General features: G+C 41.1%; 1 long non-coding RNA gene across 1 annotated transcript; it reads right to left on the bottom strand.

Moving 5' to 3' along the window:
- Positions 1–30242: 30242 nt before the first annotated feature.
- LOC125282707 (uncharacterized) lies at positions 30243–43895 on the bottom strand. The gene is made up of 3 exons (XR_007189876.2): positions 43816–43895; positions 30721–30930; positions 30243–30351 (listed from the first exon to the last, which is right to left on the bottom strand). It is a non-coding gene; the product is annotated as an uncharacterized LOC125282707 (long non-coding RNA).
- Between the last annotated feature and the right edge of the window lie 25655 nt (positions 43896–69550).

The following is a 69550-nucleotide window of genomic DNA, read 5'->3' as shown; positions in this document are numbered from 1 at the left end:
AAACTAACGATTTTTCAACTGGATGTTTTTCTGCTCTGTAGATGTTACCTATTTATTTAAAAAGTTAGAGCTACATTATTTACAAAATGGGAAATTGCATGTAAAGAAGCAGATGATTTCTTTCTACTTTCAATTACAGTCAATAATCTTTTTATTCTCCAAATGGTTATAGTCTAGCCTTTAGCAGGCAATATTTTTAAAAATCACATTTTTGAATTTTTCTCTGTCCTTTTTTTTTTTTTTTTTTTTGAGATTTCATTTGAAGTAATCTCTATACCTAACGTGGGGCTTGAACTTACAACCCCAAGATCAAGTCACACGCTCTACTGACTGAGCCAGCCAGGCACCCCTCTACAATTGTTTTAAAATATATTAGGCTACATCTTCTTTATCTGTTCATCTGTTGAAGGACATCTCGGTATACAATGGGATATTACTCAGCCATCAAAAAGGATGAATACCTACCATTTGCATCGACATGGATGGAACTGGAGGGGATTATGCTAAGTGAAATAAGTCAAGCAGAGAAAGACAATTATCATATGGTTTCACTCGTATGTGGAACATAAGGAATAGCGTGGAGGACCACGGGGGAAGGGAGGGAAAACTGAAGGGGAAGAAAGCAGAGAGGGAGACAAACCATGAGAGACTCTGGTCTCCAGGAAACAAACTGAGGGTTACGGGGGGGGGGGGGGGCGGACTAGGTGATGGGCATTAAGGAGGGCACGTGTTGTGATGAGCACTGGGTGTTATACACAACTAATGAATCGTTGACACTACATCAAAAACTAATGATGTTGGCTAACTGAACATAATAAAAAAATACACAAGGCTAATAATTTAAAATATGGGATATCTATTGCTAATATTAAATTATTATCATGATTGCTGTTATCATCCATCCCAACAAATCTTACCAGCCTGCCTCTCCTTGGTTGTTGTGGTATGGGTGTGGTGTGGGTGTTTTAATGCAAGGAACATAAAGTAAACAAACATTTTTTTTCCCTCCACACCCAGAAGTAATCCTTCTTTGTTTGGGGCAAATGAAAAGGTAAACAGCTATGCTGAAGCCTGGACTTGATTGCCACCACGCATAGATTGTACAAAACTTAAAAAAAAAATGTCAGGGGCAAGTTTGCGCAAAGGAATCCAACAGTTAATATCACAGTTCATCTGCTTTGCTATATAGGGTGCCTATCTGTTTCCAAAACTTAACACTAGGCTGACCCACCCACACAACATACAGAGGACAGGCAGCAAGAATGGGCTTCTGGATATTGGATCACTATATACTGATGTCTGGACTCATGAATTTGGCGGCTGAAATGACAGAATTGGGTTGGCTCTGTTTAACCCCATCAAATACTTATAAGCCGTTATGATGATGAGCGGGGGAAAATATTGCTGGACAATGGCAGCTGTAATAAGTGCGTGGGTACAGAAATGCAGAGAAATTACTGTAGACAAGCTCAATTTATCCAGAGGGATAAATGGAGTAATTTCTGGGTTTCTGGTATGACCTTGCCAGTGAAAAAGAAGGAAGAGCGCTCTCTTAGTTCATACTTTATGTTAGAAGTCATCACATAAGACACTGAAGGACAATATCATTGCAAACAATGCCGGGGGTGGTATATTTTAAGAAATTTAGATCATCTTAGTTTTGGAGGAAAGTTAAAGTTTAAATTTCATCTGACATCCCGGTCAATAAAATAATTACAAATATTTCATTGGTAATAGTTTCAGTGTATGTATAAAGGGTGGGGGCATGTTAATATAAACTGGTACCCGTAGAATTTTCCCCTTTTACCTCCTCCTTTCTCCAGATCTGGTGGGATATGTGTGAGGACACCAATGGCAGATGCCCAGAGAAGATGAGACGAGAGAACATAATCGGGGTGGGATGGGGGTTGGGAGGACCTGGGGAGAAAGAAAGCAAGATTGGGAAGAAATTCTTCACAGAGTAGGATTTTGGAGAGACAAAGGGGAAAGAAGACATTCTCGAAGCAGGTTTATTGTGTGCTGTGCTATGTAACCCCAAGGGACTGCCAGGAAAGATTTTCTTCCCTTCATGGCTGATTTCCAGTTAGATTTCTGTTTCTATTGGTGATACCAGCAAGCTAAGACGGGCCATAAGCACTGCATATGGGTTTATATCTTAGAACGAATGGGTTTGGGATCTTTTCCCTTGCGCATATTTTAGCAGGAAGACACAGTTAAAAAGAATATGAAAGCACATACTTTTGGGGGAGTCAGGTCATGCCCTTTATTGTGGGGTTGCCAGAATTAGCAATTAAAAATATAAGATGTCCAGCTAAATTTGAATTTCAGATAAGCAACAAATAATTTTTAGCAAAAGTCTGCTCCAAACATTGCATGGGGCATACTTATACCAAAAAATGTGTTGTTTATCTGAAATTCAAATTTAACTGAACATTCTATACTTTTATTTGCTAAACCTAGAGAGCCTACCACAGGGTGGAATCAAAGATAAGCACGTCAAAGATAGACAGGAGGGTGTGGACCGGGCAGTATCTGTCTTCTCTCTTTTTTTTTTTTTTTTAAAGATTTTACTTTTTTTTTTTTTAAAGATTTTATTTATTTATTTGACAGAGATAGAGACAGCCAGCGAGAGAGGGAACACAAGCAGGGGGAGTGGGAGAGGAAGAAGCAGGCTCATAGCGGAGGAGCCTGATGTGGGGCTCAATCCCAGGACTCTGGGATCATCACCTGAGCCGAAGGCAGACGCTTAATGATTGAGGCACCCAGGCGCCCCTGTCTTCTCTGTTTCTAAAATCAGAATGTAGGGGCACCTGAGTGGCTCAGTCGGTTAAGCAGCTGCCTTTGGCTCAGCTCAGGTTGTGATCCCAGGGTCTGGGGTCAGGCCAGTGCTGGGCTCCCTGTTCAGCAGGGACTCTGCTTCTCCCTCTTTCTCTGCCCCTCCCCCCCCATGTTCTTTCTCTCTTGTTCTCTCTCTCGTTTGCTCAAATACATAAAATCTTTAAAATAAATTAAAATATAAAATCAGAATGTAATTCTAACAATGTTACCAGTTCTCTCTCTGGTTTGAAAAAATTAGATCTTTCAAAGTAGGGAATATGAATGTTACTAAGTACTAGGCATCTAGTAAGAAGGATGGCATGTTAATACGAAATGATGAAGGCCCGCACGCATACAATTTAGAAGAACAAAAATCTATTTTTTCCAAAGCTGATTCAATACAGTTTATCGCCAAGAGCCATAAAAGCTCCAAATGACTTTCTAATTTATATAAAATTCTTTGTGAATTTGCCTAAGTATACATCTGCATTTATTGAATTTCCTAATCCACAATATACTAGGAGAATTGGTTGTCATGTCAACTTTCATGTACTTTACCGAGAGACTCTCTTATTTTTTCTTATTTTTAATAAAGCCAATTACATAATAAAGTCAAATAAACATTGCCACAGAAAATGCAGAAATAGAGATATTTTGTATGTCTTCTAATGTACATGGATTAATACTAACCAACCACAGCCAGAAATATCCCTTCTGGTGCCTTATTACTGAAGATATGACATAGAGCGAATGATCTATTAAAAGATATTGCCTTTGCTCCCCTGGTTCAAGAATCATATTGAATTCATATTCATTAAGTAGCCACAAAGTGCACCAGGCTGTGTTATATGGGATGTGTCTTTTAGATGAGGACACTGTTTCTAGGAGCACTTGGCCCATGATATGTCTGTATATCTACAATGTTTTTTGGGGGCACCTGGGTGGTTCAGTCAGTTAAGCATCTGCCTTCGGCTCAGGTCATGATCTCAGGGTCCTGGGATCGAGCCCCATGTCGGGCTCTATGCTCAGTGAGGAGTCTGCTTCTCCCTCTCCCTCTCCCTCTGTGCTCTCTCTCTCTCCCCCAAATAAATAAATACAATCTTTAAAAAAATAAAACGTTTTTTCCATGAAGCTTCAACCCCAACTAACACTACTATTTTTAAATTGGTCATAATGCTTGCCGTAAGTTAGGAATGACGGTTTTTCCCTCTTAACAAGGGGACACCCATTGTGTATGCTGTTCTCAGAGACAGCAGTTCAATTTTTACTATCAAAGGGACGAAATACCATTACCTTTTATGAAGCCCATTTCCCTTTGCTTTCCATTGTCTCCCTGCCCTGAAAGTCAGTGTGGCAGCCAATCACTGTTATGTGTATACATCCTGCAAGAGTAATAATAATGATGATCATGATGGCTAATAATAATAAAAGATAATATAAGCATCAAGGTGAGGACGACGACGACGATGATGATGGTATCAACAGCAGATACCTAACTGTTTTGATCTACTCAAGCTTCCCTTCGCACCATTCTTTTGGCAATTACACCTCCTATCCTTTTGGGAACTGCTGTCTGTCTCCTCCTGCAGTTTTAGTGAACGTATTAACTACACTGCAACAGACTCACACACACACCCAGACTCGCGTGTCTCAGAGGTTGGCTCAGCAGGGGTAAGGGACTCAAACCAGATCAACCTGAGTTTTAGGAACTTACGGTTTTGTGAGTTTGCCTTTCAAAGACATGGCAAGACATTTCATAGACACTGAGAGGAAAATATGTTTTCTTTTTCTTCTGGAACCAAGATTAGGAAAACTTAACGGTGTTTCTAGTCATGTCCTTGTCCCCCTTTGATCACTCACTTACGGTGGGATCACAAAGCAAAAGGAGATTCCAGAAGCAGTGATGACACTCTCAGAGTTCCTGGCATCTCCAAGACTAGTTTTTTACCTCAATGCCCCATCCCCGCCCCATGACACATGAACCAATAAATTCTACTTTTTCTTAAGCTAATTTAGGATGATCTGATATAGCTACCATTTATCAAGGACTAATTTAGTGCTCTAAATCATATCTTGACATGACATATATATATAAATCTGCAGCTTTCTATGCATATCCAAATTCTAGGTTACAATGGCAGGACACAACTAAAACCATTATTCTCAAAATACATAACACATTGGATAAAAGTCATAAAAAATAATTCTTTTTTTCCAATGGCTTATTTAAAATGTGCTAATGAAAAGAAAATCCCTCTCTGTGGATTGTTTCATCAAATTCTCAGAGAAGATTTTACTGACTAGACATGGCTTATACACGCATACACAGAACTCTGGCCCCCTAGGTAATGAGGCCACTCCTATTGTCAAGTCTCATAGGACAAGAATAGGAAGAGTGATTCCCTCAAGAGATGTTCGGCTGACCACAAAAATAAGTGGATCACTACAACAGTATCATTTCATTTATCCCTCTTCTCATCCTTATAAAGCAAGATTTACTTTTATTTTACAGATAAAAAAAAAATCCAAAAATAAAAACAGCCTCATGAAGTTTCAGTCATTTGCTCAAGTAACTCGAGTAGTAATGGAAAGTTGGATTTCAAACTCAGGTCTATCTGATTCCAAAGCTCCCTCTCTCTTCCACCATGATACTGTCCAGGGGGGAAATGGAAGGCGGTGCTGGGCTTCACTGGTAACTGACTGACTCTGGTGATTGCAGCAGAGAAACTGGCACACGACCGCATGATGGGATGGAGTGAACATTCGAGAAGAATCTGCTCGTCAGATTTGGAAACAATCATTTTCTGTCTAGAAAAGCGACTGAGGTCACTACATGAAAGAAGGACTTCATACTGTCCCTAATGAAGACAGGCAAGGAGAACAGAGGGTCAGGGAGACTAGGTCATCAGATGAATAGTCAAATACCAAATTAGTGAGGAAAATGGGTAAAAAAAAAGAAGTAGGATGAATCTGGGAAGACACTAAGGAATTTAACTTAGGAGGCGAATTATAAGCACAGCGCTTCCTAAGATGATCCAAAACAATTATTTCCTTTCCTATTTGTTCTGAAAGATTCTTTAAGCATTCATTCTCTCCCAAAGTCAAGAGTGATCATCCAAAAATGGTTTCCACACTATTTAACCAGGGATGGAGCTCAAGACCCACAAATCAAAACGTTAGAGCTTTAGTTGCTGGAAGCCTGAGAGGAACTTGTGAAGGCAGTCAGGCCACCAGGGCAAAGAAGAGGAGTGGGTGGAAGAGGTGGGGCAATGGCTATTTACTGGTTAGTAGGATAGCGGTCCCATATTTTAACAACCAGTAAGACCATCCTGGGTACTTGCCTGCTGACTAGAGTCTTTGGCTTCACCCCTTTCCTCATGAAAACCAGGAACCAGCAGCTACTTTTCATTGCAACCCCCTACTTCCTGCTGCCAGGGCTCCTGGGAGTCTGGTCTATCCCAGGTAGACTAGAAAGAGGTTGGAATCAAAACACACAAATGTTCATCTGTAGCCAAAGCAGGTTCTTAATATTTTCTAGACATGAAGGCATTTCTCTGATGTTTGTTCTCATTAATCTTGCCTTTTTCTCTTTTGCTCAGAATATCTGTCTCCGTATTTCACCAGGGGCTGAAGTTGAACAAAAGGCTTGCACCAGATGCTCACGCATATCTCTGCCTGTGTACTTGAAAGAAAAACCTTCCAAAGGAAGCAGTCTCTACCAGGCCAAGCCATGGGAGCAGAAAATGAAGCCTGAAAGGTTGAAATGAAGGACAGAGGTAGAGGCAGGTGCAAGGAGGAAGAGTTAGGATAAGAGATGGAAAGCAGGTATGTTGATTACAGTTAGTTGGTAAAGGCAACAGAGCATGCCTGAGTAGATTAAAAAAATCAGTAATGTATAGAATCTGGGAATTATAAAGCATTATCTGGGATGCAGGAAAGTATCTAGAAACCATATTTCTGGGTCTTAAGTGGAAGCAAAGAGGTAGAGATACTGTACCAGTACCATGATATTTTATGAGCAGAGCTGCGGACAATGTGGTGTATCGGCCCCCAGTGCACTTAAATTCTTGATGTTCATATAGGTCTCCCCCACAAAAAACAAAACAAACAACAAAAAAAAGAGGTGGATGAGGTCAAATTGGATTCGATTAGATTGAATTGGAATGGATTGGACTGGACTGGATTGAGTTGACCTCCAGTGGCTGAAGAGACAGGCAGTTCCCAATAACCAAAACCAGAGAGTCAGAGAAGAAAAATCATATAACTTTCCACACTCTGAGAACAGGTTGGAAGGGGAAAAAGAAAACATTTGATTTCTTAATCACAAGATTTGGCCCCAAGCATCTTGTGTTTAATGTCTGAAAAGACTATCTGGTTTGCCAACTTTCTGTTTTGCACGACTGCCCAAATGGGTTACAGCTGTTCAGTTTAAAAGCTCCTTACTCTAAACCAACTACATATCTTGTTCTTATGATTTGAATGCCATATGAATCTTTATGTTCTTTTTTGGGGAAATTTCATACCTTCCCTCTCAGAAGTTGACTCTTCTTCAATGAGCCAGAGTTGTGCGTGTCCCCAGATCCACTCTATGACTACAGGAACAAGTCATGGTAGAATCCTCTAAGGCTTTCACTTCCAGTGCCCGCAGAGACATTTTCCCCAAGATCTCAGACTATGTCTGCACAAGGACGATCCAAAAATATGTCCAAGAATGAGCCGAGGTTCACCAGAAATAGAGTGGAAAAGACTTTTCTGCTTTAGTAAGGGTTATTTTTGCATTTCTCCTTTCACTTTTTGCTTCTTTGTCCCTGTATACGGAAGTCTTCTGAGATCTCCTTACAAGTCTTATGAACTTGAGATGACGATGTATTGACATCGTAGATGTATTCATCTACCGTATGAATAGGGTTAGAGCTCAGTTGGGCATGAGACATGAAGTTTTATGAGTCACATACAATCAAATATAGCTAGAAGGAAAGGAAGGCTAGAGCAGGGACTTTATAAAGTCCCGTTTCAGGGGCAGGGACCGAAGAGTTGCGGCAGTAGAGGGCATCTGCCGTGGAATGTAGGGTGATTTCTACTCTAGAAGTTATTTTAATGGCTATCAGTCCATTCCAGTAGCCTGGTGGACAAATGAAATAAAGAAGCATAAGAAACTCGGATATATGGGAAAGCCAGTACCAACAGAACCATCATCATCCAGTGGCATCATCATCCAGTTCTGCATATGGATTCAGAACTCTTGCCACCTTTTTGAAGGAGAAATATCATCAGCAAGGAAGTCCAACTGCCCCCACAACCATTCTTTTGGATTCAGAGTAGGGTTCTAGTTAGAACTAGCAATAGAAACCAAAAGAGAAAACCATAAGAGACAGAAGGCAGGAGCAAGGTCTTAGTGTTAACACTGATGCTTAATCTAAAGAATCAAGAAACAGGATTAATTTACTAAAATTTGTTCAGGATATGGATGTCCAAGTAAAGGACACTCGATTCTATGTAGCATCCCAGCAACATTCAAATCCCACTTGCAGAGGATATTTATAATTATTATCAAGACAGGAATTGGCACTACAGGTCTTAAGCATTAGAGCACCGACTGAGCAATTAGAGAAGTCTGAGACAGCAAAAAAAGCAGGTGCTGCCATTTGGCTCATTCCACATACAGTGACGTAGATCAATGTCAAACAAGAAACAGTTAAATATTCAGGAAGCAGTCGACACCAGAATTTAATAGTGTGTATCTTTGAAATCAGTGATTTTCAAAATTTAACATGCATGAGAGTTATCTGTGGACCCTGTGAAATGGCAGATCCTGATTCTGCAGGTCTAAGGGAGGGCTTGAAGTTCTGTATTTTTAAAAAAATTAAAAAAAAATTCTGTTGCTGCTGGTCCATAGACCACACTGAGAGTAGGAAGGGTCTAGAACAATGGTTCTCAACTTTGACTGCTCATTAGCTTTAAACAATGCTGACGCCTGGGTCCCACTCCCAGAAACTCTGATTTAATTGGTCTGGATGAGACTTTGTTTTTGGGTGGTCTAAAAGCTCCCCCAGTAAATTCCTTTTAGGAATCCATTTAGAGCCACTTCAGTTCTCCCATGGATATTAGCATAATGTTCTTCTTTATTTCTTTTATTTTTAACCCTACCAATAAGTTCTCTGTTCGTAGTTTCAGGGGTTTGTAAGTATTCAAAGTCCTAGGCACTGGGTATTTTTTCAATCATGAAACATTTCAGGGTAATAAGTCTTGTTTAATTCTTTGTTCGGAAGTGATAGCATTGTGTAACTCGGAAATTTTTGGTTCCCATTTACCTTTAACTTTTTTTTTTTAACCCTACTGCTAAAAACAAAAAAGCAAAAAACCTTTCAAAGCCTTTTCTTGGAATAATAAGTAGTTTGGATATTTATATTTTCCCATTCTTTTAAAAACCATTTCTTGTCTTCAGCAGTGTTCTCAGCCCTCTTCTGTTGTGTTCATTTACTTGGGCTGCTTGGATTGCGTCCTAATGATGTGTTTGTTCTTTCATTACCCTCATAGGCTCCAGCCAACTCCAATAGCACATTCTTAGGAAGTTGATGTCTTTGTTTAATTCCGCATATTTCTCCTCTTAGAGAGAGAGGGCAAATGAGGACAGCTATCAGTTACGAGATGTGTGGAACACATAGATAATCTAGCACTCTATTGAGCAAATCATTTGTGTGAAGAAGATCCAGTAACTTTCCACTTACATCATCCATTCTCTTAAATCTTGCTTCTTCCCAACCTCCCTGCCTCCTCCAACCCCATCCCACCCCTACTTTCTATCATCCCAGAACAGAAGGTTTACATCAATTAAAAGGGTGGCTTAGGAGACCTTTGATTCTCTATAAGGCTGATTTTTTTTTTTTTTAATTTACTGTTGTTCTGGAGCATTCCACAGGCTATTTCATCCTAGACGCTATGCCTACATTTGGGGCGGGCTGTCACCAACAGAATCTTGGTTTTGTTCTTGGAGTACGAACAGCTTGGTTTGTCCGAAGCAGAGATGAGTTAAATACAAGTGTGCTTTTCTTTACAAGATTGTTTTAAAATAAAGACTTAATACAAAGTCTAAGGTTATTTCTCCAAGGACTTTTCAGCAATGTTTTCCAGACTACAGATATTCCTCATTAGTGGATTGTGAAATAAATTTGGTGATTCTTGACCAGCAGTGTTTTTAATAGACGGGAAGAATGGAGGAGAGAAGACAAAATATCAAAGAATATCTCACATTCTAAGTGTAATCCTTTTTTTTTTTTTTGACAGAACTCCCATTTCAATTACAGAACTGTAAATTGTATTACTGTGAGTTGTGTTTCAAAAGATTGAAAGCCACTGTCCCAAAGCAATCATCTGTCAGCCCACCTTTATTCAGAATCTTCCAAAAACGATGATAATTTAATGATAATTTATTATGATTTTAAGATCTTCAGATAAGACATCAGCCTGCTGTTTTGGCACAAAAAAGACAATCTGCACAAAAAAAGCCCTCTCCTAGATTAACACCTCCAATTTCCATTTTTAATCAGCTTGGAACATCGGCTTCTCTTTAGTCCACTTTCGTGCATACTCCTCAGGGTCTATCGGGCTTCCTAACCACAGATCCTTTTCTTGTCTTCAGTTTACATTTATTTTTTTCCCCAAACATTTCGAGACCCCCTTTAAAGTTTTTTGAAGCTGCTGTGTCCTTTTGAGGAGAAAAGAAACATCAGTGGTTCTGAAAATCAAAGGCTCAAAAGGAACTGAAATCCCATAGTTCAGCAGTGTTCTGGACGCTGCTACCCCTGGGAGTTCACAAAGCCTTCCCGATGGATAGAATGGTTTGAAGGAAATCAGATTGGATCTTCACCCTTCCCATATTTTCCTTCCTAAAATCGAATGGACTGGGAACATATTAGAGTCAAGCCATCCCATTTACAAATGCCCTAACCCAGTTTATAAAAGACTGCCATACGTTCCACTGCATCCTAACATGGCGCACTGCTCCGGGGTTAAAAACCGTAAGACAGCAAATGAATTCAAATGCTGGTATATGGTACAGGTTTTGGAAAGTGAGTGACCCTAATGGCTGAGCAAAAAATCTGTGTGCCTATCAGATAGTTTCCACGGCCTGCTCTCAAAAAAAGTGAAAGAACAAAACTGTGTTGTTGGATGGTAGATCGTTCAAAATAATTTTTCAAAATATATCATGGGACTTTTGACAAATAGCTCAAAAGGAGTTCCAAAAAAATTAGAAAAAGCTCTGCGTATGTGAATGGGGCTTGCCGGCTAGAAGGTTTTGCTTTAGGCTGAACAGATAACAAGCCAGCTATTATATTTGGACAGCCCCAAATTTCAGATAAGAAGGACTTTGCTCTAGGGTCTTAATAGCCATGTTTAGAAGGTAAGTTGAGAAAATTTCTAAGAATATAGAACAAAGAGGTAGAGACAGAAAAATATGAGGGTAAAGAGAAATGACAATAAGGGCCCGGTATCTATCTGATGTAAGTTCCAGAAAGACTGAATAGAGAAAATGGAAGGGAATATTTCAAAGAAACAAGAAGTCAGTTTTCTATAGCTAAAGAAAAATAAGGATATCTATACCAAATGGGCCTCTTGAGTGCCCAGCTGAATGAATGGGAACAAACCCACAGATGCACCATCATGATATTTCAAAAGATCAAAAATGAAAAAAAAAGAAGATCCTTAGAAGCTTTCAGGTCAAATCCCCACCCCCCCAAAAAAAAGGCCCATCAACAACTAAATGCTAGAAAACTAAGCAGTGCTCTCAGTGTTCTGAGGGGACTATATTCAAACTATCAATCCTGTGTAAAGGCAGAATAAAGATGTATAGAGAAATCTTACCTTCTAGTATGCTTTCTAGAAAGTAGTTTGAAGATATGCTTGTGATATTGTGATTTATAATAAATATATATTTGGTCTTTGTCCTTGTTTCTGGCACAGATTTCTAACATCTAAGTGATGAGAGCATAAAGGTGTCTTCTGTTAAGTGAATGAGGTGACTTCTGGAAAGCTCTTAAGGAAGAGGGCTGGTGGTCAAGAGAACCAACCATGTGATGAGAAGGTTGCAGCTTTCAGTCCCAGCCCCCTGACTTTGCAGGGAAGGGTGACTAATGGCCAATGATTTAACAGCTCAAGCCCATGTAGTAAAGCCTCCCTACAAAAACAAAGAGAGAAGTCTGGACAACTTCTAGGCTGATGAGCACATGGAGCTTTAGGGAGACTGGCACACTGGGGGAGGGCACGGAACCCCCCCACACTTCTCCCATACCTTGTTCTGTGCAGTTGTATCCGTTTATGATAATCTAGTAAGTGAAATGTTCCTCCTAGTTCTGGGAGCTCTTCTACCAAATTAATCCAATCCCAGGAGAAGTTTGTTGGAACCTCCGATCTATGGCCTCTTGGTCAGAAGCACAGGTGACAACCTACACTTGGGATTGACTTCTGAAATTAGGGTAGGGGGCAGGCTTGTGGGGCTGAGCCCTTGACCTGTGGGAACTGATGCTATGTCTGCGGAGACAGTGTCAGAATTGAGTTAATGGTAGGACACCCAGCAGGTGTCAGAGAATTGTTTGTTGATGATATGTGGGAAACTACCCCCCTCCCCCGACACACACACACACACACACACACACACACACACACACACAGGAAATTGCCTCAGAACATCTTTTACACTCTGGAAACATAAGAGAGCAAAGCCAGAAAGAAGAAAATATGAGATTCAGGAAAATAATAAATCTAACCCAGGAGAGCAGCGAAGGGAAGTTACCTGAGGCGGTAAATTCACAACAGAAAGCGAGCAAACTTCAGATTCTAGAAGAACTCTCGGGGGGGGGGGGGGAACACTGAAAGTTTTCCAGTGCCTCTCAACCTTTCTCATATCATGGCACAAATAAAAAAATGGTGATCCATAATATACATCAGGTATACTGAAGTAAACGGAGGAGGCTACATGCCCCTGGAAGCCAACCTCTCTGTGTGCCTTGAGCCTTGGGTCCTCCTGGCTGACCTGGAGGCTGAGGGATCGAGAACCTGGCTAATATGGAATCCATTCATGAAATCAGTTGTTAGGGAGCTCTAAATTACACAATGTGATTAACATTTGGTGTGACTTGATAATATAATAGGATAATTGCTGGCTTATTTTTAAAAAGAGAGAGAATCTGAACTTTGGAGTTGAATAATTGCCTTGTAGTGACATTGACTCATTGAGGAAAAACATGTAATCTGGGCACACTATTTGAGTCTGCAGCAAAAAAATAGTTACATAGTTATAATATTTATTGATTTTCACCTTTTTAGAATCAACCATGGTAAATCAAGGGAAAGGATGTAAAATGTAAATATCCTTAATATTGGCCACATTAAAAGACAGACAAAGCTAATGGAGGTTGAGGGATACAAGAGGCTGAGGATCATGGAGAGAGAACTAATGACTTTATTTTATGAATTTGGGAACCAAGAGATACTGTTCGTAAAGGGAGAGCCTTTCCCCAGACTTCTGCCATCTGCTTCAGCTACTGGGTTCTCAAAGAAAGGAAATATCAAGACTTTCACTCTTTGGATGTCCTTCACTGAGAAAGAAGCAATGTGAAAAGAAGTGCCACCCCAAGGCACCAAAGGGTGAAAATTAAAAGCAACTAAAAACGGCACTGGAAAACTCCCAAGGAAAGAAGACACGAGGAAGATTTCATATTTCTGTTGCCAAATTGCTATTAGGAATTCGATAAATGTTAAATGCTGAGCGGGAGAGAGAATGTGTATGAATGTTAGTCTGTGGTTTATTAAAGAAGAAACAAAAAACAGGTTTAAATTCCTATTTGAGGGGAGCCCGGGGGGCTCAATCAGTTAATCATCCTACTCTTGATCTCAGTTCAGGTCCTGATCTCAGGGTCATGAGTTCAAGCCCCACATTGGGGAAAAAAAAGTCCTATTTGAAACTTCACAGAGGGACTATATAATATGGAGAGTGGTAGGAGAGATGGGTAATGATATATAAAAGCTAAATCCTTTTGGTTCATGGCAGGAAGTCAATAGACAATGCCTAAATTTAATATATCAAGAAACTACCATAAGCATATAATTTAGCATATGAAGTAAGCACCAGAATAAGTAAAAATTGAAGAAATTTCCTACTGTGTCCCCAATACCTAGAACAGTGACTGGCTTATTGTACACGCTCAATAAATATCTACTGAACAAATGCATTTCCTCAATAAGGTGCAATCATGGGGGGAGGGGCTGAGGGAATTTGATACTGATGCTTATGTCCCTTCTAAACCTGGAGTAGTTCCATTTCTGCGCCTCTCTCCTTGCAAACAGAATTCGAATTACTAGTCCTCGGGGAATATGGTGCCATCTCTAACTACGGGGTAAATCCCGATCAGTCTTAACGAATCATGGCAATCCTATGCCGCTAGCCAGTGATTGGATTAGAGGTTGTCATGTGGTCCAGTTCTGCCCAATGAGATTTGAAGGGTGGATTCTTGGGAGACTGTTCTCCTCTTTCTCTCAAAGTTGACACGTCTGAATTTGATGCCTGGACTGATATAGTTCTCTCAAGACCAAGAAGCAGCTAGTCTGAGAGAAAAAAACCAACCTCCACACAATGGCAGGGCATGGAAAGAAGCTGAGTCAATGACATCACTGAGCTCTCGGTTAGACAACCGTATCTCAACATGATTTGTATGTGACATATTAAATTTCCTTTTTTGTTCCAAGTAGTTGAGTTAGGGGCTACTGTTATTTATTCTCGAGGCATAACAACAGATAAGGGTCTTTCTGTATCTTCTGATATCAGTAAACATATGCCTGTGTTAATGTTTATGAAAATAAAAAATAAAGCTGGGAATAATTTCATCCTATTACAATAGAAGACTATTTTTAAAGATCTGTGTTTAAATCATCGTGTCCTCTAAATTTCGGTGGCCGGGTTTCCAGCCCATTATCCTCCCCTTTATTTTCACTGTGATTTTTGTTTTCCAAGACAAATTTGTAACAAAAGTTCTTCTCCTCCAATCTGATAACCTCAGAAATTTCACCACAATAAATTCTAGTTGGAAGGGCAGACCTCTTCCTGGAAACAAAGAGGAAACAGAGAATATGGCTACATTTGCCTATTTCATTTTCTTATCATGATATTTATTCTTTCAACAAAGTGTGAGACAAAGTCAACAGCTGAGAGGGAAGGAAAGAAAATGAGTACAAGATACAAAGTGAAAGGAAAGGCATAAAAGAGTCATCTCAAGAACTAAAGGAAATAAATTATAGATGTAAAAGGATTTTGAATGGGATATTTCCTATTATTTCAGAATTTCACTTAGAGCCCAAAAGCTGAGAGAAGTTGAAGTGTCTGCTAGACCCTTATATGAAGGGTTTACAAAAAGTAGCAAAATGGCTTAGTAATCATGTTATATAGCCTATCTAACCCTGGTCAAACAATGCACGAAGGAGGATTGTTTGAAAGGGAATTTAGAGAAAAGGAGTTTGTAATTAATCAATTTAGGTTAATTTTACTGCTCTCCACATAGATAGTAGAAGGTTTGTAGGGCCCAAGGGAGCCATCGGAGGGAGTCTCAAGGAAAAAAAAAGAGAAAGAGAGCCGAAAGCAGATCATGCTTTGAACAGGTGCTTGCTTCTTGCATTCACCTGTTCACGACGAGAGCACAAGAAAAGAGCTCAGTACAGGAATCATCCTGAAATGTGCTGATCCAGCAGACCAAGGCTTGTGCTGTTTATTGCAGGATGAGTGGCCGCTTATAGAGGGGGGTCAGATATGAATACTCGGATAGCATTTTTGCTCCAAGAATTCTCCGCCTTTAAGGCACAGGGAGCTCAAGGCTTAAAGGGGCTCCTGGGTGGCTCAGTTGGGTAAGTGTTTGCCTTCCGCTCAGGTCATGATCTTGGGGTCCTGGGATTTAGCCCTGCATCTGGCTCCTTGCTCAGCGGGGAGCCTGCTTCTTCCTCTGCCCCTCCCCCTTGCTCGTGCTTGCTCTCTCTCTCTCAAATAAATAAATAAAATCTTTACAGGAAAAAAAAGCTGTTTCCTTACCTCTTGTCATGGAGGTGGTGGAGGTGGTAGGCGGTGGTAGAAACTGAGGTGGTGGGTTGCCCTCCGCTGGGGGAGGGGTTCACTACAGACAACAGAAGAGCCGGCAATTTGAATACCTGACCTGACAGAGGTCAACTGACAGACAAGCAACAACTATCATTAGCCTTAGCTGAGTGATAAGGTCTTTCCCTATTTTCAAGTCATTCACCCTCTCCTGATCTTGAGCCTCCAGGAGCCAGAAGAAACCTGACAAGGTTGGGGTGGGAGTAGGGGTAGGGAAGAGAGAAACAGAAGAGCAGGGTGAAGAAACATTGAAAATACACACTACGCTCTTCTCTCCCCACTGAATATCCTCAAATTGTGGGTTTGTCCTGAGCTGGGGAATAGGAGGAACTTTGAACTGAGTGACGAGCTTGAGTTGTAATTTAGACCAGACTACACTTTTCCTTTGACCTGAGAATGTGTCTGTTTATGGCTTAAAGTGGTCAGAGAGCATAGAATATGCCTGAGATGATACCAGTGGGTGAAGAAGAGAGATCCTACTCACTAGATTGGAAAGCAGCAGCTGAAGAAAAGAAAAGATCTTTCTGCTTTGTCCCTGGGAGAAGTCTATTCATTAAACCTGCCGCCCTCTGAAGGCATGGCAACAAGAGTGCCAAACAGGGCCCATTTGGGGTTTCTAGTCATGGATTTCAGGTGATGCCAGTCAGCAATATTGTGATTACCCCCCTGCCCCCGCCTCAATATTCTGCTCCTCCAGGTTAGGCACAGAAGTAAAGAAGTAAGCAGGGTTTGGCCAAGGTTGAGATTTTGCTATTTGAATACATAGGGAGTGAGGAGAAGTGAGCTGAAGATATTTTCAAGGAAGTCACTACAGTGAGGGATTAAGAATGGAATCCATGTGGAGTGGGGAGGAATACAGAGACAACAGGGGGAGGGGTAGAGTAAAGGAGGTGGAGTTACCGGGCAGAGGCATCAACCCAAGGCAAGAACTGCCACAGTTAGGAAACTACTGGAAATAACTGGAAGAATAAGTTGTGGTATCCAAGAATGATTTGGTTAACATGGAAACTTCAGAGCCTATACAATTTGTGATGGTGGCAAGATTTAGGATGAGGCTGGTTGGATGAAAAGTCATGGGAGATGAGGCAGTTAAGTAACTGAGTGGTTAAAAGTGTAATTTTATGGATTAGTTAAAACTGGTTTGAGTTAGTTTTAACTTCAAAGAGTGATCATGTTTTCAGTTTAAGTTTGATCCATGATGAACCAAAAGACTTATCCATTTGTAATTGTATACCACATTGGTTTTATCCACCATGTTAAACATAGTTAATGTAATAGCTAATTTAAAAATACTTACATTAAATTAGGCAGTATATTAGTATGAAGTATTGTTTTTCACTTTGATTAGTAACTCAGAAGATTAGACTAGATTGACAGTGACCTTGACTTTATTTAGAAAATCCATGCAAGTGTTAAGGAATATTCTCACCAGTTAGAGAAGCCTTTTGAAGAACATACAAAATGGTTTCACCAAATGAGTCAATCCGTTGTAAGGATAATAAAAATCACAGGAACCCATAGTGCTTTCTTCTCTTCCAAAATATGAAAATTGTCCTGTGGTTTCAATTTATCCCTGCAAGGTTTGACCATTTTTCTTAGTATGAAAGATCTTCTACTCAGACTATACCTTATAAGCCTTACATCTCATTTGGTCCATTTGATGGTATTGTTTCTCAGCTAGAAGCCTATACCTTTGTGATCACCTTCGCACAGACAAAAAATACCTTCCTTATAACTAAATGAACTTGTTGAATTTGTTCACAGAACTGAAGCACTGTCTACCAGTGAAAACATATTTCCATCAACACTCTGAGAATCATTTATGTCATCAAGTGAAAAGGTGCAAGAGACTGAAAGGGATACGGTTGGATCCTCCCTTCCCTCCTTTCAAGTGAGGTGGACAATAGCACTCTGACCATCCCAATTGTGGGTTTTAAGTCATGAGCACTATGTTTTAAGATCTGAATACCCCTCCCTAATGGTTATAACCACATGGTACTAGAACATCTTCTGCTTTGTTATACCATATCCATGAATACAGCCCATCCAATGATCATAAATTACGAAGACCAAAAAAGAATTTGAAAACATATCAATTTGTTATAAAGCTACTTAACATCTGGATGTTTCATTACTCATATTATTGGTGCTTTAACATAAACCAATATTCATCTCAAGTACAGTTTTAGAATCCTACATCTGAAGCATCTGGGTTATTTTCAAAGTGCAGAATCCAGGATCAGACCACAACCTAAATGATTTAGACTCTCCAAGCGGGAGGGAAGGCCTGGGAATCTGCAATTAAAAAAAATTCCCCCAGCAAGTTTTTACACAGGAGACAGTTTGGGAACTGTCTTTTAATTGAGATAAAGTATCTTTATCCCAATAAATCAGGAAAACCAGGCATTTAAATTACAGATTTTAAAAAGCACATATATTTAAGTGCATATGTGAAGTCAAAATTAGATAAATAAAGGCTCTTCAACAATTGTCCTTTGAAGTATTGAAATGGACTTATTTCTATAGGATTTACCAATGACCTAGCTTTATGGACAAATTCAAATGGAGAATGGAAAAACAGCTGGATAATTCAATCTCCCTCTCTCTCTTTCTCTGTCTCAAATTCAAATCCCTTTATTCTTACCATCTGAAGGTTTGGGTCTGAGTCATCCAAAACAATTTCCTTAATTCTGATTTTCCATTTCCCTATGTAAACTTTGGACCAAAAAAATAAGAACAAAATTATTCCAGACTCTGGTGAGAAGTGAAAGGTTGCATTGTAAATTAGAATTCAAGTACATTTTTTAAAAAAAATAATTTGTTGGAGAGAGAGAGGGAGAGAGAGAACACATGTGAGCAGGGGGAAGGACAGAAAGAGAGAATCTCAAGCAGACCCCCCCCCCCAGAGCGTGGGGCCCAACGCAGGGCTCGATCTCATGACCCTGAGATTATGATCTCAGCTGAAATTAAAAGTTGGAGGCCTAACCCACTAAGCCACCCAGGTGCCCCAGAATTCAAATACATGTAAGGTCACTTTCCCCTCCCTGGATTCTTCTGCTCAAATGATCCTCTTTGTCTCCTGCCGCATCAGCCTTCCTTGGCTCTTCTCAACCTCTGTTACCTGATCAAGGGGAGTCATGAGCATTTCAGCTTTTTCTCAATTTTTGACTCTGACTATACTTATCTTCCTGCCCAAGGTCACTCACCTCATTTTTAATTTGCACAGACCTATTCTACTTGCAGAGATTAGAATTTTTTCCTGGCTCCTTGAAATGTGCTTTCTGTATTCTTAAGTGTTTGTCTTTCAAGACTTTGTAGCCTCATTGGTTCTCCCCCTGAACCTGAGCAAAGTAGATCAGCTACAGAGGGAACATTTGCAGTCAATTTAGAGATTTTAAAGTTTGGTTCTCTGTGCTTTTTAGAGGAGCCATTCAGCTTTTCAATCTTTTCATGTAGATAGTTGCTCCAGGAAGAGATGGCAGACTAATTAGTTTTAGAAATTGGCTCATCAGAAAATGGAAAGACTCAATGGCCATTTATATCATCTAAAACAACTCACTTCCCCCCCAACAATCCTTGTGTGTCTGCGTGTGTGTGTGTGCGCATGTCTGTGCACGTTTACAAACAGAGAGGAGAGAGAGAATATGACAGTGAGAGAGAGAAAGAACATCTACTTCTTGTCAAGCACTATGATGATTGCCCTGGGATGCACAGAGATAATTACAAAACACTCTGTACTTTCAGAGGTGTTTTCAACATAAATTTGGAAGCAGATATGTCCACAAACACTAAGAGGAAACTAAAAAAAAAGAGGCCCAAGTGGCACTGCTGAATCTAGGTTTTCCCTGCACAGCTGCATGGAAGGAGCCAAGGGTTTGGGGGCACACGCACCTGATTTCACATCCCAGCTCAGCTTTTCTGTGACCTCGGAGAAGTGGTTACCATTTGCTGAGCCTCAGTTCCTATGTCTCTAGAGGACAGGCTCGAGAGTACCAGTTACTCCATACTTTATTTTCATTTATGTATGAAAAGGCCATCAGATCAAGAGACAGGTGACACTGAAAAGAAAGTTGTTATAATTACAGATCCCAAGAGGGATCCCACATGGAAAGAACTGGGGTGGATAGGAGGCAGAGGGGGCGAGATCCGTGGGCAAGAGCCCTTATTGTGGTTTACCTTTAAAAGACACACTTATGGGGGTGCCTGGGTGGCTCAGATTACGTGTCTGCCTTTAGCTCAGGTCATGATTCCAGGGTCCTGGGATGGAGCCTCGCGTTGGGCTCCCCGGTCAGTGGGGAGCCTGCTTCTCCCTTTCCCTCCGCCCTGCCCCCACTCGTTCCCTTTCTCTCTCTCTCCCCTCTCTCTCTCAAATAAATAAATAAATAAATAAATAAATAAATAAAATCTTTTTAAAAATTAAAGAAAAAAATAAATAAAAGACACACTTACGGGTCAATTGCTCACTACCTTAAGGAATTGGTTAGCTCTTGGAGGGGCAGTCCCTCCGGGATCAGCACAGCCTTGGTTGTCAAAGCATCAGAATTCAGAAAATAAAAGATGTGGTTAACACTCCTCAGAGTCTAGATAAGACTGGAACTCCTGCCCCTGCCACAATCCATGGAAGTTCAAAACCCTCCCTGGGAGTTCTGTTTTCAAGAAAGCTAACATTTTATTCTCAGAGTAATCCTGATCTCTGGGCTTCTGCATGTTTGCATGTTGCTTTTGTTCTATACCATATAATTGCAACGTAGAATGCCGTATATTCAATCAAAGAATCGTTGGATGCTGCATCAGATACTAATGAGGTACTATATGCTGGCTAACTGAACATAAAAAAATAAGAATTAAAAATTATTAACCATTAAAAAAAAAGAATGCAATTTTCTCTTCAGTTTTGGGGTAGAGAAGGAGTGGTCACGTCAAATATGCTTTTGGAAAACTAGCAATCTCTACTCAGATGGGCGAAGGTGGGTATCTAAAGGGGTCACATCATCTTGGGTCTATCATCTTACTGGCTCTTCTCTTCTTGTCCCCTTCTCCTTGCCAGATTGTCCCCCACAACTCCAAATGTCTCTTCTCTTGTACAAAGTAATTTCCTCTCCCTATCACGTTTTTGCTCTAGCCAGTGGGTCTTATCCACTTTCTTGTGTAGACCAAAGTTGATTCACGTGGTGTCTTTCCAAAAGAAGATAGTTTTTCTTGCTAAGAGTTCTGGTACCACCTGTTAGGAATAAATCTTCTGTACCTCCCAGACTCACATGTGACACAGAGCAAGATACTAAGCTTTGTGAAGGAAATATATACCGTACGGTGTCCATAGGGACTAAGCAAGAAGAAGGGACCCTGGGATTTTGAGAAGAGCGAAAGGATTTACCAGAAAGTTGCCTTAGCCAGAGGACTTCCATAACTGCATCTCCTTTGTTGATGAATTCCACAAATATTTTTTGGGTGCTTACTATGTGCCAAGAGGCAATCAGCTACATGCTGGGGAATTGAAAGATAAATAGGACATGATTTGAGGAGCAAATGCCCAGGAGGAAAGATAGATACATAAACAGATAGGCAGGAGGCCGTGCTATGAGAGAAGACCACAAAAAGTTGGAGTGATTTGTACACACAAGCCCCAGCCTCTCCCAAATATTTGGAGGCTAGGAAGAGTACAGATGAGGAGGCCCATGTATCCTCTCTCTCAATATTTCAAGTATATAAATTGAGCTAACAGACTGCTAAATCAAACATGCTCTACTCTTCTCATGTGACAATTAGAACTTCATAAGATCTGAAAGCCCAGGTCTGAGTTTGGAATTCTCAGACTTCTGAGACCCAGTGGCTCCCAGTCCAAGGCCCTTGGCATTCTTCTCACCTTTTTAGTCCCGATTCCTTTTCATACTTGCTCCCATGCACGTGGACACCCAGGCCATGTGTATAAGTTCCAGCCGCAATCGCCACAAACAGCTGTCCTTATTCACCACTGAGTCCAGGCTATACCCACCAGGGGAGCCATTTTTTTCCTTAGGAGCAAAGCCCAAAGGAATAGACCCATTCAGGCTCTGAAAGTAGGGTCAAGGCCATTTAGACAGAAATTCCAGAGTCCTAAATATCAGGAGAAGGTCTAGAATGGGGGGTGGGAATCTTTGGACTGACCTACCCTATCGGCTCCAGCAACTCTAACCTATAGTACGAGGCACAACCAGATGAGGATTACCAAGAGGCTTTCTGAATGAAGCGTGGTCACTCTCTTGCCTGGGTCAAGATGAAATATCGCTTAGCCATTTCATCATATTTTCTCAAGAGGAATCACCCTAAAATTCATGCAGCATCCCAGTTTTGGATGCACTGGTTTTCTGCGAGAGTAGAACAAGTGTGCTGATTTGATTCCTAGTTCCCACATGATGGATCCTTGAAGACATATTACTTCTAGACTCGTGAAGCATTACGATTCTATTTTCCAATGGCTATGGTGGCTCATAAGCTACCACCAGGGAAGAGAGAACAGGAAGAAATTCTTCTTTTTGGCTGCAAATCCCAGTTTAGAGTCTAAAGTAGAATAGGGCCATCTTCAAAGACAAAGGACCATGTGTTTCCAAGCATTTCTTTCAACCAGGCGTTTTCCTACCAACTACCTGTTTTCATTTACGACCATCTGCAGGCCAGACTTGTCCTGAATTGGTTTGTCTCAGGGTCACAAGGAAATGACACAGCTCAGATCGAGCCAAAGCAGGGTGATGCCTTCACTGCAGGTGTGCTGCATCGGCCCTCCCGCCATCTTGTCTTCACCTCAATTCCCGGTCATGCTTGGCTTTCTGCATGTTTTTCAATCTTTCTTTTGATTTTTCTCTCTCAGTGTCTGCAGATCTTCCAGTTGCTCACCATCCTTATCAATTTCTGGACACTTGCCATGTTTTGTTCTCTAGTATTTATATCCTCCTGGCTTCTGTTGGCTCCTAGGCCTGATATATTGCTGTCTTGACCCCTAAGTTTCTTGTGGTTTGTGAGGAGCTAAGGCAGCCTCATCACCCTACTCAGTCCCTGGCCTGTAGCTACCCAGGCATTAGCTAGTGGAGTGAAAGCAAACGACAAGTCGACAAGTCGTGTCTTGAAGCAAATCCCCTCCTCCTTTCTTAATTCTCTTGTATTAGGGTGGCAGGAATGAGAGGATTTTCTCTCTCATTTATTTGGCTGCCTCTTTTCCAATAACCTTTTCCTCCACTCAACCCCAAGAAACCCATTTCCACCCCATCATACTGTGGGTATCAGTGTTATGAAGGACCGCTCTGTCTTCAAATCATGAATCTAAACATATGACCCTTTGACCATGACCTCATCGTCCCAACTACTCCCACTTTGGATTCATCAGAACTGCTAGTCTCCTGGCCCCTCTCTGCTAAGCAATCCTCCAGCCTGTTAATTTCTTCACTTCCCTCCTATACAGTTTGTATGCCATAATCCTTTTTTCCAAAACCACTCTCATTGATATCCCAGACTCCTTTGTGCCTTTGCATTTTGTCACATCCAACCTGGGATCAACCCCGCTATCCAGCTTTCACACTTAAGCATCTGACAATTGCTGGAGAAGAACACCACAAAGCAAATTGTTATCACTATAAATCCATAATCACTAACCTCAAGCGAGCCCTCAACACTGCCCATGAATCCTACCTATATCTCCTAGCCAACTGGCCTGGCCCTCTCCCTTCACAATTTTTCCCAAAACCAAGCCTACCCAGCTTGACCCTACGGTGTATAAACAGCCATCTTTGTTCCTTCCTTCGTGGAGACAATGGAAGCTGTAAGAAAGAAAACTCCCTTCAAGTTTTAGTTACCAAGTCTATAAACCTCCCTAATGTTCTCAGGAGAACGACCAACACACCAACACAGCCTGCCCCACATCCCACAAGCTCTCGGCCTTCATGCTTCAGCCACACTGGTCTTCTTTTAGGCCCCCTAATGTCATGTCTGAACTTCCCTGATGACAAGAACCACTCAAGTTAGTTGACAAGCTAAAGTTTCCAAGCATACTAGATAATACCTCAAGGGGAAGAGGCTAGAGAACGATGTACTTAAAAAGAGCTTCAGGTCACTCTTACTATCAGGAAAGATTGAAAAACACAACCTATAGCCTTTTCACGATCCTAGGAATCTCTTTCTCCTTTTCTCCCCCATCCCTCTTCCCACCACACCAGACTTACTCTTCCTTATCTTCCAAATTTCTACTCAAGCAGAACACCAGCAGGAAAGCCTTTCTTCACAACCCTCAGCCCCACCAACACCAAGTTCAGGAGGTGTCCTTTGTCATCTACTCTCATTGGACCACATCCCTCCTTCATGAAACTCATCCCATCACTCATTGTGTGATTATCTGGTAACTGTCTCTCACCTTACTGGACTGTGAGGTCAGGTACCATATCTATTGTCATTGTCATCATTTCTACAATTATCTAGGCAGTACATAGTAATCAATGTGGAATAAACTAAAGAATTAATTGGCTCAAAATTGACAAGAGATATCAATGATTAACAAATCGCAACCTCAACGGAAAGTATTGCAGCCTCTACTTGGATATTTTTAATTCTGGGAAGTCTGTCCCATTGTTGGACAATGTTAGAAAATTCACTTTTCTATTAAATTCAAGCCTGCCTCCGTGTAACTTCCCACACCAATGCTTACAGTTCAGCCTTGTAGGAAGTATGATCTGTTTCTTCTTAATGATATTCCCTTCCAATATTTGAATACTTTTAGCATGTGTCCCCTGTTTTTTCTTCTGCAACATGAATAAATACATTTGCATCAGCAGTTCTTGATTTGAAATAGTTCTCAGACTTAACTATCCCCTGTCCAGTTTGAACACACTCTAATAAACACAGAAACAAGACAGAGACCACAGAGCCAGGAAGCTCTCATGTTTTCAGGATAGTAGCTTTAAGTCATTACTTTGAGATGATGAGGCTGTCTCCCTCCTTCTACTGGCCACAGTTTAAATGACAGAGTCATTACAAATTACCAAACTGCATATCTCCAAGAAGGATGGTATTTATAAGGTGATGAATCCACAGGACACATGGGATTTATTACAAGTACTTTTATTGGAGCAATTTGTTGACAAATGCCCAAAAAGAAGGACAGAGTGATCAGTAATAATAAAACCTTATGAAGATCATTTCCCCAAATGCTGTCTGAGAGAGAAAGTGAGTCAGATTCCTTAACCGAATCTAGGTTTTCTGTACCTTTCCGCAAGTAGTTTTTATATGTCATCTCTGGAGAAATTTCAGATGTTTCAAATCTAAACCTTTATCAAAGCTGTGATTTATAAAAATAGCAAAGGGCTTCTATTTATCTTTATTCGCTAATCCTAGCCAGCTGCTGAGAAGAATTGGAGTTTAAATCCTATTACTCTCCTGTGGCCCCCACCTCCCAGGCCATTATGTCAAGTTGATACAATTACTTCGGGAATGAACGAGGAGGCTGTCACACTGACTGACTGTTTCCAGTGCTCAGGAAAAGGAGATAGTTTGGTCTTCTAGATTAAGAGAATTATGTGTCCCCCCTAATAGCTGGAAACCTTTCCCAGGGTCATTCTTTCAGGCTGCCCTGAAAACCAGAGGCAGAAAGGACCATGTCATTGCTAGGCTTGGGCCCAGGGGACCAAATGTCACTTAAGACAGAGTGTTGAGAGCTACTTAACATGGTATGGTATTTAAGATAGTAACGCTACTAACTTACAGTAAAACATGGCAATAAATGACAGCCTACAATTTGTGCCTAACCAAATTGCTCATTGGGTCAGGATGATGCAGGACAATACTGATCCAGTATTTTTAAACTGAGAAAATCAGGGACAGACCTGGGGCACTTGCTATGGGACTGATTTATAAGAAAGAGGATCCGCAATCAGAATTGACAAAAATTGCAATTCTGTCATACTCTAGAAACTTCACACTGCCTCATACCCAACCTCCCGCCCTACCTCCCTTCGTTCCTTCCCTCCTTGCATTTCTTAATTTCTAAGAAATTTTTAACATTTATGTAATTTAAAAAGTCAAAACTAAATAAAGTTATTCTCAAAGAGATCACACTTCTACCCCAATTCTATTCCTTGATGCCCACTGACCTCCCATAATCATTTTCATTTGTTTCTGGTTTATACTTCTCGTACAACTTCTTACCAAGAAAAAATACATATTTATATTTCACTTATCGACATATCCTGGAAATCAGTCTATCAGCTCCCAGAGATCGTCCTCATTCTCTCTCACAACTGCGGAGTACCACATCGTGTGAATGTCCCACCACTTCTTCACTTAATCTCTTAAGAACAGACATGTTGTTTCCAATATTTTGTTTATATAAATAATGCCACAGTGATGAATCTATTGCATGTGTTTTTGTTTTTCGTGTTTGTGGAGTGTATCTTCTGGCTAAAATTCCCAAAGGAGGGGTGTTTTATAAAAGGACACGTGTATGAACTTGTGTTAAGCATTGCCAAATTTTGCACCACGGCTTTGCATCCCTTCACACTCAAGAGAAGAAATGGTTTTGAGTGGCAGAGTGTTTGGGAAGGAATGGGGTGGGGATGGAGACAGGAGGAGGACTCTTCTCTGATGGCCTTTACAAACCTCTTTGCCCTGTCCAGGCTGCCGTGTGGTTAAAGCTCTTTCGCCAAGAGCGCTTTCCCCTAAATTTGCTGTTTTACCTTCAGGAAGCCACTGATAGCTGGACCTAAAAGTTGGTGGTCCCAGCTCTGTTGTACACTCCCAGAGTCTTCTCTCTGACTGCAGACTCCTCCCAGGCGAGGCCAACACAGAGACGAGGAAAAGCCCCTAAGAGCCTACAACAGCACCTACGTTTACTGGCCGCTCACCATGTGTCTCACGCTGTGCTGAGCTCCTCTGTGCTCCAGACCCCGCCCTTCTCACCTTCTCCTAGACTTCCTGCTCTATGTTTTATAACATCAATTTCCACACCACCACCCTCTCCCCCACACCCACTGGCCATTTACCATCAGTAGACTAACATTGTATAACACCTTCCAGTTTTAAAAAGGAAAAGAAACCCTCCTTGAGCTCCCATCTGTCTCGTTACTGCCTAGTTTTTGCTCTCTTCTTAGCCCAACTTTTCAGAGGGGTTATTCTCACTTCCTCATTTCCCCTGGCATAACTCCGTCTATTCTAGGGTGTCTTTCTCCTCCAGTTTCAGTCTTCTCTTGTTTCAAGTGACCAACAAACACCATGTTGCCTGTTCTCGTGGGTGTTTCCCTCTCACTTCCAAGATCCTTTGGCAAGGTCGACACTGCTGGTTCCCCTTCTCCTTGAACTGCTCTTCTTTCATAGCTCCTAAAAACATAATGTCTCTACTTCTTCTTCCCTTTTGGACTTCTTCTGATGGTTTTTCCTGTGGGACCTGCACTTGTGACTTCCCAATCATGGAGTTCCCTAGGACTCAGAACTACACCATTTTATTATCTCTTCTCTCTCTAGCAAATCTCACCTGTTCTTGTGGCCTTTCCTAATGATGCCCATATTTACTTCTCTCTAGCCAGCCCTCCTCCTTGGGCTCTAAACTCACTATCTGACAGCTCTGCTTTGTCGCTTTACCAACATCTCAGTACAGGGTGTCCAAAAGGGAACTCCCAATACTCGCCCCTAAACCTATGACCCCAACGTAGGGGCCATCCTTAAGTTTACCACTGCCTTCACTTCCCACAGACGGTTCATTAGCGAATTCTGCTTTTTCTGCCCCAAAGATGTTTCACAGTCAGTTGGATCTCCCCACTTTCCTGCCTCGACTCTAGGCCAGGGGTCACGATCTCTTGCCTGAACTACTGCAACATGCGATTGACCGACCTTCCCTCTTGCGCTCCGGCCCCTCAGTCCTTCATCAAATGGCTGGAGAGATGTTCTAGACACAAATCAGGTCAAGTGCAGTAGCTTTTGCTTGGACTCAGAATAACCAAACTCTTAAGGCCTTTGCATGTCTAGCCATTGGCTACTTCTCCAGTGGTCATCTCGTCCTACTGCTACCGCTATTGACTTTCTTTCTGTTCCTCAGATGCACTGAGGCTCTTCTCTGCCTCTCTGCATACTTTCGTTTTGTCCTTAAGATTCAGCATAAGTGTCACTTTTATAAGAAAGCCTCCCCGGAGCTCCTTATAAAGGACATAGCTTCTAAGTTATTATTCTCTCATTTTCATGCCTGTTTCATTCGTAATACTTATTGCTGTTGGCTGAGGCTTTTTGGCCACCTACCCCCCACTTTATATATATTTTCTGATGTATCCCCAGGACCTACCACACTGACTGCTGATGACAGGAACTCAATGACACTTTTTGAATAAGTGAATGAATTAACAGATGAATGTCAATGCCCCAAGAGCAGGGACCATTTCTGCCTTGTCCACTCCAGTGTTCCCATCACCCAACACAAGAGAAAAACTCAGTAAATACGTGTTGGATTAATTCTGCAATACCCATCTTACAGCCAAGGAAACTGAGGCTTAGCAACCTTGAGCAACCTCTTCCTGATTACTCCGGCAGTAAAGACGCAGAACCAGGACTTAAAACTGCACGTCTCACAGCTCAATTCTTGAAACATTAGTGCTCTGGAGATTATTTTATCTAACAGCTCAGTTCTGTAAATGGAGAAGATGAAGTTCAGGAGAGTGAAATGACACATCCAACTTGTCTGGTTTTGACCTACTTTGTAGGACCAGCTCTACGACCGGCTAGCGTGGCAAACCTAACGATGTTACCCTCTCTGCCCTTCACTGTCCATGTCTGTCCAAGGAGTTGGGAGGGACTTAATGACGTTATTGCCGCATCCTTAGATTTCAGGGATCTTTCCAGCCCCAAACTTCTGACCCTTCTATTCTCAGTTTGCTTCTGCTCCTTCCCCACCGTTTCTGTCTCGTTTTAAGGTTAAGGAGAAAATTAAGTTGTATGACACACGCTTTGTTCTCTACTCCAATAAGACCATGAGAAAAAGAAAGTTAAAAAAAAAATCATAAAGTTTTCCCATCTTTACGTACCTTAGGAAGAACAAGAACACTACCTGAGAACCACCTAAAGGAAAGGTGAAATATATCTCTAGCTTCTAGCCATAGGTGAAAAAGTATGTCTGTAATAGACATTCAGAAGAAATATCATTATCAATCCCTGTAATGAGGCAATAAATTGGAAAAGCAAAGGGTAAAATGATGTCCATGGCAATAACTGAATATAAAATTCCTTGGTGTGTATGCAAGAAAATGAATAACCCAACATTTCTGTGGTTTTCACTTTATTTTCACTGCTGGTGAGGAGTGACTTATACTGCAAGAGGACAAACCATTCTTATTTACACTCAAAATGTCAAACCCATTTGCACTCAAAATGCCATCACCTTGCATAACTCTACCCATTTAACCTGCACAGAAAATAAGAGCTAAAAGCAGACTACGAGGAGACCTGGAATATTAAATCCGCTCTCTTCTCTTGCAGCCTTGATCAAACACCCTGATCTGCTGCAACCATTCCAAGATGGAAGTGTTTTGAATTCTAAAATAGCTTAGCACCAAATGTGTCATAATTATCTGAACCTATATTTAGAATGATGAAATTTGCCATGAAATCTGAAATATGCTTCAAATGTCAGTCTTATTTTTAATTAATATGCCAATCTACCTTTGCAATAATCAAGTTTTACAGTCTCCCAGTGCTAGAGAACTTGGACACTGTGTGTGTGTGTGTGTGTGTGTGTGTGTGTGTGTGTGTGGTTTTTTTAATCTCACAATTATGATAATGTAGTTCTCCAACAAATCCTTCCTTCTCTACAGATTGTCAGAGGAAATCGGATTTCATCCCCATGGTATATTTCACCTATAAAACCAAATGATATGAAACGAAGTGTCCTGTCATCATGGTCACCAGTTAACAAAATCACTAACTCCATCACATTGACCATCCTGATAATCTGATATTTGTTGAGAGGGCAATATGTCATAGTGCTTGGTCAACCCATTTCTTTTTACTTATATTCGAGGGTAATGGATCAGGAAACCCTGGATTTAAAAGAAATATGTCTTTTATTTTTTAAAGTGGATATGGCTTTTGAAAACATGATCAAATATAAAATGTGACAATTCATTTCACACTCCTTTTTAGGTCTCTTTAGTGTTTTTCATTGAATTTTTGAATACTTCATATTTGATAGACACTTTAACGTAGAGCCCTAAACTGTAACAATTCTGTTACCTTCTCAAATTGCATTGTATAAATAGAAAGCTTATCTGCTAATACTGATTTTCTTACCTTTACAGACTCATCTGGTGAGAGAGGCAACAGTTCTCCAGAAGTGTCATACACATCTTGAGATTTGTCTGCCACCGCAAACAGTAAGATATCAGTTTTAGAACAAGTAAGGTTGCCTGAAAAACAGAAAAAATACACAGTGGAGAGTGTCTAGAAACTTTATCAACCAGATGAAGTAATTTTATGTTTGTTGTATCCAAAAAAATTTAGACTATTATATATATACACATATAAATGATTAATTTTTATTTATACATATATTTCAGTTTACTAGTTTATTGTACTTTAAAAGATATTCTTCAAAAATTTGGAAATTCAAAAACATGTACTTCTCCAGCAATGGTTTGAAACTCATATCATAGATTAATGTCTTACTTTACTTTTAACAAAGAACTATGTCACTAGGAATAGAGATTACGAACAAACCCCAAAAGCCTTTAGTGCATATGAGAAGCTGAGTATGCTGTTGTGTCAATGATACTCACTTGGTTCTTGCTCAACTGGCCTGAAATGGAACATGCAAACTTTGGATTCAGTTGTCTTGAGGCATCACGGTGTTGCCAAGAACAGAAACTCCAATCATTCAGTAACAATTCTCAAAATTGTAAGGCAGGGATGCTTTGTTCTGTTCTTAGGTCATGATGTAGGCTTCATATCTCTCTGATGTGGATGAACACCTGTTCACCCTTTATTACCTTTAAGAAGACAACACAATCTTTATTAGAAGAGTACAGTAGTATTTAAAGCACCCCATTGGGGAGTTTATGCTCATAAATTTATTTACCAATCAATATCTAATTTATGTGTAGCAGATAAGACATGAGGTGGGAAAAATCTTGCCATCATGGAGCTTGCAGTCTGACAGGGAAGACAATACTAGGCAAGCAACTGCAAAAATACATTTAAGATTAAAACTGTGATAAATGTTATGCAAGAAAGGGAAAGGATGAAATTTATTGCAGAGGGAATCTAACCTAGTTTAATGGATTAGGAAGACTTGCCCAGAGGATATGTTCTTTAGCTGGGACCCAAGAATAACTAGGACGGCGGTGAAGAGTAGCAGGGTGAGCAGTCCAGCAGAGGAAAACTAGGTCACTCTTCTTGCCACCACAGAACCTGTTTTACTGTGTATGTATTCGTTTCTCAATGGAAAACGTTGGTTCCATATAATTATACTTTAATCATTAAAACCTTGCTTTTAGATTCCACATCTTCCCTGAAGTTCACCACGCCCCCCCCCCCCGCACCTCTATAATTCTACTTTCCACCAGTGCTATACAAATATGGGCATGACTAGGGTATTCCTTTAACCTGTGCAGCTTCTAAGACTTGTGCTTCATGAACCCTCTTTGCCTAGGTTTTCAGTCGCTGCCTCTCAAATCTCCCCGGTAAGGTCTTAATGTGCAATGAATGTTAGCATGGCAGTTGTCATCGCCTCAGCTCTTGCTCCATCGTTCTTAGATACAGGGGTGGACCCTACAACCCAGGCTCGGCCAAGTAAGCAAAGCACTTTCCTGATCCATTGTGATAAGCTTATGAGAACCAACAAAAAAATGAACATTTCCAATATAGTAGAAAAAAGAAAGAGATGGAGAGAAATAATTTCTCATTATGTTGTTTTGATCCTCAATACAGACTTTCTTTAACTGATATATATGACATATAACATTGTGAAAATTTAAGGTGTACGTGTTTATGTACATTTATATAAAATAAATACATTTATCTATTGTAATATGATTGCCACTGTAGCAACTATTAGCACCTCTATCACATCACATCCTTATCATTTCTTTCTAGTGGTTAGATAATTAAGTTTTAGTCTCTTAGCAAGTTTGGTGGTTATAATGCAATATTTTTGTTTACATTCACTACACTGTGCATTCGATCTGTAGGATTTATTTACTATTCGCTTCCTGAATGTACCTTTAAACAACATCTTTCCTATCCCCTCCTCCTATCTGCTGGTAGTCACCATTGTATTCCCTGTTTTTACAAGTTCAGCTCTTTTAGGCTCCACATATAAGGGATATCATATGGTATTTTCCTTCTGTCTGACTTATCTCACTTTGCATAATATCCTCAAGGTCCATCCATGTTGCTGCAAATGGCAGGATGTCCTTCTTTGACATAGACTTTTTCTTTTTTTTTTTAAGATTTATTTATCTGTTTGAGAGACAGAGAGAACATGAGTAAGAGGGGCAAAGGGAGAGGGAAAGAGAATCTCCGGCAGACTCCGCACTGAGTGTGGAGCCCAATATAGGGCTCAATGCCATAACCCCAAGATCACGACCTGAACCAAAACCAAGAGTCAGACACTCAACTGACTGCATCACCCAGGTGTCCCTGATACAGACTTTCTCGAAGCTGGACATATCCCTGGGATTTTTTTATCAGAGGAGATAATGAGTTTCCCCACCTTATATTATTTCCTTAGTGAGTTTTTTTTTCATTTGCAAATCAGAGTCTTCATATATAACACATATATAATTTAGTATATTTTATATATACATAAGTTGTGTCAGTCTTATGATTTGTGTCTTGAGCACTAGCTATGTGAAAACCTCTACCCAAAGTCCTAAAGCACTCAACAAGAGGCACAATTATTATACTCCAGCAACAGTGGAATGCCAATTCACTCCCAGCCAAAGGCCATCAAGAACATACTAGGGATGACTGGGCTGAGGGGTTTATTAGGAAGGGGGAGTACACACCATGAGGAACTGTGGGTGTCTCAGTAAGAGACTGTTAGAAAGGACTCATTGGTAACTTGAAGGAGAGACCAAGGAAGCAGGAGCTCTCTTAGGATTGAAGCGTGTCTGAAAATGGCAACAATTCTACAGTTGGCTCTCTTAATAAAATATCTCTTATCTCTAGGGACGGCAGGCTAGAATGACAATCAGGCTATAATTGGTATAAAAGAGGCAGCTCCTCATATTGGCCAAGAGAGGGGATGTTTGGTATTTTGTGGGTTACACGGTGATTTTATTTTTCTCCATGTCTGACAAAATTACAAAGTCCCGAACGTTCTCATTTGATCATAGGCTGAAAGGGATCTTGCCTGATGCCGGCATTGAGTGAAATGGTTCATGTCCAATGGGAGAACAACACAGTGAAGTTGTGAGTACCAGGCCAGCTTCTCACAATACTGAGGCCTGACTGTGAGCCTCAAACTGGTTCCTGGATGTTCGGGGCTGCTGTTTTATTGTGGTTTTTTCTTTCTTTCTTGAAGGTTAAGAGATGCAGAATCACAGTGAGAAGCTCTAGATCCCTTTTAGGTTGAACCTGGCACTTCCGTTCCTAGCACAGGCAGAGTAGGAAGATGGCCTCCTGATTCTGTTCGGGAAGGGCTAAGAAGACCTTGGTAAAAACCCCTCAATTTTTCTCTGGCTCAATAATGATGCCAGATTCCTGTTAACAGAGATCAAAGTCTCTTACTTCCTAATGAAAGAAATGCCATAAAATACAAATTCCCTGAGGAAAGGCAACACATTATTTACCTCTTCACCTCTCCCAATAAGGACATGGTGACCCACAAAACAGCATATTGTGATCATGGTTTCAGAAGGAAGCACGAAGGAATGTAATTCCTCTACTAAGCACAGCACTGTTAGAGGAATCCTAAATTCTCTTTTGATGATTCCCGGTTCTCTTCCATTCACCACCGAGAAAACCACCAAAAGACAGAGGAAGGGATCTTCTGGGTCCAAATTAGCTCACCTAGGAACCCGGAGGCTGAGCTCCCACCTCAAGGAAGGGTAGCTTCACGATCTATACTACCGAGCTGGCAGGAAATGCAACAGGCTTGCCAAACCCTTTCTCCCACAAAATTTAGGGACCTCTCCCTCACTTCTGTGCATACGATGAACCAATCTTTTTAATTTCCACTAGGCACCTTGACTTCTTTCCTTCCTGCTATAGAATACATCACCATAGGGGCGCCTGGGTGGCACAGCGGTTGAGCGTCTGCCTTCGGCTCAGGGCGTGATCCTGGCTTTATGGGATCAAGCCCCACATCGGGCTCTTCCGCTATGAGCCTGCTTCTTTCTCTCCCGCTCCCCCTGCTTGTGTTCCCTCTCCCGCTGGCTGTCTCTATCCCTGTCGAATAAATAAATAAAATCTTTAAAAAAAAAAAAAAAAAAAAAAAAAGAATACATCACCATGCCCTCGTAATTTCCCTCCTGAATCGTCCTTTGCCCTCGATAATGACATCAGGCCAGAACAGGCAGGAAGATATTGAAGGAATTTGATTTCTACCAGAAGGTTCTAACTATCCCTCTCCTGCCACCTGTAATTATTCTAAAACAGGTGTCAATTTCATTTAGCCACTTTCTTCCCACCTGCCCGATGAAGACAAGACTGGGGTTGCAAGATGGACGTGCGATTCATTTTTTCTTTTATTGCCAAAAAGATCTGTTCATACTGAGTGACCCATTTCACCCTCTTTAATCTTTCTTTCCAATTAGTCCCTCCAACGTGGAATAAAAATGATGCATTCAGGGGCGCCTGGGTGGCACAGCGGTTGGGCGTCTGCCTTCGGCTCAGGGCGTGATCCCGGCATTATGGGATCGAGCCCCACATCAGGCTCCTCTGCTGTGAGCCTGCTTCTTCCTCTCCCACTCCCCCTGCTTGTGTTCCCTCTTTCGCTGGCTGTCTCTATCTCTGTCGAATAAATAAATAAAATCTTTAAAAAAAAAAAAAGATGCATTCATTCATTTAGTCATTCAATAACAGAGAGAGAGCTTACCACCAGTGAATGAAGCCGGTATCAGAGAGCTTCCTGATAAATAACAGGAACAGAAAAGAGCTCTCTGGAGGGGCTGCTAGCAGGATCTCACGGAGGGAGCCAAGGGGCAAAGAAAGGAGAGTGTTGTCTTTCATCACTTCCTCAGTGAAGTTGGGTCCTACTGCGATGCTCAGTCTCAGACTTTCTATCATTCCACTGTGAGCCAATGAATGCAAAGCTTCTACGGAAAAGATTTAACATGCAACCCTCAGGATAGGAAGACCCCGGCCCCTGCCACTTCGGCAGTGACTTGGGAGAATTTCAACATTCTCATTTGAGAGCCCAGGACAGTTACTGTGCTACTGTGGAAATAAAAACTAAACACGAAAAAATGTAGCTCTGAGATAGTGTGGTCCAAGAAATCGCTGAGGTTTGGAATGAAATATATTTGTTGTAGGATAAGAATAGGTATGTTAATCTCATGCAATTTTATCCTTTGGGTTTCTCTGGCATTTTTAAGTGAAGTGATCTTATTTTCAATAACCTTAATAAAATTTGAGTTGGAGAGAAGCGTAAAAAAATCCATATTTCAGCCCAGGTCAATGTTCTGCTCTGTCTATTTTAATTTTTAAGGCAATGTGGAAAAAAAAAAAGTGCAAAAAATAAAACAAAGAAAGCCTCTGCTAATGGTGAGGCTGGATGGGCAGTGTGGTATGTATTTAGAAACACATTCACTTCTAACCTGAGTGAGATTTTTGCAGCTTACCCCGAGGTGGGAAAAATGTCATTGTAAAAACTGCTTATGTTGTCCTCAAAATTATGATCTATTTAGAAGGAAGAAAATGAAAGTTGTACTATAAACTTTTGTGGGCTCAACTGGTATGTTATCTGTGTGCTTCTTTCAGTTTTATATTCTTTATTTTTAGAGAAAATTATAGCACTTGCAGTATGCGCGAGGGAGAAACCACAGAGAGCTAAGGTAGGTAATGCCCAGCTATGTAAATCCGTTTCAGTCTGCCTTTGCGTGTATCCGCCCCGGTTCAGTCGGCCCGTGTTTCTATTATTCACCTACTGTTGGAGAAAACTCCCACTGGTATCGTACACAATGTCCATAGGTATTATAAATATCCTTTCATTTTTCTCCGCTGAGGGATAAAGCACGGGGTCAATTCAAAGTCAATCTTAAATTTTTAAGGCAGGCGAGTATATCATTTGCATACAGATCAGCAAGCTGTGCTTTAGTTAGGGGAAGATTTACAGATACTTTAAAATCAGGCCTAATCTATAGAACAAACAAGCACAGAGCTAAAGCTAAGCCAGAGAGGGAGGGAGAGGGAGAGAGAAATGGAGAGAGAGAAATGGAGAGAAATGGAGAGAGAGAACACATCGGATTGTAATAGCTTTGAATGTTTGTCACACAAGAAATTTCTTTCTGTAAATTGCTTTCAGTTAAGATTCCAGAAGGCCCAGCGTGAACTAAACTGGGGACCCTGATCTGGGAGGGCTCGTGAGTGGCTAAGTTACTACCATAAAGTGTAGGTTTCAGGCACCCCTTGGTTTGGGGTTTTGTTGTTATTTAAATAAAACCTCTTTTTTTTTTTTTTTTAATTATCTCTGGCTTAATCAATGCATGCCTGCAATTTGCTTTGGTCAAACAGAACTTATCAGTAAAGGTCATCCTCTGAAAGCCGTTCCTGTTCCTCTGCCCACCCCGAGGGAAAAACGCAGTATCCTAGGAACAGCCAGGGCGATGGCCAGGCACGTGTCCTGCTCCCAGGACTTCATCAGGAAGATGGGTCTCTCAGATCTGCTCAAGGGGCTGCCTGTGTGGCCCCAAGTCAGAAGTTTAGGCACAGGAAGAAATAAAAGGGCAAAGGAGAGACAGCGACAAGACAAACCGTGCTTAGCAGATACGTGGGTATTTGGCCAGACCCTGGAGACTGGAGAAGTATTGCTCTCCTTGAACTTCTCTGCCTGCTTTCTCACCTCCCATCCCCATCACCACCTTCTCTGGACAAATACTAGTCCTGACTGAAACGCATTGTGCAGAAAGGATCAGCTCTTCACACTTTCTAAGGTGGCAGTGAGGAATCACAGCCTAAAGGGTAAATTCCCAAATGCAAATTATTAATCTTTTAACCACTACCAAGAAATACCCCTAAAATTATAACTACAAAGTTAATTACGAGAACTGATGGTATTATTTAAAATGACCTCAAAAATCACATAAATTACAAAATCATTTTAAAAATTACAAAAAGAAAGAAAGAAAGAAAGAAAGAAAGAAAGAAAGAAAAAAAGAAAAAAGGGAAAGAGCCCTGACAGTTTGGTTTTAGATGATGAGGAAGGGGTGAAGGGTCTTTCCCAACATCCTCCAAACATGATCAGCGTTTCCCGCACGTGCTGGGGAGCGCTGTTTTGCTTGAGCTGTTAGCTGATCACCCAGACGCACAAAAGACGGTTGAAACTCTAGGCGAAAGAGAGTGCAGGATTTCCATTGGCTGTCAATGTGCTTACGTGGACTTTGGATCTCTAAATTACGGATAGTATGTACATTTTTCAAACCTATTTATCCACAGGAGCTTTTTTGTGGCATATATCTCTGTACAACCCTTTTTTCTGTGGCCACATCAACTCAACAATGAACTAATCAGACACAAGTATTCATTCAAGATGGCTCCCTCATTCAAGATGGCTCCTTTAATTCTTCAAGACCCTTCCTTGAACACCTTATCGCTTGCCCTTCCATTCCTACCCCTTTTCCATCTTCCTCCTATTCCCACTCCTGGCTCATTTCAGCTGGTCATTCTAGCTCTGCCTTTCGGATTTCATTCAGGCATGATCTCTTCCAGAAGTGTCCTTGACTTCTCCCAGCTTCCACCCTGTATTAGTTTCCTAGGCGACTATAGCAAATTACCAACAACTGAGCATATTACTGCATCAGAAATTTATTCTCTCAGAGCTCTGGAGACCAGAGGTCTGAAATCAAGGTGCTGGGAGGGCCACGCTCCCTCAGAGTCTCCAGAGGACAGTCCTTCCTTGCCTCTTCCAGCTTCTGCTGGCTGTAGCCATTCCTTGGCTTTGGAAATAAAACTCGAATCTCTGCCTCCATCTTCGCCTTTTCCCCGTGTGCCTATGTCTTCTCCTCCTCTATCCATTCTAGGAACACTGTCATTGGATTAAGACCCACCCTAATCCAGGATGATCTCATCCCAGACCCTCAACTAAATTACACCTGGGAAGACCTTTTTTCCAAATAAGGTCACACTGACAGGTTTTGGGTGGACATATGTTTGGGGGCCCTTGATTCAACCCACTACACAACCCAGGCTCCTTCACTTACCTCCCCCATGCTTTCTTGGTACCTCTGGCATATGTTTATCATGGTGTTTACTATACTCTGTTGCAATGACTTGCCCCCTCCCCCATCACACCTCTCTATCCTGTGACATCCTGGTACAGCATCAGTGCCTTGTCTTTGACTCTCTATCACCTGTGGAAATGGAGTTTTTATAAATACCCGAAAGAGCAAGTGAACAACCCTTCGTGCAAGCAGCCTTCTCTCCCTTAAGGCTGTTGCTATGTATCCTACTTCCTTTCCCTGCATAGTTGTTACATGATACTCAATGATCTCTAAATCATAATTGTTCTCCCATAGTTACCTTCTTTATTATTTATTTATTTATTTATTTATTTTTTATTTTTTTAGTAGAGTTGGCAAACAACGTCACATTAGCTTCAGGCATACGACATAGGGAGTCAACTTCTCCATACGCTATGCTATGCTCACCACAAGCATAGCTACCGTCCATCTCCATAATTAGTTTCCTTTTTAAAAATTTGCAAGGAATTGAGTTATAATTTTGCCATTTGGTGTGAAATGTTTGCCCTGTCATAAAAAGGCGGGCATTGATCACTGACATTGCTTTGGTAACCGGCATCATTAGTACTTTTTTTAAAAGATGTTATTCATTTATTTGTCAGAGCGAGAGAGCACAAGCAGGGGGAGCAGCAGGCAGAGGGAGAGGCAGACTCGCCACTGAGCAGGGAGACCAATGTGGGACTCGATCCCAGGACCCTGGGATCATGATCTGAGCCGAAGGCAGATGCTTAACCGACTGAGCCACCCAGACGTCCCTGGCATCATTATTTTTATTAATGTATCAAAAGGGCAGAGAAATGCCTTGAAATGTGCATTGTTGTCCAAAGAACAACTACTGCACTGTCCACCTACCATGATTATTATCCACCTATGGTTTGGAAACCACAGAATGCTGGCAGGATTGGTGGCTGTCTTATTTTGGGGTGACCAAGGTTTTTGCTTATGTGTCTTTGCCTGGGTTCTAGACTTGACATGGCAGCCCCTGGTAGGTTATTTTCTATTGGGAAACACAGACTTTTACAAAAACTGTTCTTTGCCCTTCAGAAACTGATCATCGATTTGGAATGAACGGAAATATAAACAAATCACTTCAGTGCCTTGAAGTAACTAAGAGGTGTCCTGTGTGCGGTGTGGCCTTTTTCCCATGGAATCCACATAACGCAAATGTCCTAAACGTGTCCAGAGCTGAGACTTCGAGACTCTGGTGCAAGTCAAACACCTTCGCGTGACTTACCACGAGGGTCTTTTTCTTATCTCTTCAGCCTCATTGCCCTCCTCCCAGAACATGTGTCAGCCATACTGCATTACCTGTTGCTTCCCAATATGCTCCATTCTCTTTCTCCTCAGGGTTTCTGAACATGCTGTGAGCTCTTCCGGGGCCATCATCCACTGCTTCCTCCCTGCTCCCTTGCCCCCCTCTTCTGTCCACACAACTGGGGTGTCACCTAGCTTATTCACCCTTTGGACATCAACCTAGGTGTCATGTCCTCTACAAAGCCTTCTCTGCACTCCCCAAGTCGGCAGTGAACGCCCTTCCTGAACATGCTCTTAGAGCTCTGACATGTGGTACTGATTATCGGTCTCTTCCGTTGGACTGTGAGCAACCTGAGTGTTGCCACACCTTGCTCACATTCTTGTCCCCAGAGCTAATAAATGCCCCTGGTACATAGAAGACATTCAGTACAGACTTGTGGAAGGAAGGAAGGAAGGAAGGAAGGAAGGAAGGAAGGAAGGAAGGAAGGAAAAGGAAAGGAAGGGAAGGGAAGGGAAGGGAAGGGAAGGAAAGGAAAGGAAAGGAAAGGAAAGGAAAGGAAGAAAGGAGAAAGAGAAGAAGAGAGGAAGGGAGGGAAGGAGGGAAGAAAGAAAAAAAGAAAGAAAAGAGGAAGGAAGTATCTTCCAGAATTAGCTGAGTGTTTGCCTATTCTGCTTGGAAAGTGGCCAGTCCAGCCCTCAACGTCCTCTCCTCCTCCCTGCAAGTTTGAGCTCCCAGCAGGGTGGTAGCTCTGTGTTAGAGAAGCCCCCAGCAACACCCCCCGGAATGCAGGCACTCATCTGCTTCTGTACGCTTCTAGCCATGAGAAAAAGATGATCTATTTTCTGACTTTGATGCTTGTTGCATTTTAATGAAAATAAAAATACCACTTCCTTTTCTCACACTAACGATGAGAGGAGGCTTCCGGATAGGCAGAGATGCCAAACTTTCTTTCCTGATTTCTTTGCCTCCCATACCTCATTTAGATTCCATTGCTTATTGCATCAGAATAAATCATCAGAGTCTGCCCAAATGTAAGCAGCTGCTAGCTTTCCTGGTTTTTCCTAATGGCTGGATAGGCTTTTTGCAAAGGTGCTGTCATATGGAAAAGTCTACTTCGAGATGCGTTCTAAAGGCCTGCAGAATGTGGTTATGCCACCTAACTGGTATTCTTTCATTTGTTCATTCAACAAAAACTTTCAGAATGAGTGAATGAATGGATGAATGATGTCTTCCAGAACTGAGTGCCATCTATTTCTCTGCCCCTCCAGTAATTAGCAATCTGGCCTGTAGCCTGTTCTGGAAAAGGTAGAACAAGATATCTATTAATCTTCATGATCCATCATTTTTAAGAACTAAAACTTAATCACTCTGTTCTCTGACCCTTTGAGGACCAGGCTTTATCTGTAGTCAGTATCATTTTGTTTCAAAATCAAACAGGTTTTTAATTCTCTGGACCATAAATCAAATTATCACAGAGTTTGTTTATTTGTTTGTTTTAATTCTGGGTTTATTTTTTAAAGACTACTCTTAGAGCTCATCCTTGCCAGCATTTTGTGTTGTCGGGGTCTCAGATTTTGGCCATTCTGGTGAAGTGGTATCTCCTTGTTGTTTTAATTTACATTTTCCTAATGACATGTGATGCCATCCTGCATCATATGATGACATATGATACACATATTTTTCAAGGAAGATAAGTCTTCCTGCCTCCAGACCCTACTTAGAAAGTCCAAAAGGAAGGTTACCTCTTCAGTTCGTAGCTGCCTGCTCAGAGGGTAAAGGTAGGAAAATGGTGAAAACAGGGATTTTAGATATGTTTTCCAGGTTCAGATCCTGACTGATAACTCCCAGGAGCAAGATACCCTTTGACAACAGCAATACTGTTCTGTTGGATGATTCTTTTACATTAAGAGAAAAAAATTGTTTTAAAATATAAACTTGAAAAAGAAATGTTTGGGAATGAGAGAGAATGGCTACAAAACAAGGTAATTGGCTCCTTTACTGCTATCTCTGGATAGCTGCCCAGAGAGGAGCACATTCCATGGGGCCAGAGCTTCACATCAATTTATAGTCCTGGTGGTCTGGAAGGTACAATAGATTTCCTACTTGCTACCAGATCTGTGAAAGCCAGACGGTCCTAATTTAAAGCCAGACTTCACTAAAAATCATTCCAATAGACTAACTCCTGTGATCCCAAGTGAAATGAATTTAGAAGTCATAGATAAAATGTTTTGTGAAGGCCTATGATAATTAAACATCTAATGAAAATGTGATATGACCTACTGTTTTCTGTAGTAAGTGGAAGAAAGTTGCGTTGCTGTAGGTCTTCTGATAAATAGTACTTTGGGTACCGCTCTTAGTGGTAGAGATCTTTATGAGATATATTGAAATGTATAACTACAGTAAATATATTTCTGCATCGGCAAAGATGTGTTTTTAGGCTTTTAACGTGCATTTAACCTGGGGTCGGTAAGTTTACACCATTTAGCTTACTTTATGTTTTCACTAAATTCTTACCAACTGGCCCCTTTTAATGGGCGCCTTGCTTTCTCCAAAGACGAGTGATCTAATCATCCCACTAGGTTTCCCTCTAGGTGAAGAGAAAATTGCTTCAACTGCATATTACCGGATATCCCTAGCCTTGTCCCAGTGCCCTTAGTACAATGATGTCCGTCTTCACACTATTAGACGGAATTCCTCTGAGCACGTGAGAGACATGGTACAATGGAGAGGTGACCTCCCGAGCCAGGGTTCTTTAGAACACAATAGTAGATATTTTCACAAGCTAGTAAAAAAATTTTATCCTTATCAAGAATTGACTAAGGGGAAACAGGCCACAAATGAGATAATCCACAATACTCACCACATTACTCTGAACAGAGGGCGAAAGGAATTCCAGCTTCTGTCATGGGTAAAATGAGTATAGTCTTTTCAAAACAGAATGCTAAACTCCCCACACTAGAACCAGGTTTTCCCCTGGGAACTGATAATCTTTAACTCAGAAAAGAAAGCTGATCACAACCCCTCAGCCACAGCTCACCAGGAGCCAGACCAAAATCAACTTTACTCCACTCCCACTCTCTATTAGACATATAGCCACTTAAGACGAAAAGTTCTTCTCACGTTGGCTGTGCTGGAAGCATCGCAGCCTCGTGGGTTTAATTAGTCCATCATAAGCTGGCAGTAAACAACTGTCAGAAGTTACTTGCAAAGAGGTTTAATACATCTCTTGTTGAGAGGCTACATGGGTGTAGAGATCAGAATCCCACTCTAAGACCCATTATCGAGGGTCTTCTATATGCCAGGCACTTAAAAGTTGCTTCAAACAAAGGTCTTCTTTCTGCCCTCAGTAAGTTGAAGGACCAATGGAAAATAGATGCAAACAAAAATTACAGAAGACAGCAAATGACATCATAGAACAGATTCCAATGTCTACAGGTGCCCAGAGGAAAGATTAATGTTGTCTTCTTCAGGAAGGAAGGCGTTCACCACCCGACTAGAACTCTCCAAACTACATATATCCATAACAACAAGGACACCCAAAGCCTTGCTATTCAAAGCATGGTGCCCAGGCTGGCAACACTGGCATCACCTAAGAACATGCTAGAAATCCTCCACACGTCAGACCCCTCTTACTGACTCAGTTTGCATTTTAATGAGGTCCATGGGCATTTCCTATGCCCATTAATTTTGAGAAGCACTAGTCTAGAACAGTGTTCCTCAACCATTAGCATGCTTCAGAATCACCCACAAGGCTTGTTAAAGACAGATTCCCTTTTGCCAACCCCAGCATTTCTGATGCTGTAATTCTGCGTAGGACTCTAGAATTGGCATGTCTCGCAAGTTCCCAGGGGATGCTGATGCTGTGATCTAGCGATCATCTTGAAAATCACAGAGGAAGATCGTGCTTAATACTGAAACCAGAGAAAGGAGAGAGCACGAGCTATCTCCCAGGCGATTTAAGAAAACTGCCCCATGACTCTGATATCTTGCATACTCAGGAGCAAACCTGGTCATCAGTGGCTCATCAGTGAATGACACTTCCATCCCGTGCGCCCTGGCCAGATTACAAGATGTGCAAAGATAAAGGACAATACCTCTTTGTTTGCCATTTTATCCCCAGTCCCTAGAGCAGAGTAGGTGCCCAAGGATATGATGCTTTCTTTTTTCAAGAGTCAAGCATGGGAGATCCTGTTCTCTGACAGACTGTCCATCCTTACCTACACCACTGGTTGGAAAAGCAGACACCGAGTGTCCTGGAATAGTCCACAGGTTCCGGCACCATTTTCCAGAAAAGCCCTGCAATGAGAGGACATTGAACACTTATTCAGCTACTAATAAAATAACCCTGGGTTTCTCGTTTGGTTGTTGCTTATGGGGAGCGTATACCTTCTAACACACACCAAAGAGGCCAGGCCAGGAGTTAACCATGGAAAGTCATCTCAAATGCTTAACAGTATGGGCAACAGCCTGGATCAGACCAAGTAGTTTAAATTCATAATTGTTCAGGCTAAACAAATTGCCAAAAATTAGAGTCCACTATGTAGAGCGGCCCCTCCAAAATGCTATTACCTGGAAATCTCCCATAGATGTTCAATTTATGTTGAATTTTCAGGTCAACTACATTGTCTCATGGCAGATTACAATGGGCTGTATACAGGAAAGAAGCTAAGAGAGCTTTCCCCACATCCTCCATAGACTGTCATGCCTCTTCAAGGGTATGGTCATTTCTACATTAATTTCTGTTATACTGAAAGTTTCATAAGAAATACAAATCATGAATCCCTGAATGTACCATTACCCCGTGGGGTGTTTACTCATCGATCTTACTTATCTTGCTTTTTTCTCCATTTCGGCTGCCTTTTCTAGTCCACACAAGCTCCGGGAAATAAGAGGCTGGGTTGGAAAGCTTCCACCTGGCACTCTGGACGTGTCTACTTTGATTATTATTCAATAATTCCAACCAGTCACACATAATGTAATGTGATTTATGGCATGTTGAGTGATAATGCTGAAACATGCATTTATCTCAGCAGTTAAAAATCAGTAAAAACAAGAACAAGAAAATAATATCCTCACCCACATGAAGTAAATCCATTACTCTAAATACTGTATGTATTTCCCAGGCCCTGAAGATAGAGTCCATCTTCCTTATTTTGTTGACGAAGTACAAAGGTGGTTCTTTTTCTTCTGAAAATGTTCCAGAATTGTCAGTTATAGTGCAAAGCCTCTAAAAGCTTAAGTAGTGAGGGAGCCAGGAACTCTGTTAACACTTATTTATTCAAAATAATCGGAAAAGGCAACTGACTTTTATTCATATATCTTATCAAACCTTCAGAATCGTCATCTTTGAAGGATGTGCTGTTGTCTTAATGGCATAAGGGGAAAAAAAGAAAAAGCTAAAACTGCTCCAGCTACAACTCTTGGGTAACTGCTGACAGATCCGTGTCATCACCGACTCCCTCCTTCCGACATTGGAAGGGAAATGCATATGCTAAGTAGGGGGGCTTGTACATAATATGCTCAGCTTGGGAGCATGTGGGGGGCTCAGTCGGTTAAGCCCCGAACTCTTGATTTGGGCTCAGGTCATGATCTCAGGGTCGTAGGATGAAGCCTTGGGTCTACTCTCTCTCCCTCTCTCTCTCTGCCCCTCCCCCCACTCATGCTCATGCTCTCTCTCCCTCTTAAAAAAAATGATCATGATGATAATAATAATAATATGCTCAGCTTGGCCATCACAAATGTATACACTACCCATCCTATGCCTAATATCATGGCAACAGCAGGACTAGATATGCCCGGTCTATATGAGTATACACACACACACACACGCACACACACACACTCAAGCAAGATGGATGTTTGTGGAAAGGAAAAGTTAAGAACCAACTTTTTTCTCTCTTTTTTTTTTTTTCATAAAGGAAGAAATCAGGAGCTGAAGAGAGTTTTACATTATCCATATAATTACTGAACCTGCCCCCTTCTTTCTGCCTGGGCAGAACTAGCTGTGTGGGACCAGAGAATGACAGACCCTTAAAGGCTTAATTGGTATCATATTGCCGGAAGTCGCTGCTAGTTGTTAAATGTTATTGCACTTTCCTTCTCTCCCTGACATTTCTTTTTCTACCACTGCTAATTGCCCAGATAAGTTTTCTCTAATGACACACCTTTGTCCTTCACCTTACTCAACGGCGTGAAGGAAATAAAGAGAAGACCCATGGAAAACAGGCGAGACACTGTACACTGAAGGTTGGTAATATATGATACTGTCATTTCAATTCTCTCATGACCTTTGTGGTACATTTTATGCAAAGAATAATGAACAAAAATATCTTAGAGAAATTTCCTGAACTTCTTGTCCTATACACATAGACATCTTCTTGCGATATTATGAGGGGTGAGAGGGGGTAGAGAAAATCAAGAAAGGGACTAAATTCTAGGAAGTGTCCTTATAATGGAGTCCATTCGGCAATTTAGCAAATAAATCTCTTTACCCAGATCCAAAAGGAAGCTGGATTATGGTGAATTCTGTTCTGTGGGTAAAGTATTAAAATGAGCTCTTGAAGTATGCTCATTTTATACAAATCTATGGACTCGAGTCAGCAGGGATATAAGCAAATTCCAATCTTTCTTGGTCCTTCTGTCTTGGGAACTCTTCCTAGGAATTACCAATTTTCACTGACTATGATATGACCTCTTTGGCCACCTGCCTTCAGTTTTACAAGAACAGTGATTATAACTTGCCCATGAACTCAGTCTGCAGCCTTTATCTGCCTCCTGCCACCCCAAGGTGGGTGGAAGGAGAAACTAGAAAGATTCAGAATGATCGGGAACTGTCCACAAAGGAACAGACTGAACTTTGAAGAGCTGACCCTGGAGCCATCCCTGCTCCAAGGCAACAAGTGATGTGGGGAACGTGGGGAGAAATGGATCGTAACCCTCTATCTCAAATTTGCTTTGTAATCTCAGATGCTCTTTTATTTCCAGTGGAGCAATGGTGCTGGAGAGACAAGAATAGGGAACGGTGAATCTCAAGCCCTTCTATTATTTATTAACTGGATGACCCTGTTGCCTCACTGAAGGATACCATCTTTCTCTAGAAAAGGAAATTAATATCACCCACCCTAACTGGGCAGTTGTGGAGTTCCAAATTCTCTGTGGAGGTGAATGTGCTATCCACAGTGCTGTCAGTGGACTGAAGTCAACTTTTGGAATGCAGAGATTTGCAAGGATATCCTTTTTTCTCTGAGACTTTCCTCAGAGAAAATAAAAGTAGATAATAAATACATTGCGTTCAGTAGCAATAATGTAGACCTTCAATAAAATCGCCTTTTATTGCTACAGAAGCTATTCTGGGCTAACTCTACTCTAAGAAACCATAACCCACAAACACAAGAATTCATATAGGAAAAAAAATCAACTCCGGACCCCAGCATACATATTACTTTTGAGATGTCAAAGGCCTCTGAAAATTTCAGGTGGTGAGTTATGGCACATAAGGGTTCTTGAATCACTCAGATTCCCAAGAATTCTCTCTGGACCCTGTACTTTACTCATTAATTACAAAAAATATGGCATTGCACGCCACAGTAGCAGCTCCGGAAGTGTCTTTATTTGATGTGTGAAGAAGAAAAATGATCATTGATACAGGTCTCATCTGTGTGTTTCTCTCATATAATGCAATCCCTGAATGGGCCCTACAACGTTCAGTGGTGTCACTTTACATCTTATTTATGCCCTATAAAAAAAGGGAATTCGGGTAATGTGATGTGTGTGCTGAGCAAAATGACCAAACTATCAGCTTTATACAATAATTCCCGTAGTCTAAACGGTATATATCAAGGCATTTTGTCCCTGTGAATTATATTGTCAAGGCCCCCTGTGTGGTCTTCCCTTTGTAGTGGGCTTGTTCATAAAGCTTTAAGCTGTTTGTGTTTGCAGAGGAGAGAAGATGAATAAGATATTACAGTTGTATGGGAAAATTCTTACTCTCAGCAAAAACTAGCCTATTTATGGGACAATCTTAAAGGGCGAGGTATTTTTCATTCTGACCTTTAATGGCACACACACAAAAAATCAATGTAGATGGTTTTTCATGGAGGAAAGTGTGGATTTTCACTTCAGAGCCAATTTGGACTTGTGTTTGCATCTTTTCTTATTAGAATGAGTTAAGGATAGTGAGTTTCTAGTTTCACCTTTGTACCATGTTTTTACCCACTTACTCCATTTTTTTAAGCGGAGGATGTCACTCAATGGTGGATTGAGATCTTGGCAATGAAAACATCGCCCAGGTCCTTCAAGGGCATTGGGCCAAGGTCAGAACATGCTGCCTCACTTTCAAATGACAGCAGAAAGCTGAGAAGACTGTTTTCTCCCCCATCAAATGCAGTACTCTTAGGACCTAGCTTAGGTGTTCAGGTCGGGGATTGGGGCGGCGGAGTGGGGGGAGCCTGAATGATGTAAAGTAGAAGACGAGTTTGTTTACTTGTTTAATGAAGTCCTTGTTATTTCTAAAATGAATTACACTTCGAATTATCAATGAAATAAAAGTAAATAACTCACACTCAGATAGCATCAAATCTGGTCAATTAACCCACCTATTTGGAAATAGCTAATTGCCATTGCTGATGAGGTTTTGGGAAAGTGAGAGGCTCGTTCATTGCCATGGTGGCAGCAACTGGGAGGGCCATTTATGCTTTCTGACCCACTTCTAGAAATTCATCCTATGGTAGTAATTCAAATTGCAGCACAAAGCTATAAATGTTAAAGTATTTACCGCCATTATTACCTCTGGCTGTAGAATTTAAATAGACTTGTGAATCCAACAATAGGGGAATAGTTAAATTCAATTTAGTAGTTTAACTGCATAGAATACTATAAAGTCATTAAAAAAGTTATGAATACTATGTAACAGCATGGAAAATATCCACGATGTACTATTAATTGAAAAAGCAGAATATAAAGTTATTATGATTGCTATAATTACAACTACATAAAATACGTGTTCCAAGACTGAAAGAAGACGTAACAAAAGTGATTAGAAAAATGTTTTGTGGTGGTCAGACTAAAGGCACAATTTTTCAACATTATACTTCTTTTAGTGACTTTAAAATTATTAAAAATTTTGGGGCTAGGGGAGAGATTTGAGTCAGCTAAACGGCCCTTGGATGAAGTCCAGCAGTTACTTAAAAATAATTTCTCTTTCTAACTTTCCAGCCTCTGGGGCAAGACTATCTGCTTTAAAAACTGGACTCTACCCATCTCACAAGAAATGCCGGGCAAGTCATTTAAGGGGTCCTTAGTTTCCCACCTTAAAATGGAGATGCTATCCATTCCTATGTCATAAAATTACTGTGCGGATTAATAATTTTATACAAGTAAATAGTCTGATACTTAGTAACTGCTTGATACAAGTTAACTATTATTATCATTTCAACAGAGCTTGCCCTTGAATGCTTTGGGGAACTTGGGACTAAGGTTACCATGGCAAGCGGCTTAATTTAATTTTAAATAATGAACGCTCCTTCCTTTAGAGTGGTGGGATGCCATAGGAAGCGGAGGGTAATTACACAGAGGTGTCATTCGTAAAATGTCACCAGTTTCTTACATATCCGTTAGCCAAAGGTAGCATGGATGGACCGAAATAGTCAAGAAAACTTTTCGCAAGGCTCATTTAGCCAAAGGCATGATCTATGACAAGATAAACAAAAACGGAAATCTCTTTATACTCCACCTGGGAGTTGCGGAATAAAATTACAGATGCAAATTAGGCTCACAGTCTGAAAACGCCCCAGTCTGTTCTGGTTGGCCTTATTGCGCTGCGTCTCTGCCCTCAAACTGCCATCATGTGTGTGGCCTTTTTTGATGACACTGATTAACCTCATTTTTAATGCATGGCTCCGTGGGTGGAAACAGACTCACGTCAGACATTTGTCGTCAAAGCAACCGGACAGCACTGCAGCATTGAGGATGGGAGATGGTTCTTTCTCAGCGATTTACAACCCAGTACTTTTTGTAGTTCCCACCACCAGATGGGTGTTTTATTTCTTCCTGGATTTGTAGGACACAATGCTCAGGTCTGGATGGATCGTGTCCTTTATCCCCTTGTCTCCAAACAGTGGACTTCACACAACGAGGCTTTTCTTTTCCCCCGAACGAGTAAGACACTACACTATCTTAGGCTAGTCGCCTCCTTCATTTATTCACTTAGAAGAAACTTGAACGAATGAAGGTGGGGTGCAGAGGGGAGTGGAAGGGGGAGAAGGACACTGATATATAAACAATTTCATAATATACAATTCTTTTTTACCTCTTGCACTGGCAAAAATCTAAAAAGTTCGATGCTATGCTCTGTTGGCAAGGCTGTGGGGAAGCGGGCACTTACATATTTCTGGTGTGAATATAAATTTGTACAACCCATATGGAGGGCTTTTGGCAATAACCACAAAAATTATAAATGCATGTACCCTTTCAGTCAGTAATTCCATTTATGGGAATTTATTCTACAAGGAAGCTCGCACCCTTGTGACATGATGTGTACGCAAAGTTATTCATCGCAGGATTGTTTATCATACAGTAGATGGGGGGGTAAACAAATGTCCATCAATATTATGCAGCTTAGAAGGAAAGACAACACAAAATAATAAGGACAGATTTTCAATATATGTTACCAAGTGGAAAAGGCATGAAAACAATACATGTGACATTCTTTCTATAAAAAGAGAGGAAGATAGAAAATATATTTGAATTTGCTTACTTTTACAGTAAAAACTCTGGAAAATACATAAGCACCTAATAGTTATTTCATGTGGCTAAAGGTAGAATTGAATAGCTAAAGGACAGATGTCTGAGGAGAAACAACTTAACTGGATTAGTGTTTAATGGAAATTTGAATAGCACTATTCAGAAAATAATATTTATCTATGTGGAGCTAGAATTTACTCTCAAGCAATGTGATGGCCACCACAAAAGTATCCCAAGCCACTCTTCATTTGTGGTCCTCGATCGTTTTTATGAGTTCAAGGACTCATCTCTTGCTGGCTTGTTGAGATCCTCCTTACTAAGTGCCTACTGTATGCACTGCACTGCCATCAGCACCTAACATGCACCCAGAAAAAAATGACATTCCCTTTCTAGCCCCAGAGCACAGTCAGACTCTGGATCCTATCACTCAAGCAAACCTCACTTGGTCCCTGATCTGATCTCAACAGAGGCATCTCTCAGGAGAGGCCCTGAAAGGAGCACATGGAGGCTCCTAGACTTTTCCCTCCTCCTTCAAGTCCAGGAGCACCTAGAGATAAGAATCATCAAGAGACGGGATTTCTGGATTTGGGGAGAGAACAGGAGGAACCATTTCCAAAACTCGCGAAGTCGGGCTACCGAGCGAAGTCTGGGAATGCCCTAGAGTCACTTATTGAAAAAGAGGATGCCACAGTCTTCCCACCCTTCAAGAGCCAGGAGGCAAGTGGGAGCAGGTGCACAGGACTGTAGGCACCAGGTGCAACAGACATGGAGCCAGACCTTCCAGAGTGTTCCTGTCTGCGCAGAGTATAGGATTGTCCTTATCTCTGGTGGTTCTTCCCCAGTAGAGTCTCCTCTGTCTTATTCAGGGACCATCCCAGGGGCCTCAGTCCTAACACAGCTTAAGGGATCCCTACTTTCTTGCCCCCCAGAGCTTGGCCCACCCCACAGACACTCTACAGGTTGGCTGATACCCACCTCCAGCCCAGCCACGACCAAGGCCCAGCTTCAATCCTATTGTCCTACTTCTTCTCCATTGCAGAGTATGGCCCATGAAGTCACCGTCTCTGGAGCACTGAATGAGTGTGTCTATCACTCCCACTGAAAGTGAGCATCTTAAGTAGTTCTTATTGCAAAAGATGTTGCAGAGTTCATGGAATTTATTGCCTATTGTCTAAAAATCTCAGAAATCCTTGGGTCTTCTCCCAGTACAGCCTTGCCTCCCAGACCTGTTTGCCCATTTTCATCTTCTTGGATGTTGTATAACCGGTAAAAACTAGTAAGGTTGGCAAGCAACTAGAACACCAGCCTTTAAAAAAGGTGTGTTCAACACCTGTGGGGCCTGACCATAGGGCTTGACTGTCCCTGGCCCATGTACGGCCGTGGGGTGAAATATCAGAAATGACATCTCAGCCAAAGGGCAGACATGTGTCCTTGCGGCCCTGAGTTTAAAGAAAGGCCACAGCAGCAAGGATCTTGGGGAGACTGAATTGTCACCCAGGAAACTTTCATGTGAGAGGCCCAGAAATGTTTCATCTGAAGACACATGGAAGGGTCTCAGGCATGGCCTAGGGAAGAATTTAGCAAATTACATAACAAGGGGCTCATCATGCTACCTCGTGATAGGACTGGGGCTGCGCCTGAGAAGAAGTCGAGTGAATGGGTGAGTCAATCAAGGAGAGGCTGAGGGAATGAGTTCTCAAGGGGCAAAGGGAGAACCTCAACCAGAAGCAACTGGATGATGCCCAGGTGGTCCATGTGGCAAGAGGTAGACCAGATCCATCAGGGACAATGGGCCTCTGTGGTGAGCTTTGTCATGGCCAGCTGCCCACTCTGCTGTTGGTCTCCAGGGAGACTAGCCAGCAACCTCAGGACATGTCTTCATCTTTGGGGCTGTGTCTTTCATGGTCGACCAGAGAGTTCTCCTCCAACCCCACCTGAGCAGAAGAGTTTTCTTCGGCTTTAGAAGGAAAGATCAGCTTCAGTTTTATCTGAATGCTTGCTCTGATTTCTAAAGCATGTCCAAGTGCTTGGAAGGAGGTTGAGAAGGGCCTGGCATACCCATCACCACCCAGGACCTCTTCATTTCTACCTGCTCATGTGAACTTGGAGAATTTTCATCTAGAAATTCCCTTAGCTCTGGTAGCCTGAGCCAAAATAAGCCTGTTATTTTCTTGCAGCCTCATGGAGAACTTTGGGTTTCTTCAGGGATGCCAAGGGGCAGTTGGGGGACTTGCAGCAGCTACACCCCCCCCTCCCCTGAGCATCAGGGTCTGTTCCTTCCTCCTGTCAGAGAGGCTTGGGAGGGTGCAGACTATAGTGGAGCTTTCAGGTGCTGGCCAGTCTCTGGTGCGGGATGGGGTTTAGGTTGACAGCGATGGGAGGTGGTTACTTCTCTCCGCAGGTATTTCTCATCTACCTTGACCTGCTCCGGATAATTTACAATGTTACAGGTCAACTTTCCAAACTGCAAATTGCTGTCCTGAGTCTCTGCAGAGGGGACTCCAGGAGGATGAAGAGTTCACGTTTTCCTTTCAGTTTCTAGAAAGTTCTGGGCTTTTGGATTTAAGGCTTATTCATGGCATTTATTTCTTTGGGTCCTAAACAAGGTGTTAGGCACTTGGCTATCCATCCATCCCTCTCCCAGGCTCTCTTGTAAGAGGGGAGGTGCTCTCAGGGTGCTCCTGAGAGGAAGGTGATGGAATTGGGGTTGGGGGTGGGGTGGGGTGCTGGGTTGAAAGAAGGAATGATACCCCAGGTGTGGCAAGAGCTCCAGGGACTTGAGGAAAGGTTGCGGAAAGGAGTTCCACGGGCAAAAGGGACCTAAGAAAGCCATAACAGTTCTGATAGGGTGAGTGGATGTTTTTGCTGGATTAAGTGAGCTGGACAATATCCATTTTATCCCCAAATGAAAGGCACTGGAAAAATAATGGTGTAAATGCATAAAAACAGCGTGTACGTGCATTCAGGAGGCTTCGGGGTACAGAGGTTCTCTGCTTTGGAGGGGCCCTGAGGCCAGTCACCCCTTAACATCCCTCTCCAGAGGTCTTATTGCACTGGGTCACATTTCGAGAAATACAAAGATATGCCTACGAAAGGCTAGAGGCCACCTCAGAGTTCGCTCTGACGTTCCTGTGGGGTGTCCGTCTGGGGTAAAAATGCCTATTGAGCAGACTGGTGTTGGAAAGACCACACTCATTCAGCTTGTACTTGATGATCGTGTTATTCCTCGTTGGTTTTTTAAATAAAATCTTTGTGGCTTATCTATGGCATGCCAGACCCTGCCGGGCACTGGGGCCAAGGCCAGCAGCATGGATCATGGGGCCCTGTGCAAAACGAGAACGTGGAGACCCTTATTCAAACAGCAGGAAACAAAAATGCGGCCAAAGGTACTAAAATAGAGTTTCCTTTCTTTGTGGTCTCTCAACTTCTGGGGGTGTCTTTAACTTTGCTATTTTATATGGTTCTAAGTAAAGAAATATTTAAAATGCTGTTGTAGCATGAATTCTGCCATTTGTCTTTATATTTTGCAATTCTGTCTTCAAGGCAGACCCAAGCATCGAACTCACATGCAGAGTCACAGAAATCCCAGATGTATTTGGTGGCTCGTCTATGCCTGTGTATTTTGTTCTCACCAGAAGAGTGGCAAGGTTTCACAGAAGTCCCTTGACCGTTTTCATTTTGCTTCTTGACGTGCTTACGTTTGACCCCCACTGGACCAACAGCTTCTGTCGAGTAAGGAAGGACTGAACCGTCAAGGAGCTAGGGGTGTCTCGCCTCTCCCTCTCCTTCCACGCCATCATTTTCAGCCCAGACAGGGGTCTGATAGAGGAAAGGACTATGACTGAGATGAGCTATGATAGGGTTTTGTTCATTTTCTATAGCTACTGTAACAAATTATCACAAACGTACGCACTTAAAACAGCACAAATGTATTATCTTACAGTTCTGGAGGTCGGAAATCTGAAATGGGTCTCACTGGGCTAAAATCCACGTGTCCACAGGACCGTATTCCTTAGCCAGAGGCTCTAGGGAAGGATCTCTTCCTTTGCCTTTTGCAGGTTTTAAAGGTCGCCCTCATTCCTTGGCTCGCAGCTTCTCCTTCCAGCTTCGAAGCCAGAAAGATTGGGCCAAGTCTTCCGCCTGCAGCCACCTATCAGTTTTCTCCTCTTCTGCTGTTGCTCACGAGGACTCTTGTGATGACACCAGACAGTCACGTGGTCCAGGATGCACCCCATCTCAAGATCAGCTGATGAGCACCCTTGACTCTCCCTTTGCCACATAACCTAATACATTCTAGTTTACAGATATTAGGATGTAGACATCTTTGTTGGGGGGATGAGGGGATGGTTCTTGCTCCTAAGAATGCCATTGCCTCCATGCTATATTGAAAGCAAGTTCTGGTTCCAGTGCAAAGTAAAAGAGTGGCCTCTTGAGGCTGCCAATGTTCCCCGTTGGCCAGAGACCTAATACATTTACTTTGCACTCACCTTCAGTCTTGCTGAACTCCCGTGCATGATGGGTCCCCTGAAATTCTCTGCTCAGCGGCATTGCAGATACCACGCATGCACGGGGCAGCCAGGAATTGTGGGAGATACATGCCACCTATATCCACACTGCAGTGTTCCCCTGTCCCATCAGACGTCACTCACAGAACACAGATTCCAAGAGCAAAGTGTCAAGAATTTTAAGATGGTGATAGCAAACTTTAAACCAGCTACAGGGCCTTCTGAGACTGCAAAGTTCACACACCTAGGCAGTTGGCCTTGTCCTCTCGGATTCTGGCAGCATTACTGACGAATCAAAAGTAACTTTTAAAAAAGTTCAGGTTGATGGGTAGTAAGGAGGGCACGTATTGCATGGTGCACTGGGTGTTATACACAACTAAGGAAGCATCGAGCTTTACATTGGAAACCAGGGATGTACTGTATGGTGACTAACATAATAAAAAAACATTAAAAAAAAAAGTTCATGTTAAAAACAATCAGACTTCAGTATGATAACAACAGAAACAGAATTACGATTTGCAGATTTTAAATGACAAATTTTCCCTCACAGATGCAAACGCACATACCTCTCCTGTCTCAGTTGTTCATATGCAGTGATTCACTCAAATGTACCACTTATGGATAAAGAGGAGAAATATATGGTTTTCATGGTACCAGACAAGGTCTCATTTTAAGTACCGTTGGGACTAGTTAGTTGGGTGAAAAAAAAAAAAGTTTAAATTGGAAATTACAAAAAATACATAAGTACCATAAGCTTTTTTTTTTTTTTTTAAAGATTTTATTTATTTATTTGACAGTGATCGAGACAGCCAGCGAGAGAGGGAACACAAGCAGGAGGAGTGGGAGAGGAAGAAGCAGGCTCATAGCAGAGGAGCCTGATGTGGGGCTCGATCCCATAACACCAGGATCATGCCCTGAGCCGAAGGCAGACGCTTAACCGCTGTGCCATCCAGGCGCCCCAGTACCATAAGCTTCTTACTTTGAATTTAAACTATATAAATCTACAATCATGGCAACATTTTGATACAGGATCATGGTCTTTACTTTGAGTACGAAAACTCTGCTTGGAGTTCCAAATCTTTCTCCCGTAAATCACAGCCATGATTCATAGTCTACTATTTGCAATCAACTACTTACTCTTTTGTATCAGTTCCTTTTTTAAAAAAAGACTTTATTTGAGAGAAAGAGAGAGCATGAGCAGGAGAGGGGGAAGGGCAGAGGGAGAAGCTGACTCCCTGCCAAGTGGGTAGCCTGACGCTGGGCTGGATCCCCAGACCCTGAGATCATGACCTGAGCCAAAGTCAGATCCTTAACCGACTGACCCACCCAGGCGCCCCTTCTTCAGTTTCTTTAAAGTGATACAAGACACTTTAATGGAAATACTTATGGACAGTTGCCTACAATTTTGGCACAATCTGAGTTCAGAATCTTTGTAGTTTTATAATCCCCTCCTCGAACTGATATCATTGTTGTCCATACATAATTCATCAGAATATTTTTATTTGGTGACTGCTCTTTATGGAGTCTTCTCAAAGCATTCAATTATGTTTTACAAGGAATAATGACTTTTCTTTTTTTACGTACATTTCATTGATTTATTTAATATTTAATTAAAGTCCTAATTATGTAAGTACAATGGGCATCAATATTTAATCAAATTATACCATTTGCTAAGTATAACTGCCATATGAAGTTTAAGAACAAAGTGAACTGACTTACCTGGAAGTTCGGCCAGTCTCTCGGCCCAGACAAGAACAACTGCATTGCACGCACACCAGTCAGCATGTCTTACAGTGGATAATGAAGAATGTCATTTGATTTGGAAATGTGGTTCAGAGGGGAATGGTTTCAAAATACTTCCATTTCAAAGAAATGCCCCCAAAAGTTTCCATTTCCTTAGGTTCTTTATACAAAATTCAGGCTAACCAAGTCCCCTGTTAATTCACTGTCCTCTTAGAGGGGTCATTTCCTCCACAAGGTTTTCCCTCCTCCCCTCTGTGTGAAATTACTTTCTGCTTTTTCCTCTTATAGTCTATCTCAACATTGGTCACATTGTATGGAATTATTGTCTTTCTGTCTTACTCCCTACTTGACAAGGTGCTCCAGAAATACTCCATGACGTGTTAGGTCTCTCTGCAGTTGTGCTCCGAGATTCTCTTTTCTCAGTTATATAGCCTTATTTTAATGAAAAAATTGATTCTATTATCTGGCATTCTTTGAATTAACTCTTTTTCACTAAGTGATATTTTTATTTTTATTATTTTTTTGAGAGAAATAGAGAGCAAGAGCTCAAAGGAGGAGGGTGGGTAGAGAGAGAGGGAGAGAGAATCTTAAGCAGGCTCCAGGCTCAGTGTAGAGCCGGACTCGGGGCTCCATCTCACAACCCTGAGATCATGACCTGAGCTGAAACAGAGAGTCCGACACTTAACTGAGCCACCCAGGTGCCCCTCACTAAGCAATACTTTGAAAACTTGCCAATGTGTGCCCAGGGTTTAGAACAGCGTCTGGCATGTGATAAGTTCCTTATGTGTTTGGAATTATTATCTTTCCACCTCTATATTAACTTTGATCTTACATGTCTTTTCCCATATATTTTTACTTCTAATCAGCTCTTTTTTATCTTCAGGTATTGATCCGTAAGCATAAATTCCATTGCTACCTTGCTGGTACCGTAAGCACTTAGTTTCTATCGTAACCTATTGGTATAGTAGCTACTGTAAACCTTTTGATTATGACTTATCATTTTAATGATCATTTTTATATGTTGGTGAGAAAAGTAGAAAAGGCAATATTACCAACTGAAAAAAATGGAAAGAATACAGCATATGCAGTTTCCCCCAAAGTACATAATGAATCCAAACAGGCAGCTGGAAAAAGAATTCCGAGTAATCTTTTTGCTATTAGACTCCGATTTCACAGGACCAAATATTTCCTTTCTATTAAGTGGAACACGGAGGAAAGCACACAAACTCGTTCATTTCAGTACCAATATTATGAGAAGAGCTAACGAATTGTATTTTGAGCTATGATCTAGAAGGTCTAGAAGTATACAGCTGATTAATTGCATTTCACAGCATTACAGCTCAGCAGGCTTCGCCCTCAACACATCCTACATAGCTAAACCCTGAACGACCCTCCAGTCTGTGTTTGCACCTTCCCCAGGCCAGTTCCTGACTCTCCTGGCATCATTCTCTGATTTCATATACTCTCTCATCTTGACCGCACTTCAGGCTCCTTAGCCTGGAAATACTTCCCCAGCGACCCCACACTGATCCGGCTGATTAAAATGATCAAACTGTACAGATCCTTATGAGGACAAACCTACGACCATCTACAACCCTGGGTGCAGAGCGTATGGTGCGATGGACATATAATTCTTGTCCTTTCTGGTGGAGCCCTAAAATCCTGATTGTTGTTTGTTCATGTGTTTTTTTACTTCTCAGAGCAATCATTACCTGTAAGAACTGTTGGGTTGTTTTAAGTCTTATCATCTGACATTAACACTGGCTTGCAAGTACAAGTCTTATCATCTGACATTAACACTGGCTTGCAAGTACAAGAAATCAAAGTGAAGGGAGAAAAGGGATGGATGATGGGGACACAGCCTCGGCAACTGGAAGGAAGACATGGAATCGAGAGGGAGAACATGGTCCACAAAGTAGGGACCTGCCCTCAACACACTTTGTGTGGTTACCACCCTTCAGTACTCCTTTGGCACTTCAATGTGTCACTGTCGGCATATTTTCAAATCAAAAACATGGGGCAGGAAAGTCATGTAGACAGTAGGACAGAATCTTTCCGTCACGATTGGTCTAGAAAACTTGGTGGCCACACATTTGGGCCGTTTACTTAATTCCGTAGAGCAAAATGAACACTGGCTGGAAAAGAGAGAATTCCTGATTTCCATGTTGGTGGCAGCCCTCTCCTTGCTTCTGTCTCTTTTGATCCACAGTATGGGAATTACTCTGAGTTGCCTAGTAAGTGCAACTTTTCCATCAGTTTAGTGGGCTGAAGACACAAAAATGACTGTTTGAGATTCTTTTCTTGGTGCTGCAGGTTTCATGTGTGCAGTAAGACTGTTAAGACTCTTGCTTTGACACTGGTGAAAGAAATGTGTGCCCTGATACATAATATGGCAACATCGTGGGCCCACAGTCAACTAGCAAAATACTCAAGTAGAGGGTATGACAGGTGTGGGGGTGGGGTGGGGGCACCAATGAATCTTTTTTTTTTTTTTTTCAGTACTTTGATGAGAATGAAAACTGAAGTTGCCCTTCTTGAATGGCCCAGGGGCAATTATTCTGTCATAACTGCTTTGAAACTTATACTACATTATCCTTCTTGCAAATCTATATTCTTTCTGAATTTTTCTATTCCTCCTCCCCCACCAAAATCTAAAACCTTTTTGCCACTCGTTACATTAGTTATCTGAACTGTCCCTTCATGAGTATATAGGAGAATATCCTGTTGAAGCTGTTAATCAGATATAGAAAGCACGTGAGAGCAACTTTCCCTTGGTCTCATGGAAATAAGGTGATCAACTATTCTTATTTTCCAGGGACAGAGGGGTTTTCTGGAACACAGGACTTTCAGTGCTATACTCAGCAAAGTCCTGGGGAAACAGGAATGAATTAATCAGCCTACATCATAAGTTTAAACAGGACACTAAATCAAGATAGCAGGTGGATCCTTCCTCTTTACCTAAATCCCACGAAGTAACAAAAGAGTATCTTAAAATGACGGAATAAATCTATAGCTCTTTAGGCAAAAACAAAAACAAAAACAAAAAAAAAACAAAAAAAAAAAGGAAGGGGAAGGAACTCCTGGAAGATAGCCAAGATCAGATATAAAGATAAACAGAAATAGCTTCGAAGGAGAAAGCATATGAGGGTAAGAGAGGCTTGGGGGTAATCCAAACCCAGAATAAATGGAGACAAGAAATTAGAGAAAATTCTAAGACAATAAATAGGGTACATAGGGACGTACACTCAAAAAAATCTGTCATTTTCCCCCTTTGCACCTTTGCCAATTTATATTAGACATTAAATAGCAGTCCTATATCACAACAGGCTAAAGAAGAAAATATGGGCACTGAAGCCAGAGGGAAAAGTCTGTGTTCCAAAAAACAACTGAAGAAAACCTCACATCATAAAGACAAATATAAACCTAACCTTAATATAATTATATATATACACACAGATACATGCATGTATCTATCTATCTATCTATCTATCTATCTATCTATCTATCTATCATCTATCCACCTACATATATGCATATATATATCTCAGAAATCGAGAATGTTACCTAATGGGAAAACAATGAAAGCATTCCTATCAAGGTCAGGGACAAGGCAAGAATACACACTAATTCCATGACTATTTAATGTGATATTAATGTTATTAGTCAAGGCAATCAGGAAAGAAAAACAATTAGAGCCATGACGGGAAATAAATGATATTTGTAGATAGCAAGATAATGTACCTAAAAGACCCTAGAGAATCATGAAAAAACTACTTCAAAAGGTAGAAGACATAAAATAACATGAAAAAATAGCTTGCACGTACACTCATAATATCTGAATAGAAGAACTGATAGAAGAGAAACTCAATCTACATCAGCAAAGAAGGAAGCTTAAAAATAAATAAAAAACCTAGAAATAAACTTGAATAATGTTCAACATCTTTGTAAAGAAAACTATAAAACATCTTTCCTCCCACCTTGTTCTCTTTTGGACATCTCAACATCATCAAGATATCAGTTCTTTGGAGTTAAAATACAAGAAGTTGCTTTTTAGTGCTGAACAACTAAATTAAGTTTATATTGAATTATAAGCATGTAAGAATATAACTATGAAAATGCCAAAAAAAGAAGAGCTTTGAGAGGGGACTAACCTTTCCAGATACTAAAAGGTGATAAAGCCACTATAACTGAAACAGTGGAATGGTACATGGAGAGAGGACCAGACCAATAGACAAGAAAAGAAGGTCTGGAAGTAGACTTACCATTGTATGGAAATCTAGTGTATAATAAAGATAACAGCATCAGAAAGGATGAATACTCACCATTTGCACTGACATGGATGGAAGTGGAGATTATGCTAAGTGAAATAAGCCAAGCAGAGAAAGATAATTATCATATGGGTTTCACTTACATATGGAACATAAGGAATAGCATGGAGGACATTAGGAGAAGAAAGGGAAAAATGAAGGGGGGGGGGAATCGGATGGGGAGATGAACCATGAGAGACTATGGACTCTGGGAAACAAACTGAGAGCTTCAGAGAGGAGGGGGATGGGGGGATGGGCTAGCCCGGTGATGGGTATTAAGGAAGGCACGTATTGCATGGAGCACTGGGTGTTATACGCAAATAATGAATCATGGAGCACTACATCAAAAACTAATGATGTATTGTATGGTGACTAACATAACATAACAAAATTTTTTAAAAAAAGATAGCTCACAAGACAAAGGTAACCATTTGCTATGGGGCAAACACAGACTTTTAGAAAATTATGTTGGGACAATAGGGTAACAATTTGAAAAACGATAAAATTTTAAATGGGATCCATTCTTCACATCATATGCAAGAATAGAATCCAAACCAATTAAAGGTCAAAGCTCTGTAAGTAATAGAAGAAAACAGAAGTGAAGTCTCTATATAATTTTGGTGTAGGAAAAGGCTTTCTAACCACGACTAAAAAAGCGGATGGAATGAAATACTGACGAATTTAACTACATAATTTCTTAATGCACGGCAAACAAAACAAACAAAAACACTACGAGCAGAGTCAAAAGAAAAATGACAAATTTAATGAGGATATTTAAAATATGTATCATTAAAAAAGACACCCCCAGTATATAAAAATTAAGGGGGAAAAGACCAAAAATGATTTCAATATGAGTAAAAAACATGTACAGACACTGAAATGGCTTTTAAACATCTGAAAAGATATTCAATTCAAACTATACTTAGATGCCATTTCACTCCCACCAGACTGGCAAAAACTTAAGAATATAGACAATGTATTCTATTGGAGAGGCTGTGGATAGCAAGCACGTTTGTGCATCGTTGGTAGAAATGAAGAACGGCACAATTTCTGTAGAGAGAATTTGACAATATCTACAAAACTACATATGTGTTTACCTTTTGAATCAGTAATTCTACTTCTTGGAATTGACTCTGAAGATACATCTCAAAAAGTATGAAAATACATACGTACATAGAGTATTCATTGCAACATTGTTTGTAATTGCAAAATATTGGAAAGTACCAAAATATCCAAACAGGAGATGAGTTAATACATACTGATATGTTATGCAGTTAAAGAAGAAAAAGGAATGAGGAAAATCTCTGCAAGTTGTTACGGAGTGTTTTCAAGGCTATATTATAGTAAGTGAAAAATAGAAAAGTGAGAAAAATTTAAAGGAGGAGAAATAGGAAAAACTTATAAATCTGCTCAGGTTTTTTTTTCCCCCCCCCAGAAAGCAACACAGGAAGATTAAACAGAAGTAAATAAATTTGGTTACCTACAGAGGTAGTTTTTATGAGTTCAGTTGTGTCCCCCCCAAATTCATATATGGAACTACTAACCCCCAGTATCTCAGAATGTGATCTTATTTAGAGCTCAGGTCTTTACAGAGACAATCATGTTAAAATAAGGTTATTAGGATGCACCCTAATCCAATGACTGTTATCTTTGTAAGAAGGAAAAATTCGGACACAGAAACATGCACAGAGGGAAGACAATGTAAAGACCATGGAGAAGGCGGCCATCTCCAAGCCAAGGAGAGAGGCCTGGATCAGATCTTTATTCACAGCCCTCAGAAGGAACCAACCTTGTTGAAACATTGATTTTGGATTTCCAGCCTCTAGAACTATAAGACAATAATTTTTTTGTTTAAGCCACCCAATCTGTGGTGGTTTATAATGTCAAGCCTAGCAAATTGGTACAGTGATGGCGGTGGTAGTAGTAAGAAGGATAGGGTGTGTTATCAATGATCCCTTAACAAACCACCTCTAGTGGAGTAAAGCAACAACTATTTGATCTCACAAGTCAAGAAGGCCTGCAGGGAATAATGAGCAACAGCTCATCTTTGTTACTCAATATCTGTGGCCTCACTTGGGGTGGCCTGAATGATGGGAGGGCTGGGACAACTTCACTGAGGCAATATGTCTGGATTGTTCTTTCAGTGGCACCTGCTGGAGCTGGAGTATCCAAGATGGCTTCTTTATTCACATATCTGGCACCTAGAAGAGGATGGCTGAAGAAGGGGACTAGCAGCATTGCTTCCTCTTCATAAAACCAGCTTGAGCCTCCTCACAGCATGGTGGTCTCAAGGTATTTGAAATTATTACATGTGACTGGCTTCCCTCAGAATGAGTATTCCAAGGGGCAGGAAGTGGAAGCATTACTTCCACCATATCATGTTGGTCAAAGCAGTCACTAGCTAGTCACAACCTAGATTTAGGGAGTTTGAGAAATATATTCCATCTCTTGATAAGAGAGTAGCAAAGCGTCCTTGCAGAAGAGCATGTGGGATGAAAGATATTGTTGTGAGCATTTTTGGAAAACATGAGAAGTCAGGGAGTGGAAGAGATAATAAGTATCATTTCTCTGAGTGTGTGTGTGTGTGTGTGTGTGTGTATATACACACACATTTTAGAGAGCATTTTAGTCTCCTAGGATGGGGTTTGGCAAGTAACAGCCCCGAGGGAAAATACAGCCTGCTGTCTGTTTTTTGTAAATAAAGTTTTATTGAAACTCAGCCATGCCCATTTGGTTGTGTATGGCCTACAGGTGCTTTCATAATAAACCAGCAGATCTGAGTAGTTGCAACAGAGACTGTATGATCCATGAAGCCGCAAATGTTTACTATCTGGCCTTTTACAGGAAAGGTTTGCTTACACCACTATAGAAAATAAAAATAAATAAAATCCACAGAGATTGGCAGAGAAATAAAATATAATTAAATGCAAACAGCAACAGGTGAACCCAGCTGTATTCCAAATGAATGGCATAACCACACTGCAAGGGAGAAAAAAAAAAAAAACTAATTAAAGTGCCTATGGAACTTAATAGCTGGACTTTATGCCCTCAGCCTACAAAGAAAAGAACATTGCAAACGGATCTCAAACTCCTTTTATAGGTTTGTGTTTCGTGATGATATTGGTGCAGATGATATTGGTTTCTGCGTTGTGGAGTTGAGGAAATAATGGAAAAGGGCTGCTGACGTTAGAAGTGCCAGAAGAAGGAAGCTACAGAATGGAATGGAATGAAGGCCAGGAAGAGCCCTGCGGGGCTGGACCAAAGCTGTAGGTACCCATAGGAGTCTCTGTCCATATCTGATCTCTATCTCCTAACTGCAGAAGGCCTAGGATCAATGACCTCCCAGTTTCAACAAGCTGACTCAGTGCTCGCGCACTAGTTTCTAAACACACCGCTTCTAGTCAAGGGAACAGGGCGTTTTGGAGAAAAGGCAAATTGCAATACCGGGGTAGGAGAGTAACAAAATGAACCTGAAACATCTTGTTCCAGAATGTAAAGAAGTACCCCCAAAATAAATAATTGAGCATGTCGAAAGGACCCAGGATAGTACTCTTCAAAACTGCCAAGTTTATCAAAACAAGGAAAGTCTGAGAAACAGCCACAAAGCAAAAGGGGCTAAGGAGACATGAGAGCTTGTTGTAATGCGATACCCTTGGCGGGATTTTGGAATACAAAAAGGACACTGGGAGAAAGTGGTGCAACTTGAATACACTGTGGGGTTTAATTCATATTAATGTATCAATGTTGGTTCCTTAGTTGTTACAAATGAATCATAGTGATGTAAGACGGTAACATCTGTAAGGGGGAAATGGGTGCAGGTAGGCACAAACTCTGTGTTATCTTTGTAACTTTTCTGTACAATTATTTTAAAACTAAAAAGTTAAAAAAAATGTACTTCAGAAAAACAAAATCACACCACCAACGATCCCCCTCCCCACCTCTCCTGCACATACGCGCGCACACACACACACACACACACACACACACACACAGGAGCTTCAAGAGACTCCCACAGGCCAAATCTAGAAAAATCTCAGCATAGAAATTAAGGATAGTGATGGATTAGAATCCATTGAATAAAACAGGAATCCATGAGTCCAACTGATGATAAATAAGTATTCTTAGGGGCAAAGGTAGGGCTCTTCCTTGGGGCAGAATGCCAATGGACAAAGTGTGAAAGGAGTGCCCAAGTGGGAAAATCACCACTCAGCCAACCATAAAAATCAAGACTGCATCAAATAAGAATCATTCATGGATGCTAAATCTATTGTTAAGGCGAAGGGGTGGGTAGTTTGATAAAAATCATTATATTTACATGGTCTCAAGCATCTCCCCAGAGATTGCATATGATTTTCAAGGTGGAAAATATTCACTTTACAATGAAAAAAAAAAGCAGTATCTCAGCTGGGTGATTGATACAAGCACCTCTAATGACAGACAGACGGACACACTACACATTCAAATGCGACAGCCTAAAAGGGACACATGTACTTCTGCAGAATTCTGACCAGGCATAAAGACTTAAATCTAATCCGGGGGAAGTATTAAAAAACACAGAAAAAAAAACCCAAACCGAGGAACATTTTATAAAATAACTGGCTTATATTCTTAAAATATGTCAGCAATGAAAGACAAAAAAAACAAAAACAAAAAACAAAAAAACCCAATGAAAACAGACAAACAAAAACAAGCCTAAAGAAGATGGGAGAGACTTTGTCATCCAAATCAATACTGGATCCTGGCCTGGAGAAAGAAAGATGCTACAGAAATTTTGGGGACAGTTGGTAAGATGAGAGTATAAAGAGCAGATTAAAATGTATCAATGTCAAACTTCTTAAATATTTTAACTACACTATGGCTATATAAGCAAATATCCTTGTTTTGGGGGAAAGACACATTGGAAACTATTGGAGGTTAAACTAGTTGAAGGCTAAAGGAATATGAGGCATGGAACCCACTTTCGATTGGTTCAAAAACGTAATGTGAGCATGAAAGAGAGAAAAAATTGTATTAAGATTATATGAAAAATTGTATGAAAGAGAATAAAAAATATGAGAATGATAGAGACAGAAGATTATAAAGCCTATTTGGCCAATTAGACTCTGGGTGATAGGTATTTGGGAGATTTCTGTATTCTTGCAACTTTTCTTTAGGCTTCAAACTATTTTAAAATGGAAAGTCAAAAAACACTTTCAAAAAGATATATATGAACATACGAAGCACAAGAAGGAATTCAACAAATATTAGTGGGTTTTTTTTTCTGTCCTATTAATTTGATCAATTGAAATTCATGGTAGAATGTGACTGTACTGGAGAGAACATGACTCAAAATTTTCTACATTTAGAAGGTAAGGAAAACAAACATTTGATATCCCAGTTTCTCCCCAAAGAAAGGAATATAAATATTTGAGGATTTGGAACATAAACCATGCCTATATTGGCTTCTTTTCCTTGGTAGCTACCAGCTTAAAAATCTTTGGAAGGAAATACAGTAAGGAAGCTTGTGGTTTCTTTAAATAAACAGACAGAATAAATGGATTACTCAAAAAAAAATGTAAAGATTGATGGATTGATAGGTCAATAGAACTAAATGCTCTTTTAGAACAATCTATAACTTTGATGCAAAAGAATATTAAATCTGCATTTTTTAAAAAGATTTTATTTATTTGAGAGCGAGTGAGAGAGAGCACAAGCTTGGGGGGGCGTGGCAGGCAGAGGGAGAAGCAGACTCCCCACTGAGCAAGGAGCTCCATGTGGGGCTCCATCCCTGGATCCTGGGATCATGACCTGAGCCAAAGCAGACACTTAACCCACCGAGCCACCCAGGTGCCCTAATCTGCATTTCTAATACATACTCTGCATTAGAACTCAGCTTCCCCTTATCCTGAGAAATACCAAAAAGAGACTGCTGGTAATTGAGTTCAGCAACCTTCCTCTCCCTACCAAAATCTAGGGGGAGTTTACAATGTTCTTCCCTTAAAAGACACCAATTTATTTGAACTCAGATTAAAAGATGCAGCAGAAGTCCACTTTTGTTGGAAGGTGAAACAGCATCTGTGGGACGAAATCAGTTAGAAAAGAAAAATCTCAGCTGAGATAAAAGCTTACAACCAGGCTGACATGGATCAAACATACTGAACGTATGAGTCTTTAGTAATCCTTCCACACCAAATAAACTCTTCGAGAACCTTCTTAGGTGAAAGTCAGCTTAATTATTTGCTCTTTCATCTCTTTTTGGTCCTATGCAAATTAATAGGCAACTTTCTTAGCTCTAAGCAAGGCATTATGACTATTAAATCCATGATTCAAGGGGAAAAATTTATAGTCATAAAAAAACAAGTTTTTTTCCCCATAAACATTAATTGTGTAACAAAATGCCAGGCTCTCAGTCTTCATTGCCACATTCATGTCTCTATTCCTAGGTTTGATGCCACCTTGATAGCTTATAGCTCTGGAGTTCTTTTAATATCTTTATATTTTGCATACATTGTGTCAGTAGTGAACACCACCTAAGAACCACACTTAGCATGGTTAAATGCCATTAAAAAAAATTTTTTTTTTAATATTTTTATTTATTTATTTATTTAACAGAGAGAGACAGCCAGTGAGAGAGGGAACACAAGCAAGGGGAGTGGGAGAGGAAGAAGCAGGCTCCCAGTGGAGGAGCCCAATGTGGGGCTCGATCCTGGAATGCCGGGATCGCGCCCTGAGCCAAAGGCAGACGCTCAATGACTGCGCTACCCAGGCGCCCCTAAATGCCATTTTTGTACAGCTTTATTTTACTCACACTGAGCACATTCAAGTAGGATCGACATTTTCACGGATGCAACATTACTGATTCTAGGATCTCCATTTCTATCTTCTCTCTCTTGGGCTAATAGAAAAACCTTCAAACTGATCTCTTGCTTCCATCCTTCCAGCAGTCCATGCCTCTCACAGCAGCCAGGGTGACCATTTTGGAATATAAATCACTTTCCTGCAAAGAGCCCTCCAGTGGCTCCTAGTCCAATAAAACTCAAACTTGTGCCCTCTCTACAAAGAGCTGGAAACTCAGGCCCCTCTCCAACAGCCTCTCCAACTTCTTCTAAAACTCCCTCCCTCTTTGTGATAATCTAGTTACACGGTCCCTCTTGCTGTCCCTCAAACATGTGAAACCTATTCTGATGCGAGCCCTCTGCCCCAGCTGCTCTTCCTACCGAAGGCTACTTGCTGAATCTCTGATTGGCTTCCTCCTGGTCATCATTTAGCTCCCATCTTGAATATCACCACCTCAGGGAGGTTCTCCCTGAACATGCTGTAGAAAGTCTCCTTCCTGTGGATTCTAGTCAAGCTCACTCTTCATTCGAGCTCTACTCAAGCTCGCGCTCCTAGTTTTGCAGATTTCAAAACTTACCACAATCTAAAATGAGTTTTTGCATGTTTATTTTCTTTCCCTCATTTACAAGAATATCAGCTCCATGAGAGCAAGAATTCCATGTGAATGATTACCATTGCATTTCTAGTATCTAGACTTGTAAGCAGTTAGTAAATACTTGCAAAAGAAAACCCATATAATCCAATATGCAATCACAAATAAAGCAATCATCTACTAAGATCCCTCATAGAGATAGGATTTGCTCAAAATTATCTGATTTCTAGAAACGTCTGTTCAGTGACCTAAGTTGGGCAAGTTGGGCCCATTCTTGCCTACACACTTCTTTACCTATTTGTCCAAAGTTTGTAATCACTTAAGGTTCTGTTCTATTTCTTCCCCTCAACTTAATAAAGCATTTTTTCAACTTCTTGGAAGTCACTAGAAGGCAGGTATATGGGTTGAGTCCCTAGCACCAATAGTTCTTGATGCAGCCCCAACTGGTTAAGCTTTAAATCTACCCTCTTGTTTCTATAGTCACTTGAGGTTTTTGTTTACTGGGTCTTCATATAAGCACTTGTTTCTTCCTTTTCTTTCACCTGTGTTTGAAAGTACATCTTAATTTATATGTAATTACACAATCACTATTTTTATATTTAATTTTAACATCCAGAAAATAATATGATACCACTATGGGAGTGTGCATTGTGTGAATTAAATATCAACATGACGCTGATGTTTCAGGCACCTGCCAGACTCCAGAATGGCTGTCAACAACACTAGTCTCTGCTATGAGGACTCAAGCAGCAGCTCTAGAAGAAATGGAAACCACCAAAGGTGGGGGTTGTCCATAGTTGCAAGAGTTTCAAAGTTTGACCTCAAATGCTGCTCTGAGTTCTCACACCTGAAAGAGGCATTAGGCATGTGTGATATTGTGATTTATAATAAGAAATATATACGTTTATATTTGGTCTTCTTCCATTGTTCCCGGCACATAGCTCCTAAAACCCTTCCTTGGAATTTCCTAAGTGATGAGATTAGTTAAAGTGTCTCTTGTTATGCTAATGAGGTGAGTTCTAGATCCCAGTTAAAGCTCAGGGTTGGTTGCCACAAGAAACAACCATGTGATTAGAGGGTTGGCACTTTCAGTTCCACCCCCGTGACCTTCAGGGAGGGGAGTGGGGCTAAGAGTTGAGTCAATTATCAATGGCCTAGATTTGAATCAACTGTGCCTAAGTAATGAAACATCCATTAAAAACCAAAAGGATGGGGTTTGGAGAGCTTCCAGGTTGGTGACCATGGGGAG

Source organism: Ursus arctos, unplaced genomic scaffold (assembly GCF_023065955.2).
Source record: "Ursus arctos isolate Adak ecotype North America unplaced genomic scaffold, UrsArc2.0 scaffold_33, whole genome shotgun sequence".
NCBI classification, from domain to species: domain Eukaryota; kingdom Metazoa; phylum Chordata; class Mammalia; order Carnivora; family Ursidae; genus Ursus; species Ursus arctos.
Note: the sequence above shows the minus strand (reverse complement) of the source record. Positions and strands in the feature narration are given on the sequence as shown.